Consider the following 65,426-nt stretch of genomic DNA (forward strand, 5'->3'; position numbering starts at 1 on the left):
GTGTCCTTTACATTAGCATTATGTTTTGTGCTTTTTTTTTTTTTTTATCCCGATTGATTTTTGGTCTATATTAAGATTTATTGTAAGCCATTGTTTTTACGACAATATTGCATTGAAGTCTATGTCTTTGGCTAATTGTTTTCAATCCTGGTCATGAGGACCGGTATCCTTGTTTCCACACACCTGATTGAAATGATCAACAGCAGTGTCTAGTAACTATCTTAGCTATTACCAGGGGCTCTAGTGGAGAAACAGTGTAGGACTTCCTGTTTTCAATTCTGGTTGTGAATTTTATTTTATTTTTTTCCACCTCCACTTAACCAGGAAGAAATCCGTTGAGATTTACATCTCTAAATTTGTACAGGTTACCATGGGTTTGGTTTCATGGAAAGTGTGTGTGTGTGTGTTCATGATTCAAAACCTGTGGTCCCCAAACTACAGGCTGCAGGCTGGATCCAGCCCGCTTGGTTTTGCAAGTGTAAACTCTCCATTGTAATCATCTTTTGTTATGTACAGATTAGACTACTTTAATTCGAAGTCCTGGCCGATACTAATGTGACCGCAGCTTTGTCAGACTTCAAAAGAAAGGGCTTCTTCCGTCAGCTGTCCGCAATCCAGATTGCTAAAGCAACTTCCATACGGACGATCATTTTATTACGAGCCGTAAAAACTGGCTTTGCGGAATTGCTAAAGGCAGCCATCGTCTAATGTTCGCCTCGTCCTCAATGGAGCCAACAGTGGATTTGTTCACTCCCAAATACGGGCCACGGCCGCATAACTTTCCGAGAGTATCACTTCAGCAATTTTCATCAGTTTTTGATGGCGTTAAGGCTCAGTACAAGCGTTTGCGGGAGCAGCAGGCTTGGAAGCTATTGCAAAAGTGTAAAAAAAAAAAAATCCTTGAAGTCGTGAATTTGCGTAACGGAAAAAAAATCTGCGGTGGTGAATCCGCGTAAAGGAAAAAGAAAATCCGCAATGTGGCGAATCCGCGATAGTGGAACCACGAAGTAGCGAGGTTTCATTGTATTGTCTTCCCCAGTGTTGCAGAGGACCAAAAAAAAAAAAGTCCAAAATAAAAAAGCACTAGTGTTCAACGTTTGCACAATCTTACACGCCCGCATGGGTTGGATTTGCATCTAACGTTTTGCATTGAAAGGAATTTTATGATTGATTTAATCTACGCAGGACAGAACATTGGGGCATTATATATTTTTTAAAATGTAATCATTTGTCAAAATTGTGTCCAAATGGCATTTTATAAATCTATTTTTTGATTGTCAGCAACCTTTTGGGGGGAAATAGACCCGGTTTGTGATAAGGTGTGCGATTTGCAGATTTTATTTTCTAAAGTTCAGTACAGCTGTAAAGTACCAAATATACTTGTCAAATTGAATCTCTTGAATAAGGCACTTGTTTGGCTTTCTGGCAAACATTTGCAATGGGAGTCCTTGGAAAAATTGCTTTCTAAAAGGGGTCCCTGACTCCCAAAAAACCCTGCTGGACAAGGCAAGACTCACATGGGGGTGTCCCAAGACGAACCACGGAGACGACCTTGCGTTCGTTAGGTTTCGATGCTTCTTGCTTTCGTTACGCATGGTCAGTTTGGGGGAGGGGGACAGACATGAAATACCCAACACATTGACAAACAAAAGCTTTTTTTTATTCAAGTATTAAAATGTAAAGCACATTATTCTGATTATCAACAAAGTACCAATTAACAGAAAAGCAAAAGTCAATAGCATGTGTAAGCTCCCTTCTTTCTTCTCATTCATGTACGATGCATAGAAATGTTTATACAGTAGATTTTGCAAAACTACAAACCTGCGTCCAAAAAGATCTTTTGGTCCCTTAAACAGAAATGACAACAAAAATGCTCTGATGAGAGGAGAAATGCATGTCATGACAAAAAATGATCACTTAAGCCAAGCAGGTGACAGCGCTTGAGTGGTGATTTACATACACATAGTATCTCACCAAGGTTTTTCATGGGGCGACACCGAATACATTTTGACACAATGAACAAATACATTTACTCTTCCTTAAATTTGAAATGCAGCTGGCGCCAAACGTGAGGACACCCATTAGTCAAATTTATGGTCACTGACTGTCCGATGACTGTGAATGTGTCCCGACTGTATTACAATGACATGACATTTTTTGTATTTGCTGCACTACACGCCCAGCTGGTTAACTCTTAACCATTGTGCACCTTCTAGCCATTCGGTTATTAGAATTGTATTCTGATTAATTTAACAGCAAGTGGATTGCAAAAACACACGGTCCTACAGTAAGTCCAACAATCTCTATAGAATTCAGGTTTCATGAAACTCCTACATTTCAAAAATTAAGACCCACCATCAAGACTCGATTAAATCATGCCTTTTTCATGGCAGGGTGTATCAAAAGTTGCCATGTTTCGAAAAGTGCTAAAATGGGAGGAGTTGATGTAAACACAACCACAACATACTTCGCTTCCACTCATGAGTTCATGCTGAATATTTTTTGTCAGTGATCATCAGGAAAGGCACAACACAATCCATGCTTAATTCCAATACTATTTGTTCATAAATTGCTTTCAATTGCATATCACAGATCCTCGATAAAGATAAAACATACAACAGTAGTCTTTAGACTAGCTTCAGTTCTTCAGACTCCCAGTTTGACAGGGAGAGGCATAGATTTTCATTTTCTTTAAAGAGCTCTTGTGCCTTTCGTTTGGTTTAGCGGCTTGTATGCCCTTCGTTTTTGACATCTTCATAAATCTGGTGAGCACTAATTAGAGTAGCACAGTACTAACTAAGGTTGTATGGGCTTGATGCCTTGGGATGACGCGGGAAGATGGTTAGACCAATCGCGAAAAGCTAAATAATTTATTTCTCGCGAAAAAGCTAAATTACTTCAAACGATCCCCATTTTAGTTCAATATGAGCATGAGGAAGAAATGAAACAAATGTGTCAACAAATGACAGTGAGTTCAGACAGCTTTTGCTGCAAAACATACAAAGAAGCAAGGAGAAAATGTGGACAAAAAATTGTCGGAAAGTGCTTTAAATGACAGAAGTTTAGCGGTGCTATTTTGCCATCTGAGAAAGAAGGAACTCAATTTGAGACTTTTGCAACAAACTATGATCACAAACATTTGCATAGGAAAAGGTATATCCCAGAGCTGGACACTTCGTCGGCATTGACGGACAGTCCGTCAGCCCGTCACCGAGAGATGCCCGTTTCGCCGATAGAATGACTGGATTTTTTTTTAAAATGGCCAATTAAAAATGTGGGGATTGCAATTTTCATCCGTCGTGATCATCGGGAGAGACATCACGTCATATGTCCGCCAGCCTGCCATACCACTTTTTGCTTCCCGAAATATAAATCAACTGTTTATCTGCTATATTGCTGCATCTTTATAGAACAAGCTGCAATTAGACGGCAGTCAATATGGCATTAGTCACTTTACAGCACCACCAAGCAGTGGAAAAATGTCTTCAGTTGAGTGAAGAAAGTGGGTTGCTTCAATTCACTACTTTTCATTCACAGCTATAAAGCACCTACTTTACCAGAGATTTTTATTTGTACGAAGTTGCTCCCTGTCTTGGTTTTAGGTTTCTTGCTGAGAAGAGCATTCTGGGATGCGTTTCGAGTAACCAAAGAATGCAGACCAATGAGCATTCTTTCGCTGGTTGGCTCTTGGCCAAGAAAATGCAAATTTCCGAATTAAATACGTTTTTAGTAAATTCAACTTCAGCAATACTTAGTCTCATTTGTAGTGTATGTGGCAGATGAAATGTACACACATTTAGACAAAAGTAAAAACACGTCCTCTGTAGTTGTAGGGCAGGCGGTTACAAATGGAACTGACATCCATCAATTGATAGTCATGCAACGCATGATAATGCCATCCAGCGGAAATGATGGTTAATTGCACTCTCGTCCCCTTTATTAATCATGGTGTATTGTAGTTTAGGGTTAATCCCATTAGCTGGCTTTGTTTTCATGTTACACTTACATTATATGAGTGTATTGTGTTTCAGTTGCAATGTAACTGGAGAGCCACAAATATGGCGTTAACTTGAAAAACAGAAAAAAGTAGTACGAGTGCTGACAGAAGCATCTGACAAATGACGGCGCAGAAAAAAAAAAGTCAAATGTCGTCCTCTAGTGGTGGCGGAAGGATGGGCAAAAATACACTAAAAGACTGACAGACTCACTATTACAATTTCGTCTGGCTTAAAAACGATGACGGAAAGCGGGCAGGGCTGTGACGAATACCGGACCAGAAAAAAAATGTAAGTTGCCCACCCCTGGTATCTCCAGAGCAGGAAAATAAAAAGGTAATGAGTGATCCTCAAGAATATATGACACGAGCTGCACTCGCTCATGCCCACCACACGTAGTAGCGCTAAGCTCAAATCAATTCAAGAGGGAGCACACTGGCATGATCTCTTCTCCAGAAGTGCCTATTTTGGCTACTTTAACATTCACAGATGAACTCGGAACCATCTTACCATTGTATACCCGCCCTCAAGCAACGCAAACTCCTGGGCATCTTTCATTTCAGTCCGCAGTGATGCCCTTCTCTCGCAGCTCTTCTGTCACACGTACCAGGTAAGTTGGGTCTGGGTAGCCAAAACTGGAAAAAAATACAACACTTTTACTTTCAGTTGACAAAAACATGACAAAGTGATAAATGAAGTCCATTCGTCCCATCATCTACCACTTTATCCGTAGTTGAGTCCATAACCCGGAGTTTCCAAGCTGCTTCCTCAGAGGAAGACGGGTCTGTGAAATTGAGGAGGTCTTCAATGTAGTGATCCCTCACTATTTCACACCTTTCCTATGTGTATCAGTGCATCGCAGATTTTTTTTTTTTTTTGGTTAATATTGCGGAGAAACACGCTTGTAAATTTTCCTTGCATGCCAGACAGGACAACTACACACCGGATTCGGTTGAAGTTGGGAAATTGTGTAAAATGTAAATGAAAACAAAATACAATCTGAATATCCTTCTCAACCCCTATTCAATTGAATACACTACAAAGTTAATGTTCAAACTGATACTTGTTTTTAGCCAAATAATTATTAACTTTGAATTTCATGGCTGCAACACATCCAGTAGAAGTTGGGAAAGGGCATGTTTACCACTTGTTTACATCACCTTTCCTTTTAATAACACTCAATAAAAATTTCGGAAGAGAGGAGACTAATTTTCTTAGCTTCTCATGTGGAATTCTTTCCCATTTCCCATCCGCTTCATTTGTTCAACAGTCCGGGATCTTCTGTTTTATTTTACGATTCATAATGCGCCACACATTTTCAGTGGGAGACAGACTGCAAGCAGGTCAGGGGAGAACCTGGAATTTTTTACTTAGAAGCCACGCAGTTGTAACACGTGCAGAATGTGGCTTGGTATTATCTTGCTGAAATAAGCAGCGGCGTCCACAAAAAATACGTCGTTTGGATGGCAGCATAAGCTGCTCTAAAATCTGTATGTAATTTTCAGCATTTATGTTGCATTGTTGGGAACAAATGCACCCCCATACCATCACAGATGCTGGCCTTTCAACTTTGCGTTGATAACAGTCCAGATTCATCAGCCCACAAAACACTTTTCCATTGCGCATCAGTCCATTTTACATGAGTTCGGGCCCAGAGAACCCGGCGGCGTTTCTGGATGTTGTTCATTATCGGCTTTTGCTTTGCATGGTAGAGTTTTAACCCACACTTTGATGAAGCGACGAACTGTATTTACTGACAGTGGTTTTCGGAAGTTTTCCTGAGTCCGTTTGGGGAAACCCCCTTACACACGTCGGTTTTGAAGGCAGTGGCGTCTGAGGAATCGAAGGTCACGGTCATTCAGTCTTGGGTTCCGGCCGCGGCGCTTACGTGCAGTGATTTCACCAGATTCTCGGAACTTTTTGATATTATGGACCGTAGATGTTGAAATCCCTAAATTTGCAATTTTGCTTTGAGAGATGTTGTTCTTAATTTTGTCACGCAGTTGTGGACAAAGTGGTGAACCTCGCCCCATCCTTTCTTGTGAATGACTGAGCATGTTTGGGGAGGCTACTTTTATACCCAATCATGGTACCCAGATGTTCCCAATTAGCCTGATCACATGTGGGATGTTCCAAATAGGTGTTTGATGAGCTTTTCTCACCTTTCTCAGTATTTTTCGTCACCTTTCCCAATTTCTACTGGACGTGTATGTGGGATGTTCCAAATAGGTGTTTGATGAGCTTTTCTCACCTTTCTCAGTATTTTTCGTCACCTTTCCCAACTTCTACTGGACGTGTTGCAGCCATCAAATTCTCATTATTTGGCAAAAAACAATTAGGTTTATCTGTTTGAACATTAAATATGTCGTCTTTGTAACGTAATCAATTGAATATGGGTTGAGGAGGATTTTCAAATCCTTGTATTTTGTTTTTATTTACATTTTACACAATTTCCCAACTTTAATCGAATCCGGTTTGTATATATGCACTTGCTACGAGGTAGACCGTCACTCCTCTCTCGGTATACCCAACAAGCGGGAGAACGTGACAACTCCTGCCCTCATCGGTTGATAGTTGGACCTGGAACCAATCACTTGTCTTGTAGGATTACCCATCTCCCTCATTAAACACACACGCGAGGGAGGAGAAAAGAGGCTTCACCGGCACGTACTCAATATCTTACCTCGAGTTCTTTTGTAATAAATTGGAATTTCAAGTGTAAAGTATGATTGTTATCGTGTTTGGTTAGCTACAGGCCTCACTTTTCCGGGCGCCACTAATTTAACCACGAGTCTCCGTGAGACTGCAGCCAAATGAATGGAAACGGGAAGGGACGATAGTACAAATAGGTTATATGGTTTAATTTAAGATTTAAGTATGTGTACTGCAGTAATATTTGTCTTAAATCTGGAAAGTAGTTGGCAGTGCCCTATCTCCGCTGTACTATCTCCGCTGTACTATCTCCGCCGTACACAGTGTTAATAGTGCACTGCTTCCCCCCTACTGAGACGCCGAACGGTAGACCACAATTGCCTCGAAGCAGAACCACCCTGGTTTTTGCCTCATGGACCGCCAAAGCTGCACTTCGTTTGGCCATTCGGTACCTGTTAGCTGCCTCCGGAGTACCTCGGGCCAAAAAGGCTCGATAGGACTCCTTCACCTTCACGGCTTCCCTCACCGCTCGTGTCCACCAACGGGTTCGGGGATTGACGCCACGACAGGCACTGACTACCTTACAGCCACAATTTCCATCAGCCACCTCAACAATGGAGATGTGAAACATCTCACTTGCTTGGCATAGGCTCCTAAGTATGGTCTCTTCTAAGACGCTGTAACCTTTTAAAAATTACACGCTGCAGATAAAAGTATTGCTCACATCATCCTCTCATACTGGCCATGGCCAGTCTGTGTTTCAAGAGTGGGGCTCTTTGAATGATCTTGGTTTAAAAAAAATAAAAAACCTTACCTTCGGCTTGGTTTAAAAAAAAGAAAGAAAAAAACTTACCATCGGGGCCCACCCCATTTTGAGGTCTTGTGGTGAATGTCATTCCAAGTGATGACATTTTGCAAGCCTGTCGTCATGGAGGTACCGATCGTGAAGGTAAGGCGCTGCTCAAAGGCTCGCCGCAACAGGCCTAGCACACGGTTCCCATCAGGGCTGTCAGGGAGGTAGGCCAAACGGTCTGTTCCTGGGTATCGCACACCCGGGTTGGGATGCTCTGGCTGTAGACATCAAGAGTTCACAACACACTAGGTCAATAAGGCTGTTTTTTCAAGTCAAAATAACTAGAAGAGTAGCTAAAGTTGCAAGCAAGTAAATAATGAACCCTTGTGCACTAGGCTTCGCTGGCCTGTAAAGGTGCTCATAACGCCATAAGATTTCTCGTCCTTGCATAACACGATCAATTTTTGTATTGTATATGACGTTTCACAATAAACCTTATTGTATCAAATAATGTATGCACAAGAATGCCTTGGTACGCTTTTCTTTCCTTATTTTTCTATTTTTTTCACAAAAGCATGTGACAAAAGTGGATTGAGAGTCACTCCTTCCGATATCAACAGCATATGAACAATCGGAAATTCAGGGCCCTAAACAACAACTTAATTACTCCGACACATAATTACATCGCCTGCTGTATTTAGTGCTGTATCTAGCATAAATTACCATCTTTCTTAATGTACAAGTCGACCTCCCATTTTAGTCACCCCCCCCTTTTTTTTTTTTACTTAAATTTGGGTTTTTACAAAAACGTGAGTATATGACTTAATGCAGTGTTTCCCAACCTTTTGTTGGGAAAGGGGGGGGCTGTCCGCGGCACAGTCAATGCCGTAGGTGACATTGTCAAGTGCGGCACACATGACAACGTCTCGCGGCACACTGGTGGTTGAAAAACACTGACTTAGTGGTTACACATATCATCGCTGTCCAATTGAAATGCATGGTGTGCGTTATGAAAATGATGAGATTACAATACTTTTAGATGCATTCCTTCATCGCCTATCACGTAACAGTGTTGCGGTTATGGGGGGGAAGGGGAGGGGCATCATCACTATTTTACACGCCAAATGGCTCCTCTTATTTAAATCCCGGACCTGCTTGTCATTTGCGCAAAGATCCTCATTACTCTTACACGGTTGGGACCCGTCCCAATTTGTTTGAAATAGAGGTCTTCCGAGATTATTTGCTCATCGTCGTACTTGGGCCGATCTTCACCCAAGTGAAGACTGTTGTGAGATCAGAGCATGGAAGGTTGCCCTTGACTGTTTCTCCCCCAACCTGCCGGCTTCTTATGAAGCCACTCCTTCGTTGCCTGAGCGGTGTGTTTTGGGAGCGTTGTCATGCTGAAAGACCCAGGCACGTTCCATCTTCAATGCCCTTGCTGATGGAAGGTTTTCATTCAAAATCTCACGATACATGGCCCCATTCATTCCCTTTACAAGGATCAGTCGTCTTGGTCCCTTTGCAGAAAAACAGTCCCAATGCATGTCTCCACCCCCATGCTTCACAGTAGGTATGGTGTTGTATGGATGCAACATAAGCATTCTTTCTCCTCCAAACACGAGTTTGAGTTTATACAAAAAGTTTTTTTTTTGGTTTCATCTGACCATATTACATTCTCCCAATCCTCCTCCGCATCATCCAAATGCACTTCAGACGAGCTTGGACATGTACTGCCTTTAGCAGGGGGACAATTCTGGCACTGCGGGATTTGAGTCCCTGGCGGCGTAGAGTGTTACTTCCGGTAGCCTTTGTTACTATTGTCCCAGTTTTCTGCAGGTCTTTCACTAGGTCCCCCCGTGTGGTTCAGGGATTTTTGATCACCGTTCTTGTTATCATTCTGACCCCATGGGGCGAGATCTTGCGTGGTGAACCAGATCGAGGGAGATTATTGGTGGTGTTGTACGTCTCCCATTTTCTTATAATTGCTCCCACAGTTGATTTCTTCACACTAAGCTGATTACATATTGCTGATTGTCTTTCCAGCCTGGTGCAGGTCTACAATTTTGCTTCTGATTTCCTTTGACAGCTCTTTGGTCTTGGCCATAGTGGCGTTTGAAGTGTGACTGAGGTTGTGGACAGGTTTCTTTTATACTGATAACGAGTTCAAACAGGTGCCATCAATACAGGTAAGGAGAGAAAGAGGAGCTTCTTAAAGTTATAGGTCTGTGAGAGCCAGAAATCTTGCTTGTTTGTAGGTGACCAAATATTTACCGAGGAATCTACCAATTAATTCATTAAAAAAACTCGAACAATGTGATTCTCTGTTTTTTTTTTCTTGTTTTGTCTCTCATCGTTGAAGTGTACCTATGATGAAAATTACAGGACTCTCTCATCTTTTTAAGTGGGAGAACTTGCACAATTGGTGGCTGACTAAATACTTTTTTGCCCCACTGTATTTCACATTCAAATTAATAATATACAAACAGAATGTGGAAAAAAAGGTTTGGTTTTTGAGTTATGAGGGTATAGGAGTTCAAAATGAGAGAAAACAACAACAAAAAACTTGACGTGTACACCATGAAGTACGGTAGCTGCTAGCTAGTGAGTTCCCTTGACATTAGATTACTTTTAAGGCAGTTTAATGTAGTGGTTCTCAAGTGGGGCTGAGGGGACCCCTGGGGGTACTTGAAGAAACTCCAGGGGTACTCGAGATTTGAAATAAACAAACATGCAAAAATCCTTTCAAAATAATTGCGTTAATGTTTCAGGAAATTATAAGTTCATAAAACAAATTTTATGTTCAGTAGGTTATTCAATTTCATTATTTTTTAAAGTCAGATTTCTCTCATCCTCAGATTGTTCGACCCAACTTGCCACATGCTAACTCTCATTACCTATTAAGTTAATTTATTTATTTATTTTTGTGAACAGATCTCTACTATAATCCCAAATGTTTAATATTCTTCTGTATTTATATTTATTTATTATTGAGGACAGGTCTGACCTATGTTATTGTCATCATCAAATATTAATTAATAATTAAGTTTATGATTTATATTTGTCAACAGACCTCGACTGCAATCCCAAAAAATGACGCTTTACGTTGAATATTTTTCCGTGGGATGATTATTTCTTATTTAGAACTGGTCTGACACTTAATGTATAATATTTCTGTGGACAAATATTAAGAAGTTAATGTATAATATTTCTGTGGACAAATATTAAGAAGTTAAAGATTTCTTTTTTTGGAACAGATCTCTACTGTAATCCCAAAACATTTTTAATTACTTTTATTTGAAAACAGGTCTGACACTTTATTTTGATTATTTTTTTCTGGACAAATATTTATTAATAATTACCATTTCTTTTCGATAATAGACCTCTTCTACGATCCAAGAGAGGACACTATGTTCATTATTTTGTTTCCAATACAAATGAAAATGCTTTGCTCTGTTTAAGGCAGGGGTGTCAAAACTCATTTTTGTCGCGGGCCATTTTGTAGCGAGAACTTTCTTCATTGGGCCGATGTGCTGAGGAAACCAAGTCGATTTTAAATTGTCTCATAGTAATATTACTTTACACAGCAAATTGATGGCTTAGTTGTTTTGAAATGAAAAGTAAAGCATTCTAGTTTGTTCATTTATTGTTTATATTACTCTAACAGAACAAACCAAAAAATCTCAACTTTATTTTTCATTATACACGACAAGCTAGAGTTTAGCAAGGGTCATGGAAACTTACATGATTTGCTTTTGTGGGCCACATAAAATGACGTGGCGGGCCGGGCCGGGCCTTGAGTTTGACACGTGGTTTAAGGCAGGGGTGTCAAAATCATTATTATTGAGGGCCACGTTGCAGTTAGTTTCTGTCAGAGGGCCGGGATGACTGTGATAAAATACATTTTGGGTGTATTTGTCACACTTCCAACTAGTTTTGAAATCACAGAGAGGGTGAGGGCAAAAAGCATTTGCTTTTTCCCCTAAACAATTTTTAATACTGAAAACGACTTACAAATGTGGTATTTTGACCGGTAACTTGAATTGGAATGGGCATTTCGCGGGCCGTGTGAAATGATGTGGCGGGCCGGATCTGACCCCCGGGCCTTGAGTTTGACACCTGTGGTTTAAGGGGTAGTTGGATGAAAATATATTTTGTTTCCCATAGAAATGAAAATGATTTGCTATGTTTAAGGGGTAGTTGGATGAAAATATATTTCACAGGGGGTACAAAACTGAAAAAAGGTTTAAAACCACTGGTTTAATGGAGGAGGCAAATGACTCTTTCACGGTGATGTTAACATCCTCACGCTGTTGCCGCACTTACTCTAACCAGGCTGACTTAAAAGTCTGTTCTGTGGGTCTGGTGTCGCTTTGTTCCATGACCAAAATGTAGAGTCTAAAATTTGTTTAAAAGGGGGGAAAAAAAAAAGGTAATAAAGACAAAAAAAAGGTAATTCATAATGAAGTGCAACTGTTATTTGGTCTTCTGAAAAAGCAAAATCCCCCTGTAAAAGCTCCATCCATTTTGTTAAATTATAATTTAACAAGAAGAGTGACTTGTTTATGTTTGCATTCACATGCTATATTGTTGATTTCCCCGTAGGCTGCTCAATTTTGCAAATGTCTAAATAAAAAAACTATTAAATACCTGTAAATTGATATTGAGCATTATTTTATAGAATACCTTTAGCAATTTAATTAAAATGACACCTTGTTTTCGTGGACTTGCATCTTGTGAGACATGTCTCATTGCATTTGTGTCTAGACCAAGTCGTAAAAGTAGGTAATTTTTTCATTATATGACTCGACAATATATAGAACTTTGGGTCAATTTTAAGATTTAAAATAATACACTACCAGTCATTATTATGGTTAAGCACTATTTGAATGTATTTTTTGTATTTTAAGTATTGTTTTAAATAATCGTTTGATAAAGCAGCTATGCAAATGTAATAGCAGATCACTGCCCCCAATTCAGCACATGATTTCATGCATTTCAAAAAAAATTATAAAAAAATTAAACACACAACTCATTAGGGAGCAAACCGAAAAAAAAAAAAAAGTTTCTGCAACATTTATATTGGGATACGCGGATACTTTTTGTTGAGTTGTCATGCCTCCCGCTGCTGTAATGAATCACAGGCATGATGATCTAATGACAGAATGAAACAGAACGGGGTCTGTTGCCATGTTCCTGGGAAAGAAGATATAGCAGTGATTGCATGGACTGAGAGTAGAAGGACTTCCACCAACGCCCCCCACTATTAGAAACGGTTACCTTGTTGCCATAATTTCTCTCCTTCACTTTACAGGGCAGCAAGTGGTTTTGCATCGTGGGCGAACAATAGAAATAGGAACCAGAACGGTAGAGAGATCTGCAACGGTGCACATCTTTGTCCGCACTTCTCTGGGGTAAAGGTTTGTTGTCTTCCTTCTGGTTTGTTGTTTATTAAATGTTCTGGGTTGTCTGAACCTGACATTAATCCTGTCCCAGTTTGATTTAGTTATCACTGAAGTGTCTTAAACATCTGCTTAACGCAGAAAACACATCTGCTTAACGCAGCAAAACCCACAACCTGCATGCTCAACCCACTTCCAACAAACTTCAAGACTTGTTCCCGATTATAAGATCATCTGTCTTGAATATCAGCAATCTGTCAATCAACACAGTGATCTGTGTAAACTATAGTCGTGCACACATATTGCACACAATATATTTCGTCAGTACGAGTTGGTTAATTGACGAGAAACTGTACAACGCAACGTAGCTTGTTGACAGTGGGCCCAGCACTGGCTTGTTGTGTATTGCAAAGTTGCTAAATGACACTAGAATCTCTAGAGGGGTGTGTAATGAAATGCTGGAATGCTATTTCTTCTTATTGCTCCCATTCCTATGGTCCGCAGGTGTCAAACTTGGGCCTGGGTGCGAGATCCGGCCAGCCACATCATTGTTGTGGCCCGCGAAATACTGATTTGAATTCAAGTTCCTGGCTAAAACACACAATTTGTAGGTTGTCTTTAACATTGGAAAATTTGAGGAAAAACCATTTTGATAGCAATACTCGTTTTGAACGGTTTTTAGCGGAGTTTGATCTCAAAAGCAGGTGAGTGTGTCACGGACACTTAAAATTTATTTGACCTCACAGTCATTCTGGCCCCGACAATGTGGCCCACCGATCAAAATGAGTTTGACAACGCATTGTCCCAATGGGAGTGAAGGGTTAAAGGGTTTAGACACATTTTTGTGGCGCTTGGAACTCGACAATTTACATGTAAAAAGCATCTTGTGAAAAATTCACGTTACGAAATGACTTCCGGAATCAATTAATTTTATGGGTAAAGGTACCACTCTCACAAAATTTTCCATGCAAACTAATCTGTTGATCTACTCACTGCCTGTAAGCCAGGAGGGAAGCTGTAGATGATGAAGATACACCCATAGCCTTCATGACCCGGGAGCTGCAGGGTGGGATCCCGCTCGACAATCATGGTGCCATTGGCAGGCTGGTTACCAATGAGCTGGCCATAAACAAGGCGACACACAGGACAGGCCCTCTTCACCTTGAAAGCTTGATCCAAGCAGCATCTGCAGAAGGAGTGGCCACACTTCTCCAGGGTGGTCTTGTCTACAATGTCCCCCATGCAGATGGAACATGAAGTCTTGTCGTCCACCTCGCCGTGCGAAGTCGTTCCACAGTCTTTCCGGTAGGCTACCTCGTGTTGCACGGAGAAGGCCTCGTCGTCTGCAGCCTTTCGGAATTTCTGCTGCTGCCTCTCGTTCCTCTCGTCGTTTGATTCGAGGACCCCCACGCAGGGCAGCAGGGCCCTCTTCCTTTTGGGGTGGCCCTCCAGTTTGCTCATCTCCTTGCGGGCACAGCGGCAAAGATCGATGAAGGCTTTGCGTGCCTCGCTGGAAACCTGAGCGTCCCCCGCCCCAGCGAGCCTGGAGCCTGGCACCGGCTGCAGTCTCACCGCGCAGCAGCCCCCCCTCTCGCCCCGCCGGACGATGCCTGCATTCATGCCTTGCTTGTGCTGGAAGTCGATAAGCCAGGGCCTACCGGCGGCGGCCAGGTAGTCCCACACAGCCTGTGACACCAGCACCTCATCGCTCCCCTGGCCCGCACGCACGCTCATCTCGTCAGAAGAAACTGCGGGATAAACACACGGCGGACTTAAACGCTTGTCAACATGTCACGCTTCCGATCAAGAACACAACCGACCCGTTGCGATCAGCTGATCGCGAACGGAGGCTGAGAAACATGCGTGCGCGCCGCGATCAGCTGATACAGGAAGCTGTGGAAACAAAAAAAAAGGAAAAAAAACAAACAAATGCACGACTCTATGGCGTCAAAACAAACGCTCGCGCACGCACGCACTTATTACCTTGTGAGCCCATAAATCCTCTCAATGGCAACAGACACTTCCAGCCGGCGAGAATTATAGCACAAGACACGATGACTGCAAGGAGGAGCGAATGCTATCGCAGCTGCTCGGCGTTTCGCCATTCTCCAACGGGAAAATTAGCTTTTTCGCAACATCGGTTCAGCCGCCGATTTGTTCCCAGTTGATAATCAACAACCCTTTTTTCAGTATAATCTCCACCTTGTCTTGTGCTAGCTGGTTGAGTTCCGCCGTCACTTGTTTTGAACCTAGCACTAGCGACCAGCCTTGCTAACAGCTTTGTCACCAATGGAGAAAACAGTGAGGAGGAGGATGCAGTAGCCTGGTGATGCGGCGGTGAATTCTGATTTATTCGGCGTCCAAAATCGTCCAATTTGTGCTGTCCGGCAGATACCTCAAAGATGGAAGAGACCGTCACAATATCCTTCCGACTGTCGTTTTCCGACCGACTCGACGATGTGATATTTCACTCTTAGTACATTCTGTACATTTTTTTCCTTGCAAATATAAAAATAAGAAAGGTATTTTATCATCTAGGATGGGACAAAGCCCGTGCACATGAGTATGTTTTAAAAGCCACCAAGCCCAAAAAACAAATAGAGACCCGGAAGTTCGTCACTGTTTGCGTGATTGGCTACTTGGCGAGAGGGTCTGCTGAATTTTCCGTGACGATATTGATCGTCAAATAATGGCACATTTATGACGAGTAAATATCTATTGTGACGTCGGTGCTGTACCGCTACCAGTACTGTGTATATCTGAAATGTTCGTACGAATGCTTTGCGTGAACTCACATGTTGCTTATCTGGCGACTTCCACGCAGCCGTATTTCTCAGGAGATTCAAATAATTCCACTGTTAATATGCGAAAAGAAAGACACACGTCTGTATTCAAAAGGGCGATTCTACAACCAGATATTTAGGGGTGCCGAGCTCCCGGTCAGGCAAGATTACTTTAACCATTTGGACATTTTATACACACTTCATTTCGCAATACCTGAAAGAGAAACTAAACAAAAACGTTAAGGTCATAGGTATTCAGTCTGTTAGAAGCTTCAAAACTCCACGTTGCCTGTCATTCCACGACCGGAAATGTCACATGCAGAAAAAGTGCTGACCCTGATTGGTTAGAAAGCAACTCTCAACTGTTGCAGTTTTAGTTATTGGCCCAATTTTTTTCAATAGAGAAACGTAACGAGTTGCCACGGGAATCCTTGTAGGTTGTAATATTAACAAATGCAAGGGACAAAAGTGCTAGAATCTCCCATTTCAAAGCAAACAGGACAGTGGGTTCTGTCTGTGGGGACTTTTTAAAAGGATTAATTGAACCAATTTTCCTTTGCATCCATATTGATTCATTGAAAAACACATTGTTCACTGTCTTTCAACATCTGTAGACTGTCTCACAATCAAGTAATTTCCTCGCCATTCATGCCCGTTCCCTTTAACAAACTAGCAGTCCCACAATTCACTCAGCCAAAAGTAAGGAGCTAAGCAATGTGTTCCTTACCCTTTTGTATTACTTGTGAAGCACACGGTCAACAGCATTGCTGTATGTTTCCTAGCGCTTGGAGCACATTAAAAGCCCCAACGGTCCAACCACCTCAGTGCTCCAGATCACAGCCTATGCCAGCAGCATCATGGGATGGCACCAGTGCAATCTGATTGGACTCTTTCTGTGGCATTGTCGTTTTATCTTTTGTATCATAGCAAACCTTTAATTGTCTATGTCCCATAGGAGTTGAGATGATGTTATATGCTGCTTTGTCGGACGATGATCGGACAATAACGTCATGTCTGTCTTTTTTACCTTAATGTGAGTTTCCAAAGCAAAAATCTTTAAATATTTTTTTGGGGAGCTGCAAAAGTATTAGAATACTTAATGCACCCTTTTTTTTATTTTTAACAGGTAACATCCATCCATCCATCCTTCCATCCATCCATCCATCCATCCATCCATCCATCCATCCACCGCTTATCTTCTTTAGGTTCGCTGGCGTCCTGGTATTTATCCCAACTGTCATCGAGCAGTGTACAGGGGCCACCCTGAACTGGCATACGTCAAAAAGACGCACGAGTGTTTCACCATTTGTTTGAGGACGACTCTGGCGAGACACGAATCTTTTCATGAATCTCTCCTTTGGATTCGTGGATCTGATCTATTGTGTTTGTGAATCTGAGCCTTTAGATTTTAGTTGAATATGCAAATTGAGATGACATGCCAAGCTACCACACATTCAGTCGATCTGCAAATCAAACGTGCTGCCATTAGTCAACACGCATACGTCTTTTTGACAGCGATCTTACTCCATTCATCAATGACTAATTGTTTGCAATGTGAATGCCCAATTTATTTATAAATTATTTAATGAAATTGATAGGCTTAAGACTTGTGACACCAAATCCATACATTGTTTGAAAATCAGTAAAAGAAATTATAAATTGTTCCGTTAAGATGATTTTGAAAAATTAACCGCCACATAAACACAACAGTAAATAAGTAAAAAATAAATGAAAAAGTCTTTATTTGTAATTAATTTATCTTTATTTCATAATGGGATTCCGCTTGAGCAGTGTGTGCAATTCAAAAGAAAGGGTTTTTCAAAACCAACTGCAGTTCCTGTTTCAGCCAGCAAAAGTCACTAGCTGTTACAGAAGCTTCCCAAAATGCCATTTTCCCAAAAATTGGCATGGAAGAAGCCATGGGTTTGCTTACAGCTTGTTTCCCCCTGTGGCCACGTTGGTTTCTTCCGGGTAATCTTGTTTCCTCCCACATTCCAAAAACATGCATGGTAGGTATGTTGGGAACTGTACTGTAAATAAATGGTAGTTCATCTTTGTGTGCTCTGCTGTTGTCTGGCAACCAGTTCAGCGTGTACCTTGCCTGCTGCCTGAGGACAGCTGGGATAGGCTTCAGCACGCCCGTGACCCTAGTGAGAATACAAATAAATAATGGATACAATGTAGATGATAAATGGATGCCTTATGATGCAAAGCCTTGAAAAAAAAAAACCTGAAGTGAATTTACATCCTTTACGAGGCTTCACATCATTAGGCCACTTGTCAAGAGTGCGGAAGCGCTCACTCTCAGTGGCTTAATTGATTAGGTGATGGATTGTCCAGCTCTTTCAAATACAGTGGCCAAGGAAAATATACGATTCAAACATCAATAATCCAAAATTGCATAAAACTTTAACTTAATTGCAATGTTAAAGTCAATTTTACAATACCTATTATATTTAAAGATATTAAGACCCCAAGATACTTTAAGTCCTCCACTTTGGGCAGGACCTCATCCCCAACCCGGACAGGGCACTCCACACTTTTGGTACCGGTCTGTCGTGAAGAGAGACCTGAGCTGAAATGTGAAGCTTTCTGTTTACCGGTCAATCCACGTTCCTGCCCTCACCTATGGTCACGAGCTGTGGGTTGTGACCGAAAGAAGGAGATCCCGGATACAAGTGGCCGAAAAGAGTTTCCTCCGCAGGGTTTCTGGGCTCTCTATGTCTCTCGGCTGGCCTGGGAGGGTCTGGGGGTCCTCTAAGAGGAGCTGGACGAATTAGCCGGGGAGAGGGAAGTCTGGGCTTCCCTGCTCAAGCTGCTGCCCCCTCGACCCGACCCCGGACAAAGCGGTAGCTATTGGATGGATGGCGGTTTTGTTTCACTGTTATGCTCTTTCTGTTTTGTGGCTCAACAAATTGTCTGAGTGGCTCAAGTACTTGGTTATTTATGGATACAAATTCATTTGAGGAAACCTTGAATCTTTGAAGCTGTCAACGCTTAGAAGGTTATATGCAGTGTATTGAAAATGTGGCAGTGATGGTAGATGATTCTTTTTTTTTTTTAATGTCATTCATTACTTTTGTCACGTGCTGGCATGGTGGGTGAGGTAGTGGAATGTTCTGGACTCAAATGCAGGGAGATTGGAGGCAAGGTGTCCTAAAAATAATAATATGAAGAAGACAATAAAAAAGGTTAAATACTATATATAAAGTAACAAACAAAAAATCTGAAATAATCTAATTACTAAAGACTAGACCCAAAATTCAGAAAAACACAGGAATATAACTTACGATGACAACAAGGAACTGACAGCAACGGCAACATTGACAACAACACTTTGACAATGACCCGTCAAGAACTGAAAGCAAACATGAAACTAAATACACTCAAAACTGATGGGACAACAAGAGGCACCTGAACCAGACACAAATGGAACAGGTAGCTGATTGGCCGACACAAGGGAAGCGGTTTAACAAGGGCATGTAGACGCAATCACACTAAGGGAGACACTAACACGAGAGGAACAAAAACATGAACGTAAACACACGAGCAGAAGCCCTACAACTCGAAAAGACAAACAACCAAGAGCCAAAAACCTCAATATCAACTTACAAATACCAACAAAACATAACTTTTAGAGTTTCATTACTGCATAATGCACATTGAACACTATCTTGCTCAGCAGGATTATTGTACAGATCTAAATAAAAAGCAATGTTTAGAATTAAGTGTAAACAGATTTTTTTGTGTTACTAGATTTTTTTTGTGTTACGATTCTTTTTCAACATGATTTATATAAATGAATTTGAATTACTTGCCAATAGTTGAGCAAAGCATTCTGGGTTGTTATTTTGCAAGCAAAGAGGTGATGTCATTCCAGTAACCAATGGGCAGATCCCAAAGTGACAGGCTCACTCTGATTGGATTTCAGCCAGGAAATGCAAGAAAGAAGTTTCTAAATTTGCTAATAAAAGGCATTATTTAGTCAATTCAAGCTCAGCATTACAAGATTCATGAGTTTTATTGTCAATTGCATAGTAATACTACAAAATAAATTTCTTATTCTGTTCACTTTCCTGAGCAGACTACATTCTACAATTGAGCAAATAATAAAGTAGGCAATTTAAAACAAAACAAAAAACAAACAGATCAATAAGGGCAGTAATAATGAACCACTAATAAATGAGTAGACTTACATTCTGAGCATATTATGGAGTAAATGAAATGGAAGAAATTGAATACATATGAGGATGACAGTGCAAAATATAAAATATAGTGCCATTAACTTGTCGTGTACTGTATGTGACAGATGAAATGCAGACAAATGTAACAGTTTATAAGGGAACCGTCTCCTATAGCCCCAACATAACTGCAGGATAGCCAAATAATGCCTAGACTGCGGGACAGTGAAGGCATCAGAAGGACGCTCAGCACTGGACCCTACCGACCACGCCAACTTCCTGAAATTGCGTGCAGTTCATCGGACTGTCATCCGCTTTCTGACATTCCTTCGAAGGAAACATGTCCTTGGCCTATCGGACAACTTCTCACCGGTTTTACACATCAACAATCAGGGTGGGATGAGGTCCGTAAGGTTGCTGCTAGTGGCCTGACACTAGCTGATAATGGTCTGCCTCCCATCTGGCCAGTCTGCGGGTGGCTTACCTTCTGGGTATCCTGAATGAGGTGGCAGACTCTTTGTTCCATGGAGTGCTGGCACCAGAGGAGTGGCGTCTGCACCCGGAGGTATAGTGTTCACAATATGGACTCGATTCGGCTGGGCGGAGGTTGATCTGTTTGCCTCAAGGGATTCGACTCACCGTCCTTGTGGCATTGCAGGATGCCTGTTGTGAAGGAGAAAGTGGCTTTCTTGCCTCTCTCCCGATGAGCTCGCTCAGCGTACTCTACCTTGTTCTAACATACAATATCGAATGGCGGATGAACTCATCACGAAGGCCTATAATGCTTGTACAGCCTTTGCCTATAGGCTGAACAGTACGGCAACTGGGTAAGGTTTAGTTGGATGCGTGCGTCGATCAAATAATTTCAATAGTCTCTTGCATTGCGTTGGATATGCCAATCCTTTTATTTTTGTCAACATTCTTATGATTCATTTGATTGGCAGCACATTTTGATTTCAATATACTGATAAAACAATAATTCGAGTAACAAACCAAACTGAAAATCTACCTTAATGACCACGCACGGTCGAAAACTGTTTGCCTCTTGCCCTGTCGCACCTGAGTGCAATCACCAACCGGCACGTATTTATGTAACCATGGCAACCATGGTTCCACCCACCATAATAGATTGGCATGTCTTCTGACAATTTGTTTAACTCTCTTAAGATAAACAAATAAAAATACACAAAAAGCTTTTTGGCTCCAACAATGCTTGTGCGTGCTTGGCTCGCATTGGCAACTCCGTCTCTCACCTTTTGTTTATTTTCATGGCTGTGGTGCAGAAATGTGATATGGAGTCTGTCTTGTCTTTTGGTAAGGCATGTCTGGGGCCATGAGTTCTTGGGAGGAGGGGCCCAGGATTAGAGTGAAAGCCCCCACCAACATAACTTTTATGCGTGGATGGAGATCTCCTTTTATCCTGGAGAGACTGCAGGAAATCCAAAACAGCAAGACTAAGACAAGCCACTGGTGTCATGTGTGAAACACTGTGAGACAAACAAATTCCAACTGTTTATGCCACCACCATTGTGGCCGTACTGTGGTTGATGGCAGCTTGTTGGGGTGCCACTCCATTGTTTCAAGGAGCCCGGAGCCTTGGACCCCACGGTGTGCCCCGTGTTCCCTACTAAAGAGCAAAAACGCACTCTACAGAGACACCCACTGGAGAGGTGCCTCATACAGGATTTCAAAGGGAGGCCAGCATAGGGAGTAAAGCAACGTGTGCATGTCCCATTGTCTCAGCCAGGCATGACAGGGAGTTGCACGCTCTTTCTGTCAGTCCTTTTTGTATCAGATGGTACCCTGCTGGAGATACGGTCACCCTGTGGCCACATGCTGCTTTCGTTGTCACAACAAGTTAATAATGGTGAGGGTCACAAAATGGCGACAAATCATCGAAAAAGCACCAGAAATGGTATAGCAGAAATAATACAGATGAACTCACCCAGTGAAGCAAAGCCAATCAGGGCTATATGGAGGATAAACCAACAAAAGCCACGGGGGGGGGGTCATGGTCAATGGGCTACCAATGATAAAACCCTACCCACATGAAGCATGGAACACAGTATGGCATCAAACCTTCACGCAAGAGAGTTCTGAAAGGCAGACTGGGTGACCCTTTTATCTGGTCAACCGGTGTCACAATTGAAGTTTAGTTGGTCTGCATTCTCATCCTGTGCTTGCGTGACAGCTTCTTCTATGCTTTAAGCACCATCTGGGGGGGTCTCTCATATCTTTTGACATCTGCAAAGTTAATGCTTCAAAGACAATCACGAAGAAGAAAAAGAAGAAAAATAAAAGAAGATGAACTATCAACACTGTTAAGTATAACACTACTAGGAAAGGAAGTGAAAGGGAACTACAGTGGCTACAGAAAGTCTCTATAGTGCTGTCCAACTGACAGTTGTTTTTGTGATCTACAAAACAAAACAAGTCACATTTGTTTATATTGCCCTTAATCACAAAAGAGTCAAGGCTTCACAAGTTGACACCATGATTAACTTTTTTTGTTGTTGGTTTTACTTTTATGTTTGACATTATATACGAAACAGTTTGGGTGTAGGTGACATTAATTTGTTTTAGTGAATTCATTACTAACTGTTGTATGGCTATTTTTTTGCTCATGCACAGCAGGTTGTTAAAGTTCTCTATTAATAATACCGTATATCCTCTTTTTAATTAATTAGCTACTCAACACGTCAAAAAAACAACACTTTGCTGTTTATTCATCAATGTTTTTCAAAAACAGGCAGAGCAGTGATGCAGCATCGTTGCTGAAGTCTTCTTGAGTGACTACTATAAGATGGCAAACACTCTGGCGTATCACATTTAACGATAGCGCTGTATCTATATACGTATGTCTATGGTGAAGGCTGCGAGGAAACCACGCATATTTCACGCGAGAACACCAAAAGCACGCGCCATTTGGACAGGCTACTTGTCATCCCGTTAGCAAATTTATGTCTTACAAATATCTCTACTAGGCTTCTCTACTCGCACGGAAGGGCTTAATTTTGATATTGCGTTCCGAGGGGAGTGTTATATTGAAATCAAAGTAAAGATGTAAGTCTGGTCTTAATTATGGAGGTGTCATTACTGACGGCAACTTGTCATTGCGTACATTGCAGTTCAAGTCAAGAAAGGGGCTAGCACACGATTTAGCCGCATCCGCGTACGAAACGCACGTGCCTGACAAAAAAGACAAAATCCACAACATATCCTTAAGTATAACTCAGCAAACTTTGTGGATTGAAGTAGAGTTGTGCATCAAAGCATTCCGTCCTCGCGAAACGGTTTCTGTTAAGATGCGTTTTTACTGTTGTGTTTTCAATTTCCACGTGTTTTGCCTTAGCTCTTAACCGTCAACCGATCAGACAGGCAAATAAATGAACACACTCGCGAGCGGACAGCATAATGTCAGGATTATGGCTTTCATATTAAACAACGATTCATTGTGTAGATTGGGTGTGCATTGGTCATTGTCGTTATACCTGATATTGATCGTTTACAACATGTGCACCTTACACTCGAATATGATTCGAAAGCCGCATTAAAATACTTTATAAGCCTTTACAGAATAAAACAAAAATCAAAGATCGCATGGTTCTATCAGTTATTCGTTGAACAATAAATGTGTATCATTGTTATGTTACATGAGATCTAATCCTGCTTGCTGGGCCAGGTACAATGAGTGTGAAGTTTTTAAATATATTTTTTTGTGCGGGGTGTGTACGTTCGCGCTTTTAGGCAGCCTGCAACAGCCAAGTGGTACGACAGACGGGACTCTGTCTTTATAGAGTTCTGCGTAGAAGACAGTAAAGACGTGCATGTGCATTTTGACAAGACTAAACTTGATTTCAGGTGGGTCTTTTTCACTGCTTGTCAAGAGCTGGCCATATCATTTTAATTCTATTATTACACTGTCATATCTGTCATTTTGACACAGCTGTGCCAGTGGAGCAAATAACATCAAACATCAGAATACAGTGGAGCTTTATGGGGAGATTGACCCAAAAGTGAGTGTTACATTTATGTAGTGAGTGGATTGCCGGCTATTTGTTGAATGTGTTGCCCTATTCTAAATCTGTGTCTTTATTGCCATCCAGGAATCTAAACACAGACGCACAGACAGGTCTGTGTTGTGTTGTTTACGAAAGGCCGAGACTGGGAGGGCATGGCCTCGACTGACCAAAGACAAGACAAGGGTAACCCTTAACAACTTTGATGTGTTTTTGTCTTGATTTTTGTAATGTTGAGCCCCCCCCCCCCTCCCCAAAAAACAAAACAAAATGAGTTCAGTTCCGAGGCATTTTATCTCTTGTTTAATTGCTAAAAATGTAACTCTCTCTCTTTGACTTTCGTTGATAATGCATCCCTGCCCTTTTAAAAAAATCGCAGTGTGTATAGGAATAGTAGCAATCAGATGAAATGGCATCCCGGTGGTTCATTACACACCTATCTACAGATTCTAGTAGCTACTGGCAACTTTTCTATGTTGTACACTTCTTGTGAATTCATGATCTAGTACTATGGAGATATATTGGAAATATATTGATTGTATGTGCTATATATATGTTACTCTAGATTACGCTGATTACTAGGTATTGTAAGCATTTGGTGATAATTTTCACTTCTCTCGCACGTTTATATTATTATTAATATTTTTAATATCAATATTCTTATGATGATTCAATACTGATGGGACAAAATCATTTCCAGGGCCTGTAACCTATATGAAAGTGGGAATTTTTAAACAAATTTTCCAAGTATCCTAGACTTATTAAAAAAAAAAAAAAGTTTGTGAAAGGGTTAAGTAGCTAGTAAAAATTCAGGTTCTCAAAGGTTAGCTGGAGCTGCTTGCTGCTCTTTAGCACTGCCTTATTGGCTCCCTGCAGCTGTTTTGAAAATGGAATAAGATGAGGAGAGAATATTTTTTTGTTTGTTTGTTTGTTTTAATATGGTTTACAAACATGCCACAAACATTTTTAATGTTTCCAATGCTGTAAAACGGAGTGGATTGAATATTGAATGAGCATTTCTGTCAAAAATTTGCATTCTAGCCTGCGACGCACATTTCTTTCAGTGTATGGTAAGCGGATAATATACAACGCTAATCTGCGTTTGTTTTGCGTTGCTTTGTACGGTGTTTGGAATGCCACTTTTTATGAATAGCAGCATAGTTCCGACTAATGTTAATTTTAAAAAACGCTGGATGACATTTGGAGCCTGTCGCCGACAAGCGTTCCAAACGCCATTCTGCGGCTCGCACATTCCCAGCCTCCCTCAACCCACCCAACCCCGGAAATTCCCCACCTGTGAGGTAAAATGGATTACCTTTGACATACTGTATTTTTGTTCCATTCACGTACATATGTAGGGGAGAGTGGGGTAAGATGAGCCGAATTTTACTTATCTGGATTCAAAGAAAAACTACATAGAAACAAAATTTGAACATATTCCATTATTTCAGGATGTCTACTATAAAATGAAATGATCAGAATGCATTTCTGACAAAGCTTCACAAAATAATGACCTTTCCAAAAAAACTGCAATTGTGCCTCAATTTGCCCCAGGTCTGGGGTAAGATGCCCCCCATCAAGGGGTAGGTTGAGCCATAACATGTAAACTAAACAAAAAGGTTGTTTTTTTTTTTTTTTTAAAGTGAACCTGTTAATTATTTTGTAACAATTAGTTTTGAACTAAGAACAACACACCACCAACAAAAACCTGTTGTTTCAGTACTATCTAGCGACTCAAAAGAACAACTCAATATTCCGACTGTCCAGGTTGCAGTGAAATATGAATTGTTGGTCCCTTCTTGCAGTTCCTTCGGCTTTTTGAGGTCCGAACAGCTTCTTCAGGACATCACTCCGTGGGAATGATGCCTCATCATTCTCCTTGAAAGCATAAGTGGGTTTCTTATTGCCAGTGACCCCTGGAATTCTGGAAATCGGGCACAAACTTCATTCTTCTCAAGGCTGTTGACTAAGCCAATGTAATGATGGTTCCTGCTTTTTTTTTTAATTTAATTTAATTTAATTTTTTAAATTTTTTTTATTTTACAATTACAAAGTCATCAACATGCAGATCTGAGTCATCTGGTTCACTTTCGTAGCTGGAACTCTCAGTAGTGTCTTCTAATGGAACTGCAATATCACTCTCCTCAGAACTGCTTTCTTCTATTTTCAGCTGAGCTTTTTTCCTCTTCAGCACTCTTTGGTCTTTGATGGATCTGTCCATTTTGTTTTTTAGTTTGCTTTTCCACTCTTCATGGGCACATTGGATTGCCAGCTTTTCAGGTGTATCAGTCAGGTTCTTTTCTTCACCCGCTTTCGGTTTGTTTGTTTCCGGGGCTGCTGTTTTTTGGGTAAAGGTAAAATCTCAGTTGGAGACACATAGGATCCAGGATCCTTGGGGTGTGAACTCGGAGGAAAAAACCCATGTTGCAGAGCTTGATGCAGGTAGCTCAGCAGTACTATTGGAGGATGAAACCATGGATGCTTAACCTATCTCTGTCCAGTTGTTAGGGGTGGGAATGTTATTTCTTGTAGCCAATTCTAAAGCCATTTCACAACATTTCTTTGGCGTAATGCCATGAAATTGCTCTGCAAGCTTCTTGACGTGGTCTGCAAGCTCTTTCTTGATCTCCTCTGAGAAGACTCTTTTTGCTTCTGCCGTCCCACCGTAATCAACTGTTTTTACTTCCTTTACAGCTCTTTTTCATGTACCTTATCAATTTTGACCTGTGAATATTTCTTTTATTTGCCACTGATCTGATGGACTTTCCATTCTCGACTTCATTGACTGCTCTCTCCAGCTCTTCCAAGGGTGTCGAGCCCCTGCTTGTTTTCCTCTTATACGTTCTCAGCATGCTACCTCTTTTTTTTCTTCTCTATAATGATTAAAATATGGTAAAAACAGCAAATCAGTTGAGCGTACTTCAGACAAATAGTGTTTAATTACATCAAGGATTCATCTGAATTTCAGTGCCTTATGGGGTAAGTTGAACCACTGGCTGAATTTACCCCAAAGCCTTGGGCTCAATTTGCCCCATAGCCACCAATTTGTGAAAAGCAGGCTATCTTAAAAAACGTGGCTAGTTTTGAGGTAAGTGATTCACATGTTTTTACACCTTACAAATACACCAATATGTGTAACATATCATTTTAGTCTCAGATAATCTTGTTTGACATAACTCTCATTTTACCTAAAATGCAGAAATGTTACTTTGACAGTCAAAAAACAACTTTTCTCGTATAATTAGGCTTATCTCTTTTCTAATGTGCTTACTTTCACCACTGCAAGATGGCAATGGTGAGGGCTTCCTGCCATTGTGATCACATGACCACACATGGTACGGTTGCCTAGATACAAGGGGTGGGTCAACTTACCCAGTGGCTCATCTTACCCCACATGCATTTTAGTAGGCGTAAGTTACACTCAGATTTTCGCTTTTTTCAGCCTAGCTTCAGGAATAATGTTGTGACATTGCTTTTTATTTTGTTTTCATTGGCATATTTGATATTGGAGTAGTCCAAAATAATATTAATTCCTTTAATCCATTACTTTAATGACAAATCTGAAAAAAAAATAAAACGAAATACAACACTTATTGTTTATCAGGGACCAAAGATGAATGTTTGGTAATGGCCCAGATGGCAACTCCCGTTCATTGGGAATCTCTTCAGGGCGATTCTACCTGCGCTCAGTAGCACGACAAAGCTAACGCGAATGTTCTTCGTGTCAGCGAAGCGATGAGCAAGCTGTTTGGCGTAAGCATGGACTCTGCTCTCTTCAGCTTGTAAGTTGCAGTGCTGATCATCGCATTGCTTGTAAAAGTAAGATTTTTTTTGTGTGTTGTAACGTTCTTTATTCGGCACGAGAAAGCCTGCAGAGCAGGACTGAGTAAGTTGTTTTCGAGCACACAGGTGTGAGTTGAGATTAACAGCATCTTGGGACAATTTCCTATTTTCTAAGTTGCAGTGCTGATCTTTGCATTGCTTGTAAAAGTAGGAATATTTTGCGTATTGTAACGTTCGTTATGAGGCGCAGATCTGGCCCGCGAGCCCAATGTTTGACACCCATGCGCTAGCCGGTTCCTTTCAGTTAAAACCTGTTTCCGTCCTGACTTGATTTCATGGCTTGCACGCATTCATGGAAGACTTGATCAATCTTGAGAACATTCTGTGTTGAGAGGTTTAAATTGAAGGGATTGGGACACCTTCGATTATTGAAAACATTTCACTTGATTATTAGGTGGGTAATCAATTAGTTGTTGATTAATCGTTGTACTTAGTGTCTTCATTGTGTATGAACTCATGAGGTGACAACTTTAAACAATTGTCAACAATTGAAAACTCCACTTAAATTGTCTACAATTGTTTGTGTTAGTGCAACTGCCTTAGTGTGGACTTCAATAACTGGAAAGACTGGGAAGAAGACTCAGATGAAGATTTAAACAGTTTTGACAAGTTCTCAGAGGTAAGAGGTTGTAGATAACACAAGCATACACATGCACACACACACATGAATGAAATTGTGTTGTTTGTAGATGATGAACAATATGGGAGGCGATGATTTACCTGACCTAGACTGTGCTGATGAAGAGGTGGGTTTCTTTACTCGTATTTAGTTGTCTGCATGACAGTAGTCATGCATTTATCTTGAATCACTTTGATTTTGTCTTGCACAAAAATGATTACGGGCCTACTTGCAGAGCATACGCTGTCTCTAATTGTTGCTAAGCTATGCTTAGCGTAGCTGTTCAGCTTAATTTTATTCAGACTTATTTATAGACATGCTTGCACAGCAAGTGCTGCCTCGAACTGCTACTAAGCCTGTCTAACTTGATCCAGACCCCTCCCAAACTCATGGGGCGAGGGGTTTGTTTGTTTAAAAAAGTTGAGTCTATACTATGCGGTTTCAAATTCCCTTACAAGAAATGTCAAGTCGCTAGGTGCTAGTAATGTCACAAATCCTGTCCAATCAGAAAGAACTTATGCCCCTGACGTGTCCAATTAGAAAGAGTAGCGCGATGACACAAATCTCCGTTGAAGCTGATCACACACAACCACAAAACTGGAGGCCTGGGCAAATCTCCACTATGGCCGGAGGTTTTGAAACATTCAATTTTATAGCGAATAGGGCAAAACGGAGACATTTACTGCCCGTTTGCCCAGAACCCCAGCTACATGTAGACAAGGCCTTATACCCGCATAACTTAAAACCCGACCAATTTTCTCCACATATGTGTTTTGAATAACATTATTTTGAACGCGAAATAAGTACTATCATCTCATTTACAAGGCCTAAAATGATTACTGTGGGCCCCCGGTTTATGAGATTAATCCGTTCCGCGGTTTGGATTTTAATGCGAATTTGGCGTCGGCCATTGGCAGGCAATCCAATGTTAAATAGCAAATGCGTGTAAAACCCCAGGTAAAAACATAAAAAATGTATATACATATTAAAAATTGGTATCAAAATAGTATAGTGGGTGTTACTTATATATAATATACATGTCTACAATTAAATAACATCATAAATAAAAAATATAGAAAGGATTTATTTACCTTGGAGTTTAGAGAGAGCTTGTTATGGCCATTTTCCATAGTGAGGGTAGGCTAGCCTAGCCTTCTTCGTATTTCTTGATTATCTCCAACTTCGTTTCCAAAAAAATCATCATCTTACTTCTCTCTTTATTATCACTGGCAATCTTGGGACCCATGGCTAACCAATTCAAGTTTGAATTAAGCACTAACATGCACGATAAATTCGTTTTTGTAAGCACTCAAAGGCGAACAAAGCTTTAACGTTCTACCTATTTTGGAAACCGTGTCGCCGACCAATATTGGACCAGCATCTTAGTGCTTCTGTGACGCCGACCAATAGCAGACCAGTATCTCAGTGAGTCGCAACGCCGATCTATAGCAGACCAGCATCCTAGTGATGTAAGTGACGACGCGTGTATAGGCATATGATTACGGACCGAGTCGCAGAGTCACGCACCCACACTGACCGCCATATTTGAGGAGGAGGTTTTTTTTTTTATCGCAACACAAAAAAAAAGGCGTAAATAGGGGGAAAAAAAGGCCGCGGTAGACATTGTAAAGTGAAAAAAACGCAAGCCAGGGACATCGGGGGTTCACTGTATATTTACCTCTAATTCGATACAGTATGCATCCGTTTTACCACGTTTGCATTTTTAAATGCACTTTAGTCAAGCTCTGCCTTATTGCCTCTGTTGTCACCAATGAGGCTGCGTGGATAATTTTTCTGGAGGACTTTGACCCATCATGAAAAGGAAAAGACGGCTTGACTTGTCTGTTCAAGACAAAATGTGACCAGTGGGGGCAGAAACACAGTGAAGAGCAACCGTTCCACGCTATGATCTCGCCACAGTCTTCACTTGAGTAAAGAAGGCTTCAGCAAAGCATTTCTGTCGACCTCCATTTCAAACAAATTAGACGGGTGCGAAGATGACGACCCGTGGAAGAGTAACGAGCATGTTTGAAGAGATAACAAGGAGGAAAAAGAGCACGTCCGAGATAGCCATGCATTGAAATGGGAGGAGCTATTTGGCATGTCAGATAATGATGATGACTTTGGGGGCGTTTCGACAAATTCATATTCACCTATGTAAAAAAAGAAAAAAGCATTGAAGCTTCAAATTGTTTTATTCTTTTATCATTGGTTTCAGCATTTGTGTCCACGCGCGCATACATTGCCTTGCACTTGTCTCTTTTCCACCCCACTCCTTCCCACCCGTAACTGCAAGAGTATGTTATTTGATATACTATGAAGAAATGCGCCTAAAAGTACAGTCGGCCCCCGGTTTACGAGCACCCTCTTTTACGAACATTTCGACTTACGAGAGTGGACCACGAAGTTTTTTGGCCCCTACTTACGCACAAACCTTCCGTCTTACGAACAATCTGACATGCCTTCCATTGTGTTCGTGCATTTATTTTCGATTTGCTACGTCAACTAATTTAGAATTTGATGCTCGTCACGGCAACGCCGAACACTATTGCTCTTACAATGTCACAGTCACGGTGTCAGTCACGGAGTCAGTCACGGAGATACTATTGCCCGGCGTCACGTCAATCACAGAAATGCCGATATGCTATTGGCCGAACGCCTTTATCTAGCTTGATGGCACAGCTGGTCGGGACGGAAGGAAGGAGAGAAAATGAGTGAAAAACGGAAGGAAGGAATGTTGTGAAGACTTTGCAAACTTTATCTGTTAGACATGGCTTCTAAAATTGCAAGTGGCGGTAAAGGAAGAAGTAAGGATGATGACAATAGAAACGAAGCAGGAGATAATAAAAAAAAAAAAATACGAAGGAAGCGCACGCATGGTTAACCTTGCTCGTGAGTATGGACGTAACCGCTCGGCAATCTTCTAAGGGCAAGACTTTCCTTGCCGGTGGACGAACCTCGCTCGACAACAAAATGGAAAGGCTTCTTCTATTATGGATCAAAGAGAAGGAAATTGCCGGTGATATGTTTTAGTTTGAGAAAAGTTTTTGTTTAAGAAAATAAATCAATAAATTCTGCGGGTTGGTCTCTGCTCACCTCCGTCTCCACTCGGCTCAAGTCACGTCGCCCCAGAGGAAAATGTCATTTATCCTTTGTATATCCATGTTAATTTAATTAACAGCAAAGTAGATTATGGTATTAATTTTAAATGTGTGTATATTCGTGATGGTTATAACTATGATTTCACCACGCTTTGCCAGTCAATGTGTACGTACAATTGATCTCGCTTTGCTACATCTACGAAATCATCTGCTCATGCACGACACGGTAACGCTGATATGCTATTGCTCTTACAATGTCACAGTCACTGTTTAGTCACGGTGTCAGTCACAGAAATGCCGATATGCTATTGGTCGAACGCCTTCATCTAGCTTGATGGCACAGCTGGTCGGGACGAAAGGAAGGAGAGAAATCAGTCAAAAACGGAAGGAAGGAATGTTGTTAAGACTTTGCAAACTTTATCTGTTAGACATGGTTTCTAAAATTGCTAGTGGCGGTAAAGGAAGAAGTAAGAGGATGATGACAATAGAAACCAAGCAGGAGATAATAAAAAAAAAAAAAATACGAAGGAGGCGCACGCATTTAACCTTGCTCGTGAGTATGGCCGTAACCGCTCGGCAATCTTCTAAGGGCAAGACTTTCCTTGCCGGGGGATGGACCAAACCAAAATTGAGAGGCTTCTTCTATTATGGATTAAAGAGAAGGAAATCGCAGGTGATAAGTTCTAGTTTGAGAAAAGTTCCCGTTTAAGAAAATAAATCAATAAATTCTGCGGGTTGGTCTCTGCTCCCCTCCGCCTCCACCCAGCTCAAGTCACGTCGCCCCAAAGGTAAATGTCATTTTTCCTTTGTATACGTTATTGAATTTAACTGTACAGTAGATTATGTTACTCATTTTTAATATGTGTATCAAGTCGTGATGTTTTTACCTAAGGTTTTTACACACGTTGCACGCATTCACTAATTAACATAGGTTTGGATTGCCCGTCATACGAGCAGTTCAAGTTACGAGCGTAGCCGCTGAACGGATTAAGTTCGTAACACGGGGGCCCACTGTACCGTAATTTGGTCATTTTAATAACACACACCATGTGTTGTAACTGGACAGCCATAATATGTGCAATCAACTAAAGTCAGAGCTTTTTTTACGTTTTTGTATAATTCACCCAAATTGAAGTAAAAAAAAAGTGGGGTCGATTTCAACGCGAGGTTGACTTTATACCTTGGACCAAATAAATAAACTACTACGATTACAACAACAAGAACATAAGACACAACCTTAATTTTCTATGTTACTATATATAAGACGCATCAACACTGGCAACAATGTAAAAACTATAGCAAAACCCTAATCTTCCTAAACTCTTCATATTTTCTTGTTTTCATATCTGTAAGTTATATATTTGCTATGCGTAAAGTGTATTTCACATTTTTCACATGGTGAGCGGTCAGTGAACGCAGTGCCACTGTAACGTGCTCCAAGCAGTTGTTTTTGGTTTTCTTCGCGATGCAGCTCAAGTTCATTTTACCATAAAGAAGTACCGGTACATAAAGTTTGGCAGCATCTGTATTTCACAAAGTTTATGATTGTGTTTGTATATTTATGTCAAAAGACCGCAATTAATGAACGAGTCACATGCAATAGCCATGTTCTCTAACCGTAGCATTTGGCTGCTTACCTTGCCACTCCTTCATTGAATCAGCAGGAGACATAACTTTTACATGATCTTTTCGATTTTCGTAACATTCCTGTGCGTGATCAAGGATGGACTTGGACGGGGTTTTAAGCCTGCTCGCGCGCTGCTTTTATTGAAAATAATGCCGTAACAACCTCAGCTAACACAGGCTGCTGTTAGCGGCACTTGCCGCTAACAGCCACGTTAGCATGGTTCGTGGTAGAGTGGTCGTCTCCCAGCCAGTAGGCTGTGGGTTTGATCCCCCTACCATCAAGACCATGTCAAAGTGTTCTTGAGCAAGACACTGAACCCCCAATTGCTCCTAATGCTTCGTCATCAGTAGGTAAATGACTAGTTAGTGTCAAGCGCTTTGAGTACCCGAGGTAGAAAAGCGCTATATAAGTCAAAGTCCATTGACCATTTACCACGTGACGTTCGCCCTGTAGCTCGCCCCTCTACGGTAATTATTGTAAGCAACAATACAGCTGATATTAAATGCACATTTGTGTGTCAAAACTCAGCTTTTCTTGGCTGACAGATCAATCTCCTTTGAATGTTGTTGAAAAAAAAGTTACCGTTTATAAGACGCACTAACACTTTTGGCCATTTTTGGGCAAATAGTGTACTTTATATTTGGGTAATTACAGTAATTGTTAACTTGAACTATGCGCTTGTCCTCACTGATGGGAAAGGAAAACGTAAATCCAACTGATTCTAAAATCGAACACGCAGAGCTTTTCGTTTTTGTTACCACATACATTAGCTGACCGGTCTTCATGTGTTGGGGAAGGGGGAGCAATAGGTCGTTGTAAAGAGTCCCAACAAAAATGGCATATGTTTTTCAAGTTACCGTAATTCACAAGCATGTGCTTTAGCTATGTATTTCCAATGGATTCAGAAAGCAGAAAAGCAGTGCTTTTCATCGATACCACAAACATGTTGGTAGTGTAAAGTGTGCAAAGTTGATCTACTTATGCTCCATCTAAACAATATGGCTGGGCCTGGACACATTTAAAACCCATGGACAATGCTAGGTTTAAGCAAACACATTGATTTCAGCAACTGTAGAAAAGTATGAATTCCATTTGTGCTTTATTTACATTTTTGTTCTTGTACATTTACACCAGTTATTCACAAAATCTGTTGAGAATTCAAATGTGTTTATTTTTTGCTATTGCACTATTTTAAATAGTTATAACCTGTAAGATTGACACCTAGCAGATTTTGAAAACTGCTGTTAATTTTTTTTTTACCCCTGGGGGAAATTTTGACCCAGCTCAGGCTTTTTTATGTTTTTGATGTGTGATATCAAAGGTAAAGGATACAAAAAAACACTAGGACGCTAAAATATTGCATAGATTATCAAAACATGACAACTTTCAATGTGCCACTTCTAAATGCTTGCAAACAGGAAGTCGAGAGATACACCATATATGTGTCAAATTTAGCCCATGTCGGGCTCATTTACTGCCATTCAAAATTGGAAATATTGTAAATTTTGCATTCATCCTTTCAGCGGCAACCTGCCAACGGGGCGCAGTAGATATTTTTGTGTTGACACTCCAAAACCACCGGGTAGCGGTAACGGCCAACTTATGACATTTGGAAGCCTTTCAATGACTTCAATGATTGGCTTAGCCTGGACTCACATGATGCAGAAATCTTCGTCGTAACCCTCTGTGACATAATAAATATTACTATTTCAATTTCATAAATATTATATATTATATTTGTGGCCCACCAGCCTGGCCTTATTATCACCCAACTTGGTCTGACTTCAAAAGGATTAATAATATCGTCAATTTCAAATATATACTTACTTACCTCAAAATGTTCTGTGGCATCAGCCCTGCCCACAACAAATATATATATATATATATATATATATATATATATATATATATATATATATATATATATACACACACACACACACACACACACACACACACACACATACACATACAATCGAATGTCAATCAATTGTTCGAGGTGTGTGTATATACTGTGTATGGCTATATATATATATATATATATATATATATATATATATATATATATATATATATATATATATATATATATATATATATATATATTTGGGGGGGGATATGCCCCCTTTATGTATAAAAATTGTACAAATTCCAACACTGTCAACACAACAGTTTGTATTGCGCCTCGTTAACGAGTTGCTATTGAAAGGACGAATGCAAACATCGAGGGAAATGCATGATAAAACATCAGGTTTTCAGTATTTCCAATGATGAATGGCAGTAAATGATCCCAACATGGGCTAAATTTGACACTTTTAGTTAGTACCTTTCAACCTCCCGTTTGCAAGCATTTAGAAGCGGAGGCAGCATGGCATATTGAAAGTTGTCATGTTTTGACAATCTATGCAATATCTTAGCCTCCTTGTGTTTTTATGTATGCTTTAACATCACACATCAAAAAGTCTGAGTTGGGTCAACATTTTCCCCAGGGGTTAATGTAGGTTTCAGAGTTTAAATGCTTTTAATTTTCGGCTGGTGGTGTGCAAGATTTTTCCAGAGGAAAAAAAGCATACTTTGGTTCACAAAAACACTGGTGTAGAGTATGATGAAATTTGGATAATTAGACCCCAAGTTCATTTTGATTGTCTCTTGCAGCATGACACAGCAGACAGCGACGATGAAAGTACGTATTGTTTTTAAATTGACTTTTTGCCATGAACTATGCTGTACTTGAGATAAATAGTGCTCCCTGTTGAAACATTGAACATTTTGTCTCCTCAAGAAATGCCTGACCTTGAATAGAAGACTGCACCTTATGAGTTAGACATGTAAATGTTGGATGAAGGCAGCGGTGGAGAGAGAAGACCAAAGAAGGTCCTGAAGCAGACTGGTACCACCACAGCACAGGAGGTGCTCCTCTGCTCTCCTTCTGCCCGGACTTTTATTGTTGTGTTGCATTCTTCTCCATTCAGTTACATGAGCGGTCCTTTTTACTTTTCAGTCAAAATGCTCCTTTTCCTGAAGATGTTTTTTAAATGACACCTTTCATTTTTAATATTTTGGGATGGAGTTGCACTTATTTTGTATGATAATAATGGTCTCCCACGTTTCTATGTCAAGGTCTACAAATATTAATAATAATAATAGCGCCTAAGTTCATTTTAGCCACTGAAATAAACAAGTTCTTGTGCAAATTGTATCCTGTGTTGTTAGTGTGGTTCTGTACCATACTTTTCGGACTAAGAGCCACAGCAGCAAAAATTAAGATAAATAAATAAATAAATAAATAAAAGATAAAACAATAAAAAAAAAAAATGTCTTTTGTCAAGCCACACCATACTATAAGCTGCAGGTCCTAACGTGACCAGGAAGAAGGTATATGGAAGGTTTTTTTTTGGTTTGTTTTTTGAAATGTTTGTATTAATTCCCTCTTGACAGTAATGTCCGATCTCCAACAGAATGAACATGCCTGCATGTTTAGCGCAATCATATCTATAGAGGATGGATGTATGTATGTATGTTTTCACCATAACGCTGATAGAACACTGCAGAGTTAAATAGCAGTTCAAATTCAAAATCAATACAGTGGGCCCCCGGTTTACGAACCCCCTGTCTTACGTATTTTTCATCTTACGACGTGGACCGTGGCGTTTTTTGTCCCCCCCTTACACAAAAAACGCTAAAACCTTTCGTCTTACGAACCATCCAACATGCCGGTCAGTGTGTCCATACTATTTTTTTCACTTTGCTGCATCGACAAAAAGCAACTTTTCTCGCATGTCGCGGTATATGCCGATACGCTATTGGTCGATTAAGGCAGTCACGGAGATGCCGAAATGCTTTGGCCGGCGTCACGTCAATCATAGAAATGCCGATATGCTATTGGCCGACCTCCCTCATCTTGCTTGATGGCACGAGCTGGTCGGTGTGTTGTGAAGACTTTGCAAACTTTGCAAAAGGCTTCTAAGATTGCAAGTGGCGGTAAAGGAAGAAGTAAGAGGATGATGACAATAGAAACGAAGCAGGAGATAATGAAAAAATACGAAGGAGGCGCGTGCATTGTAAACCTTGCTAGTGAGTATGGCCCTAACCGCTCGACAATCGGTACAATTCTCATGAACAAGGAAGCAAGCAAGCCTTCCAAGGGCATGACTTTCCTTGCCAGGGAACAGACCTCGGTCAACAACAAACTGTAGAGGCTTCTTCTATTATGGATTAAAGAGAAGGAACACACCAGTAGTATGTTCTCGTGTAAAAAAAGTTCTGGTTTAAAAGTAAATTCTCGTTTAAACAAAAAAAGTCATTGTTCAAAAAAAGTTCTCGTTTAAGAAAAAGAAAAAAAAAATGCGGGTTGGTCTCTGCTCCCCTCCGCCTCCACCCAGCTCAAGTCACGTCGCCCCAAAGGTAAATGTCATTTTTCCTTTGTATATTTGTTATTTAATTTAACTGTACAGTAGATTATTTTCCTAATTTTTAATATGTGTGTATAGTCGTGATGTTTTACCTACGGTTTTTGCACTCGTTGCACGTATTCACTAATTAATATAGGTTTGGATTGCCCGTCATACGGCCAATTCGAGTTACGAGCCTAGCCGCTGAACGGCTTAAGGTCGTAACACGGGGGCCCACTGTGTATGTGTATGTATATATATATATATATATATATATATATATATATATATATATATATATATATATATATATATATATATATATATATATATACAAACACACTGATCCCTTGCTACTTCGGTGTATTGCGGTGACATGCTGTGACGATTCCTTGCATGCCAGAAAGACGAGGTAACTATAAATGCACTTGCCAAGGGCCCTCCTCAGACGTGGAACTACTGCAGTACACATATTTATTTAAGTCTTAAATGATTAAACCGTATACACTGAACCGTAAATTAGCAGTAACCATTTTCCTTTCTTCTTCGGAGCTGTGGTCATTAACAAATCAAACATGGTAACAATGGAGGGTTTGCACTTGAAATACATTTTATTTTAAAAGAAATCAAGGTAAGAGATTTCCAACAGTCTGGTGAATGTCGTCTTTGCTCCTCTTCCTGTCGACAACAACGTGTGCCAGAGTGCTTTTAAGGTTTAATAAGGTTTAATCATTTGAGATTGAATTAAATATGTGGAGTGCAGTAATTTGTCTTAAATAATATGTTTAGCTTTTCTCAAAAAGACTTTTATAAAAAAAATACATTTGAAAAGTGTGGGCGCTACTTTGCAGGTTTTACTTTTCACGGTGGATTCTGGTCCCCTTTAACAGCGAAAAATAAGGGATCACTGTATGTAATATATATATATATATATATATATATATATATATATATATATATACATATATTTTTTTTTTTATTAAAGTTCAAGTGGAATTAAAGCTACTGTTTATAGACATTCTTTTTCAAAGGAAAACATGAAAATGAAAGTTTCAATGTTTTCAGTTTTTTTTTTTAAATCATAGTTCAAATGGAAGTAAAATTATCGTTGACAGTCATTTTTTTTTATGTCATTTGCTTGACATCTACCGAACATCGCATATTTTGAAAGGTAAGGTAAAATTATATATAATGTGGCGTTTTTTTCGAGCTTGGAACAAATTAGGCAATTTACATGTAAAATGTGATTCACTATAAGAATGATTCAGAATACAAACTGCACTCCGGAATGGATTAAATTCGTATCTAGAGGTTTCACTGTATATGTACAGTGTATCAAATTTACACATCACAAACTTTATTACAAGATCTTATTCGATTTATAAATAATTTGTCACCTTGAACACTTTTGCTTTACTCGTGGATTGTTTCCTGGTGGCTAGCAAAAAACAAAACCTGCAATAAGTCGCACCGGACTTTAAGCTACAGGGCTCAAATCATGAGAAAAAAGTTGCGGCTTATAGTCCGAAAAATACAGTATTTGTCCCAGGCAGTCTCCTTTTAGAAATCACGGTTCGGTGCATACACTCCAAAGACGTGGATTGAGCCTTCTGAGCCGAATGTGGCTGGCCAAGATGGCGAGAGGGGAGGCTGAGTTTAATGCCCCTGTCCAGGATGGCCGCCACTTGTCTTACAAGGAATTTGCCGTCAGAGGTGAATGGCTTTTCTTTTCCCCACTTCAGAGTCCTCTTAATCAATGACAACATTGTCTTGTCTAAATCCCGAGTGACTATCCCTGATGTGCTGCTGCCGAAAGTAAAAGAGCCATCTTTGTCAAAATGGGCGACAGCAAAATATTTTCTTGAAACGCACCACAGGTCACTCAATCTTGCTTCCCAGCATAAAGTGCATTGACTATACAATGTTACCTCCTCTTCCTAAATGAATTCATTTCATAACGTGATTTTTTTGTAAGTAGAGATGCTTTTTACATGTAAATAACCTAATCTGTTCCAAGCCCCCTCAAAATGCTCTTAAACACTTTAAATGTCACTGCTGCAAGATGGAGGACCCAAGAGCACACACAGACAGGTGAGTTCAGTGACTGAATGTTTATTGACCGAAGGATACTTGCTGGCGTGGGGGCTGACGGGGTTGAGTCGCTGGGGAGAGGTGTTCTTGGCTTCCGCGGGGGAGAAGCGTGGCAGACAATCAGGTAACGGGGAGCAGACGGGACGGGGGCTTGGATGGGCTGGCAAGGTGGGTTGTCGGACACGGGCAAGGTCGAGGCACAAAAGCTTAAGGGCAATCTGCAGGCTATAGGTTAGTCAGGCGGCGGACAGACATGATGCAATGCTGGTGCCATGTAGCGCATTGTCAGAGAAATCTCTAAAAGAATACTAGGACAAGCCTAGCTGCTGAGCAGCAAAAAAAGTAACTCAGACCAGCCAAGATTGACTTGAGAAGAGCTTGGCGAACGAACTCATGCGTTGCCAATAGCAGTTATTCGTCGCTCAAGTGTCCCTGCCTGCTTTTTATTCATTCAGCAAAGCATTGGACATTACAAGACATAACAAAAAGAGCCAGTCGGGCGCCACCAACAGCTGGGCCAAGGTCCCAGCTCACACTTTTCTGCGTCAACAGCTTTATCTGAGGACTGGGGCGAGATGAACTAGGACTGCATCCATGGATAGCAATGCACACTGCTCAATTAGTTTTTCTTCTTTACAAGAAATAAGGACTTAAGGATAACAACCTAATACTGTAAATCGTAGGTGTCGAACTCCAGTCCTCGAGAGCCGGCATCCTGCATGTTTTCCGGTTTTCTTTCCCCAACACACCTGATTCAAATGATTAGCTCATTAGCAAGCTCTGCAGGAGCTTCAAAATGATCCCAATCATTTGAATCAGGTGTTTTTTGAGGGAAAAGGTTTGAAAACATGTAGGATATCGGCCCTCGAGGACTGGAGTTCGACACCTGTGCTGTAAATGATTCCCTTCACACGCATGGAGACAGTCTTGCAATGTCTGGGAGGGAGAGGCTAGTTGGCTGAGCATGGCTGAGCAGGTGATTGGTAGCATCTGTTGTTGTTAAGTGATGATTGGCAGGAAGTAGAGCAGTAGACTGTGACATTAAATCAGTGATGCCAGGGGGAACGCAGATGACCCCAGGGAAAGTGATCTCTTTTAGCCATGTGAAGTATAATTGTGATAAAATAGGGGCATCTTTTATTTCAGGCACTTTGACGCACTTGAATTTTTTTCTGCGTAGACAAACTCGTTTTAGTTTTAGCTGGCTAAAATCATGGTGTATATATATATATAACTTTAAAACAACAACTTCAAATGTATTCACATTTTTTTATTACTGTCCGAAATAGTAATAGCACATCACTATTAATCATGGAATATTAGCATTACTAATACAGCCATCCCTCGTGTTTCGCGGTTAATGGGGACTGGAATCCCCTCGCGATTAGGAAAACCTGCCAAGTAGCGCCCCCACTTTTCAAAAAAAAAAAAAAAAAAAAAAAAAATATATATATATATATATATATATTACTGTTGTACACCTATTTACTTAAATCTTAAACGATTAAACCTTATACACTGTGCAGTAAGTGAACAGTTCCTCCTTTCCTTTGAAGTCTCGCGCAGTGTTTACACTTTAATACCATTTTATTATAAAAGAAATCCAGGTAAGCAATTTCCAATGGTCTGGTGAACATCTGCTCCATTGTTTCTCTGGCTTGACAATGTGTATGCGTGCATGTGCCAACTGCCTCAACAACAACTGCGTTTGCCGTTTGTGCGTTTCATGACTGACACGGCACGTCCCTGTGGGTGTAAAAGCAGGAGTTGGGGCGGGTGTAGATTACAACTCTACAGGGACGTGCTGTGTAACTAATTACATGTACCCTGGCACACGTTGTTGTCAACAGGCAGGACGCAGAGGCAGAGGAGCAAAACTGACACCAGACCATTGATTCATTACTCTTTCCTTGCTTAAAATTAAGAATACTGGAAAATGATTTCAAAAAAATTAATCAAAAATAGTAACAAACATATTATCATCACAGTAGTGCATAATAATCATGGAATTCAAAGTACTTTAAGTAAAGACACAAAAAAAAAAAAATGCTCCTAAAACCTTTAAATTGATCATATTATCTGTAGCAATTGACAAGATTGCACTTTGGCATTTGTTTGCCTTGAGATAATGCCGGTGTGATGATGTGTCCAGAGAGACCTTTTCAAGTCGTTGTAGTTTCCAGTGATTGAGGCGTGGTCTACAAGTCAACGTGAGTAATAATATTTATTTTTTTAGTAGTTTCAGCATGTAAGTTTACCTAAGTTTAGTTTGAGGTGATACAACGTACTTCCTGTCTGTTATGTTAACATGCTCAGATGCGACAGCCCAAAGGAGTATGTTATGTGTTTTTATTCTAATATGTGCAATGTTCGCCATATCAATTTTATGTTTGTTAATTCTATGGTCTGACCAGTTGGTGGAAAGTGTGGATGAAGCGAGTAAAGATGAAAACTGCAAGAGCACAGTAAACATTGGTGCAAAGAACTAGTGTCTCTCATTTGTGGACAAGCCAGCATTTTAATAAATTTTAAAACTGCATCAAAAATTGGAACAAATAAACGTCACGGGTTGTGCTGAGGTTTTACACGAGTCTTGTTCGACTGTTCAATTCGTATGCCGAATTCTCTTTCGTAAAAGAGACAATATTTTTCCGGAGGCTTTTCGTAACCTATATTTTTCGTAACAAGAGTTGTTCGTAATTAGAGGTACCACTGTATATGCAATCTCGCCGCCAGGAAAACCCAACACACTTTCAACAATCTTCAAGTAGCAACGCCATCGTGCCAGTGTCCTCAAGCTTTGTAAACTCAGAACAAAAAGTGATACGGAAAATGAAACGACATTAGTGTTCTTGTCATATTTGTTACATACATAAAAACAAGACACGGAAACAGGATCGTTTCCCCTTTTCCTACATCAAAGAAAAACAAAGGCCCAAAAGATACCGTGACACCTTCGTTCTTTTATTGACGCATGTGCAGATGAAGGCTCAATTACTTTATCTTCTTTATTTGCTGGTAACCTGAGGTGACGTCATCCCAAACATTTGCAACTTTTGGTGCCTAGGAACAGGGAGGTACCAATGTATGTTGTTTGGCGTCAGCAGTTTTTAGCTTGAGCAGCGAGAAAAATCCAATGCAAGCACCTTTTAACCCCCCTTGTCCAACTAAACTGGGGGTTTAAGGCCACAATAGGTGGCTTAGTACTGCTGCTGTTGGGCAGGAGACTGTTTGTATCAAGATTTCTGTTTAAACACCCTCCCCTTGTGATGTTCATGTGACAATCATGAAATTATTAAGTATAAAATATATCCATCCATTCATTTTCTATGGCCGCTTATCCTCACAGGGGTTGCTGGTGCCGCCTATCCCAATCATCTTGGGGCAGTAGGTGGGGGACACCCTTGGACTGGTGCGCCAATTGCTGGGCACACATAGACGAAGAATCACTCACACTCACAATCATACCTAAGCACAATTTGGAGTGTCAATTATACCCAATGTGCATATTTTCGTGGGAGCAGACCGCAGTGCCCAGAGAAGGCCTACGCGAGCAAGGGGAGAACATACAAATCCCACACAGGAAGGCCGGGGCGAGCTGTAATTGAACCCGTTCAACCAGTTCAGAGCCTTCTGAACTGTGAGGCAGATGTGTAGCCCATTTTCAAATATATATACCATATTTCTCCGTGTACAAGTCGACCTCGCATATAAGTCGACCGGGTGACTTTTTTTGTACTTCAATTTGGGTTCATTTTACAAAAATGTGAGTACAATTCTAACCCTGAGTTTAGTGGTTACCCATATCATGGCTGTACAATCGAAAGACATGGTGTGTGTTATTAAAATGACAAAATTACAGTACTTTAAACACATTTCTTCATTGTACGGTGGGCCCCTGTGTTACAAGATTCATCTGTTCCACGGTTGGGCTTGACGGGCGAATCTTAGAACCCCAGATAAATAGTAAGTGCCACGTATAGATGTATACAGATGTATACAGATGTATAGATGTATACATGTATACAATCAGAAAACATCATCAATAAAAAATATAGAAAGGATTTATTTACCTTTGAGTGGTGCTTGTTATACCTAGCCTAGGCTAGGCTAGCTTCGTATGTCTTGATTATCTCCAGCTTCGTTTCGATATAACTCATCTACTTACTTCTCTCTTTAACATCACTGGCAATCTTGGGACCCATGGCAAACCCCTTCAACTTTGAATTAAGCAGTAAAATGCACTATAAATATGGTATTGTAACCACTCACGATAGAACAAAGCTTTACCGTTCCGCCATTTTGAAACGAGTGAGTGCGACCAAGAGCAGACCAGCATCCCCGTGAGGAGACGCCGACAAAAGGCATACCAGCATTGTAGTGACGCTTTGTATGGAGGCATTGACGACAAAAGATAATAAGTGCAATTACCTAAAAATGCCTGCAGATGGAGACCAAACAACACAAATACTGCCAAGCTCCTAGGGTCATGGCAGTTGTTTTTGTCGCAAAACTGGGAAAATACCATAAAGAGGGGACGAAAAAACTCAGTTCAAAAGAAGTCTCGGCATGACCTCTTTTCACAAGTCAAGCCATATTTCCCTTTTCATAATGAGTCCAAGTTCGCCAGAAAAATGATCCATGCAGCCTCGTTGTTGACAAGAGGCAATCAGGCAGCGTTTGATGAAAGTGCAAACACGCTAAAACAGATGCATACTATATTGAATTAGAAGTATACATAAGCATTTTAAGCCTTGTAAATGGCATGATATGACTTATTTTGCATTCCAATTAATGTTATTCAAACACAGCTATGTAGAGAAAATTGTCACGATTATGAGTTATGCGGGTATAAGTCAACCCCCTCAATACAGGGTTTGAAAATGAGGAAAAAACCTCAACTTGTACATGGAGAAATACGGTATATATTTTCAATTATATGCCGGTATAGCGAAACCCGAAACCAACAGACACCAGATGTAATAGACAGAAACTTCTTTCAAGTCCAATCAAAATGCCCTTTTGTACTAGTAATTATCCACAAATTCTTCGTCGTGTCAGAAAAGTGCACTGTAGCGCAGTCAGAAGACATCGGTTGGATGTCTCATTGTGGACGCTGTTGTCACAGATGACTAGAGCATGCTCATGTGTCTATAGGGCAGCCATTTTGGTAGGGACGATTTTTCCCTTAAAGGTAATGTGCCTTTCGTGAAAATCAAATGTCCTACCTCTGTAAGTTCCACCATTTCTTCACCTTTGTTGGATGACGTCACCAAGTAACAAATTAAGCCTTCGGGACGAAACAGACAGTACGAAATCAACAAGATACGACGGTGCTAAGCAATTCAACATTTTATATACAAGTAATGTTGAAATCACATCTCGATGCAAGTTCTTCAGCTCTCCCTTCAGCTTCCATTTTAATTGGGCCTGGCAGACTATCCCGCTCCACCTTCTCCCCTCCTTCTGTCTCAGTTATTATCCACCACCGGTGTTAGCTCGTGAAGGGTTCCAGATTTCGATCTGGTGTTTGTGGTCTTGACTGTGGCATGGACGCCGGCTTCCGCACATCCTTTCATATGCTCACTCCCTCTTTCTGAAATGAGCTTTTAGTGTACACTATCAATCATCTTGACTATCATTTTTTAGATTTCTTATTATTATCACAAAAAAGTCTATGGTTGTCCGGTGTTGTATGTTGTAGTTCGATTGGCACTAAGCTTGCTAAAAACAACAAGAGTAAAATTAACATGGAGAATGTTGTCGAAGGTTTAAGCTGGCAGCAAGCAGTTTTGTGAGCAAGACAAAAGTGTCAGTGAGCTCAGCACAATTCTTTCAATCCCGCCGTCTGCATCCAAGCTCGTCAGCAGCCTGCTCAATGCCCGCTCTCGCTGTCATCGCTTGTGGATTTTCCAGCGCTTAATGCGCCAGCAGCTAGCGAGGCTGTCCAGCACCCACAATGCAAACAACGGACTTTTAAATGGGCGTGGAGCAAACATCTGTCTACTTACTTCTGCTGACCAAATCCAACCCAAACTTCTATAGTGAAGTTTGTTATCTGGCCAACTATTGTGAAGGGATTTTTCCTAATGAGGGAATGTAATTGTCTGTCGTACACCACAATTGTTATTTCTGGTCTTGCAGGTCCTCTAGTGCAGTGGTTCTCAAATAGGAGTACTCATACCCTTGGGGGTACTCGAAGGAACCTCGAGGGGTACTCACATTTTAAATGAAACACACAAACAAACATGCAAAAATCCTTTAAAATAATTATTGAATTAATTCTTTGTTTCAGGAAAATATAAGTTCATAAAACAAATGTTATTTACAGTAGGTTATTCAATTTCATTACTGGAAAAACTCTTTCTGGAAAAATTCTCCCGCATACCAGAATAGCTCGACCCGACTTGTCATGTGCCACTTCTTGTTACCTGTGAAGTTAATGATTTATTTTTGTGAAACAACTCTACTATGATCCCAAAAGAGGACACTCTAAGTTGAATTACTTTTATATTGATTATTTTTTGGGTGGGAAATAAATTAATGTAACAAGGTTTTCTTTTTCTTTTCCGTTTCCTTTTTTTTTTTTTTAATATAACATATTTCTTATAATATCCAAACGAGGACACTTTAGGTTGATTATTTCTTTGTGGACCAATACAAAATGAAGTTTTAAAGGGTCTGAAGTTTAATACATCAGACACTGATGGCATGTTTCAAGCCTTTTTTATTTTATTTATTTTTTTACTCAAAAATGCTTTGCACTGGTTAAGGCAGGCAAGGGCAAACTACGGCCCGGTGGCTACATACAGGCTTTTTAATCCGGCCTGCCCACCAAATTTGAGGAAACTATCAGTCAAGAGGAGAATGATAATGGTAATAATCTGAAGGATAGTAGAACTATCACTGCTTTTATTAATTTTCTATTGAAGTATGCCTATTTGTTTCTATTATTTTTGTATGAATTCATTTCCATCTATTATTTCTATTATTGTTTTTAATATTTTTCCATCATTTTTTCTGTTCTTATTTTCTATTCTTTTTATTACTATTATGCTTAGCTAACAAGTTCAGCTGTTCATTAAATATTTGATTTCATTTACGAAATCAAACAGGTTAAAGAAATAATAGTGACGTGTCGAATGTACTAAGATTAGAGTGGCCCTTTTGTCAAATTCTAGAAAAGTTTGCCCACTCTCGTTTAAGGGGTACTCGGCCGAAAATATATTTCAAGGGGGTAAATCACTGAAAAATGGTTGTGAACCACTGCTCTTGTGAAACACACCCGGTCACAAAACAGTTGAGAAGCCGATTGTTCCCTTACTTTGGCTCTGTGCTCGTCATGTATTGTTCATAACAAACACCATGACCATTTACCTACCCCATTTGCAGTACCTACTGATGACGCAGCATCAGGAGCAATTGGGGGTTCCGTGTCTTGCTCAAGGACACTTCGATATGGTCTTGATGGTCGGGGGATCAAACCCACAGCCTCTCAGCTGGGAGACGACCACTCTATCACCGAGCCATGCCGCCCTGTTTTTAGTTACATTACAATATTACTGCATTTGAAATGTAATGCATTACACTGCTATTGCATTACTTTTACATTACACTCACCAACATAACTGAAAATATGGATTTGTTAATACGCTCATTGCACATCCAGCGAAATGTTGGCTTAAGCCTAAAAACATTACAAATCATTTCATCTGTATTGTATTGTAAACCTAGACAACCAAGACAAGATACAAAATCTTTTTTTTTTGTATTTTAATGCCTTTGTAACTTAGCTTCACAGTATAGTGATACAGTACATTGCTTATGCTGTCGACAGTGCCGACAGTGCATTAACAGTGCATTTCGCAGTTTCAATGTTAATATTCAAATTCAAGATCCGTCGGTTAGGTAAGAGACATATGTTTCAAAAATAGATGGCTTTAGTGGGGCTAACGTTAGCAGCTAGCCTACATCATTGTTAAGGTGTTTAACGTACTTTCTAACATGAGTTTTGTATGCTTCATCTGGATACACATTGACCACAACTACTCATAGACTATTATTAATAGCGATTGTACTGTGAACATTAGTGTTAGGTTATCTCAGTGTTTCTCAAACAGTGTGACGGGCCACCCTGGGGGGGGGGGGGGGGGGGGGGGGCGTATGATCCCAGGGCATTTTTATTTTTTGTGATTAAATAAGAAATGGCATTTTTTTTAGGCACTTTGACCAGAGGTGTCAAACTGGTTTTAGCTTGTGGGCCCCATGGAAGAAAATCTACTTCCAAGTGGGCCTGACCAATAAAATCATGATATATATTTATGTAACTTTATAAGTACAACTTCAAATTTATGAGTAAATTTATTAGTAAAATAGTAAAAGTACAACATCTCTATTAATCATGAAATATTAACATTACTAATATTCATAAAACATTTGACATTTTTCTTATTATTAAATAAATCAGCTCAGTTTTTTCCTTTACAAAATTATCTCGCCAGAATCGGCCCGCGGGCCGCGTATGTTTAACACCCCGGCTTAGACAAACCTTTAACGTGTATGTAAATACCATAAAAAAAGTAGTTAACAGTTGTTGAAAGCTTTTTTTATATTGCTTTTTCCTTGTATCGATGTTAAAAAGGATACAGTTTTAGGTATGCTTATTCAAAATCTCTAGATAATAATCCTACGAAATGGTACGAGGTACGAAATGTTTTCTCTTTCCCAGGGGGAGGGCTTTGCAAAACATAATTTAGAAGCACTGGCTTATGTTGTCATTATTGCTAGATCTCACTGACAAGGTTTTGAAATTCTGGCAAATCCACTGTGGAAAGCGGCAGCATTTCTTCTACGTACAACATATTCTGCCACGGGTCTCCTAACCTCTTGAGGTGGAAGTAGCATACCTGAGTGAGAGAGCGATTATTTTGCCGGCTTTGTTTTATTTCCAGTCTCAATCCTCCTTGTGTTTTCTTTTTGGTAACGTCACGTTACTATGCCTCCGCACTAAATGGTTTGTCAAATTACTGGTGCTATTTAGCGAAGCGGACAGCTTTTTAGACGTCGCACACAAAGTGCACCCAACGATTATATTCTTCTTGTCATTCTCTCTGATGAATTGAAAGTAATGGCCATATGTCCATCTTGTGTATGTGTTGTCCATATTTAACCTGTCATCTGCAGCTGCTGCACTCATTCAGGAAGTAAACATTCCTGGTGTTTTTGGCAAATTTAGAGAGAAAAACACCTCTTTCAGGCTTAAAGTGCATTGTATTGCATTATATTACTTTCAAATGTACTGAGTAAAATGTTACTAATTTTTTTTGTGTGTGTAATGCATTACATTACTGCCCTCTGACCCTAATGAGGATAAGCGGCTACAGAAAATGGATGGATGGATGGATGGATGGAGGAATTGATTGCTTTATTGAAGAGTCATGAATACATTCACAGTTGAATAGAGAACAAAATGAAATGAAACCAAATATATATTTTTGATTAATAACCCAATTATTTCACAGACTGCATGTAGTCAGGCCACGGACCCCCAGGGGGGACACCACTTTGGGAACCACTGCTTTAGATTAATAGTAATGTGGGGCTGAAGCTTCAAATTTGTTGACTTTGTTTATTGCTTTATTGAAGAGTCATGAATACATTCACAGTTGAATATAGAACAAATTGAAATGAAACCAAATATATATTTTTTATTAATAACCCAGATATTTCACAGACCGCATGCAGTCAGGCCACGGACCCCAGGGGTCCACAGACCCCACTTTGAGAACCACTGCTTTAGATTTATAGTAATGTGGGGCTGAAGCTTCAAATTTGTTGACTTTGTCGAGTGTTGTCAACTTTGTGCTGCCAACACAGTGACAGAGCATTGAATGATCACAATGCTTTTTCAATTCGGGCTATATTTTGTCCAATCCTTTGAGTTTCACATTAAAGTAGGGAGCTGAAATTTTTCCCAAAATTGAACATGGCATATCCACTTAGTTATAACACTGTATTCAGAACGAATGTTAGCTCTTTGAGTGCCATTGATGAGAGTTTCTGTCATGTAAAATACGTAGGTTGTTTGCCAGTGGTCATCATGTTCACTTCTTTGGCATGTTTATATTCTTCTTATTCTTGTTATTATATATGATTATTATTTTTTTATTATGTTATAAAATACAGATGAGACAAAAAAAATCCCAGATTCTATATCCATTGAAGTGAACAAACTCACGGGGACAGCAACCGGGAAACCGGGAAGTACAAGACGCGAGGAAAAATGTTCAGCGAGGCATCGTGCAGAACGGCAAGAACACGCAATGGCCCGATAACAAGTAGACACGGACAGGCACTTTAAATAGATGCGAAAAATAATTAAGACAATGTGAAACACCTGGAAGGAAGACAAGAGGCGGGGGGACGTGGGTTAACTAATGGAACACGGAGAGGAAAGGCATAAAAATGAACATAAAAACATAAAAATGAACTAATAACATGAACCAAAACTACCCGACCAGAGGAAAGCAACAAACACAACCAAAACATGACAACAATATATGATTGTAACTAGAAAATGTGCAATTCCTGAAGAAATTGCGTATGAAGGCGAAAATGCTGAAGGGAGAGGCGTTGATTGCTGGAATGTTTGAATGGCTTGAATCTGTGAATATTACGAAGTTGGAATGGTTTGAATAGGCCAAATCATGTAGAAGATACAAGGGAAAACTGACAAAAGTGATATTGTGGGAAAATTTGGAATTGTGGGAAGAGGAAAATGGATACACACATGGAATGGCGAGAATCGGGGGAATCGATTAAAGTTGAAACGGTGTAAATCGCATGAGTAATGGTGATGAAGGAATGTTCCAAGGTTTTGGTGAGAACAGTGGGAATGAATGAGGAATTACGGGTAACAATATTAAAATAGTTATGAATTATTGGAATGTGTAAATATTAGTAATGATGAAAATGAAAGGAATTGAATGATGTACATGTAAAATGGGGACGTTTCTGTCATGATCTGTCTGTGTTTTGTTGTGGGTTTTGGGTTGTTTAGTTTAAGTTATAGGTTCTCTGTGTTTTCCCCCGCGTGTCATTACTGTAAATTAACCTCACCTGTCGCCCGTGTGTGTCCTCCAGTCAGTTTCCCCGCCCCTTGTTGTTCCCAGGTGTCTCGCGTCTTCATTAGTTCTGTTAGTATTTAAGCCCCAGTGTTTTGCCTCATCCCTTGTCGGGTCTTTGTACGTCTTCCCCTCGCTGTCTTGCCTCGCGTTGCCCTCCTTCCCGTGCTGCCTCCCGTTCCTTGTCGCCCCCAGTCAGCTTCAGTTTTGCGTTTTTGTTTGTACTTTGTATTTTTCGGTTCTTTCAACCCAGCCTTTGTTGTCATTAAATCACCCTCACTTGAGCCTTACCCCAGTCAGTCCTGCATTTTATTGGTTTTGCCTTTTCCGCATCCCGCATCTCCTCAAACCGACATGCCCCATCGTGACAGTTTCAAATGTGAAACGTTATAAATGCCATCCGGAATGAATTATGAACTATTATAGGTGAAAAATATGGAACTATGGGGAAATATTAATATTCATGAATTATTGGAACAGTGGAAATGGTCCCTAAGGCGAAATGAATGTTAAATGTTGTGAATGTGTGAAAGCTCAAAATGTGAATAAATCTCCCATTGGATATAAAGATTGAAGAAGGGTGAAAAATATGGAATTATGGGAAAGTATTGGAATGTATAAATTACTGGAATGATCCCTAAGGCGAGATGAATGAGCTAAATATTAGAATCTCAAACGTGGAATTGTGGGAAAACTGTAAATATTTGGAATGAGGAAAATGGAAGCACAACTTCAAACAACTATAATGAAAGTCAATTGAATCTTGAATTCATTCTGACGAAATATATATATATATATATATATATATATATATATATATATATATATATATATATATATATATATATATATATATATATTGTATATATATATTTTTTTTTTTATTTATAAAATTACTCTCCATATTCTGTTCTGTTCGTGTCATATCGATTTGGTTACGATCCTTCTAGTGTTGTAGTTTTAAGTTGGAGTTTTTAGCCAATTAGAATTCAGCTAACTTGTGTCGCCAGGCTGTATGTAATCTGCCTGCTTCTGGAAGCGCTAGGGCACTCGCTTCAACAGTCGCAAGCGCAGAGGGATATGGGAACGGCCTGTATTCTTACTAGACAGCTGTAATAACCAATCGAGTCATAAGATTGCCATCTAGATGCCTCACGTTGAACGTGACTCGAGTGGATTCTCATTGCAGGAAGGCGGTGCAATGCTCAACAAGCAAGCTACACGGTGTTGGCTTTGGCTGATTGCTTTAGAGGCATAGCATAGCATAGCAATTAGCTAACCTGTCCCGAATTGGCCATATTCCTGACTGGGCTAGCAGGGACGTGAGCTAACCCTGGCAAATAGTTCTGCTGGGAAGGCCTTTTGTTTACAAAGGATCGATTTGGTGTTTGGAGCTACACTGGGTTTGCAAGCTTCAATTGTTTAAACAGGACTGCAATGAGACACCAAAGCATGGCTGGACACACGCAGTAAAAACTTCTTGGGACACCCGAGTATTGTACAGCTCAGTTCGAAGTTAAAGAGAGCTAGCTCCTAAATGCGCTACGGTGCCTAATGATCAATTATTATTAATTTTTTATGTTTTGACAGCATCACGTATAATGACAAGCTTTAATGGCTGATGCGGGTTTATTGACGTTTAAAAGCCCTGGAAAATAGCAAAATAGCCTGTGTAGCCCAGTAATGTGTACGTGTGCGCATGGGGGCTATTTATCCGAGAGTCTGACATCACAGAAGGTGTACGTGTGCAAGTCGTGGACCGACAGTGATTATATATATATATATATATATATATATATATATATATATATATATATATATATATTATATATATATATATATATATATATATATATATATATATATATATATATGTTTGTTTTTTCTTTTTTTTTCAGGCACTTTGATGGATTTGGTTGTTTTTTTTTTTGTTTTAGAATCTTTTTCTGTTTTAGGTGAGCTGTAACCTGTATAAATGTTGTAAAAATAATTACCATTTTTTGAAAATGTATGTTTTTTTTTCTTTTGTTAATTTTAAATGCATACAAGTTGAGGTATACTCATAAAACCTTTATGGATAATAATCTTATTTATAGTCAGTGTGTTGAGTGGTGGGGGGAGGGGATGTTATCTTTCTTAGGGGGACTTGGCAAAATATAATTGAGAAACACTGATTTAATACCATTTGGATAGAAGGTGTAAAATGACAAAATGAGGAAGAAATGAAGGAATCATGCACTGTATATTGTCCAGAATATATAATACTAGTGTCCTTTTTTGACAAGAACACATTATAAAATAAGACCAATAATGACAAACATCCCCCCCTCACAATGTGTCCTTTTTTTAAAGGAAAAAAACAAAACAAAAAAGGACAAATTCTATATGTAAAAAGTCAAATGACTCATGCTTGAATCTTGAGCATTAAGGTGGTCCTTTATTGAGTGGAGGCTCACATTTCACAGCAGAAAAAAATTCCTGTCACACCACTAAGCAAAACAATTCACAAATTTCGGATACACAGGTTAATTATGTCCCTTCTGTCAAATGACAGAAAGGACTAGTGCAGGGTTTGAAAATAAAAATTAACATTAACATTAGCTAGCATCTTATCTACAGTCACGTCAAGTTGGACCAACAGACGGCTAATTTTGGGCATATTAGCATAAATGACAACATTCCAACGACGAAAAGACAGCTCACAGGTACCCGTGGGCCAGATCTCACAAAAACAAGAAACAACACATGCGCAGTGACAGCACCTGTTCCATACCGTCCTTCCTCACGACAAAGTGCGGTATCAACAGGGGCCAGAGGCGACGCCAAAAAACCAAGACTAAGCCAGGGCACAAATATGTAACTGGCAAAAGATAAACTAAATCACTTTTAAAACACCCAAATAATTTCACAGAACCCCTGCAGTCAGTCCGTGGACCCCACTTGGAAAACCGCTGATCTAGTGGAAGAGGACTTGATTGTTCTGCATGTGACCAAAAGTGGTTGGCATGACTCTACTGTATTAAATTATATTTTATTAGAAAATGATTTATTAGGGCGGCTTGGTGGCGCAGTGGTTAACACGTCCGCTTCACACTTCAGGAACCCAAGTTCAAATCCACCTCACTCTGTGTGGAGTTTGCATCCATCTCACTGAGCCCACATGGGTTTTCTCCGGGTACTCCGGTTTACTCCCACATTCCAAAAACCTGCAGGGCAGGTGAATAGGTCACTCTAAATTATCATTATGTGTGATTGAGTGCGTGTCCTTGGAACATTTGCTTTCCAAAAAGGGGTCCCTCACTCCAACAAGTTTGAGAACTCCTGCTCTAACCGGTGCACTCGTAATTGAATCTCCTGGAGACGTCATTGTGTTTTTGTCTCGGTTTTAGTAATATTCCTGTGAGTAAACAAGGATGGACTCGGACATTGGTTCAGTCTGTTCACTTCTTTCATTGAAAATAACAACCTCAACCTAACATGAGCTGCTGTTAGCTGCAACAGGCACTGTATTCAATACAGAGGTAACATGTTTCTCTTATTGCACACCACTTACTTTTCTATTTCTGCAATTTTTGTTCTTCAGCCGTAACCAAAACAGATTTGTTAGTGAAAAAAAAATATGATAAAAGCCAACGAGAAATCTATTGTTAGAATTAATCAAATATTGTGAAACCTCGAGATGCAGTCACTTCTGTAGAGGTTTTTTTTCTTCACGTTACGGAAATGACTTGGCATATTAAATAAATAAAACGAAATAAAACAAAGCAAAACTTGAGATTTCAAAGTTCCCATTTCAATTAAATGCAACATAAGATTTAACTACAGGTTAATAAGGCTGCTCAGAAATTATTGCGATATTAACACATGCAGGAGGGGTGGCCAAGTTCGGTTCTCAAGAGCCACAATCCAGCCTGATTTCAATCTATCTCTTCAACCAACACACCTGACTCAAATCAGCGTCGTTATCAGGATTCTGCAAAGAATGCATCATTTGAATCAGGTGAGATAGTTGAAGGGACACATTGAAAACAGGCTGGATTGTGGCTCTTGATGACCGAACTTGGCCACCCCTGACATACAGTCATGCAGCAGTTTACGACTAATGACTTGAACACTGTGCTGAACCCCAAGATATGACTGCAACGGCAGAAACCAAGAAAATGCAATCTTCGTATCATTAAGTTTTCTTTTTCTTCTCTTTTGCAATGGAACATTGTCTCACTCGAAAGGTAATGTAACTTTTAAGTGGTCTTTCTCAATTGCTTGGAATGATTTACAACTAATACACGATTAATAATATTACAAAAATCATGATACAATAGAAACTCCAGAGCGTATTCGTCTAAAAACCGAAAAGAAGGCGTTTCAATACAGATATGCGATATATTGGAACTTGAACAGCGGATTGCAATGCGTGTATCGCTTGTATCGCATTTTATCGATATTATCGCCTAGCACTAATTTTAAATAAGAATTCGACCGATTTAAAAATTCACATCTGTGTATCAAAACTCACTTTATGAGACTGACATATCAATTTTCCTCAAATCCTAATTTTTAAGTTACAGCTTATAGGACATACCCATACTTTTGGCCTTCATTTTTTTTTTGGGGGGGGGGGGGGGGGGGGGTCTTGTCATTGTAGAATTCCGATATTCCAATGGAAGAGGCTCTGTTTGAGCTCAATTCTAGATGAACCCTTTGCATTCATCTGTGCGCTGTTGCAGGTGTAGCAAGGGTTAAGGATGCTGTTTCCACCGACACTATTGTGTACTGACCACTCCCCTGGGCTTAGCCAGGCTCTTATAAAAAGGCCTCTGAGTTCCCCCCTGACCTGGTAAAGGGGCCAAATGTGTGCAGCGCGTACTATTGTGTTTTGCTAACGACACTGGCGTTGGCCTGTTGATGCAAGCAGAGTGCAAAGGCGCCGGCTCCACTGAGGAGCTCTCCATGACCAGCATTCCTAAAATATTCCAAGTTTGGCTTGAGTCAGACTTTGCTGTTGAAAGGCAGATTTAAACAAGGTCTTTTGTTTCTCTTTGGTTGACCGGTAGTTTGTGTCCGATCCACTTTTTGTGTCACTATGTGGGAATTCCGGTCTGTGTCCTTCTGGCGGGCGGTGATAGCGGAGTTCTACGGCACCATGTTCTTTGTCTTCTTCGGCTTGGGGGCTGCCCTTCGCTGGACCACGGGGCCTCACAACATCCTGCACGTGGCCTTCTGCTTTGGGCTGGCTGCTGCCACGTTCATCCAATCCGTCGGCCACATCAGCGGCGGACATATCAACCCGGCAGTGACCTTTGCCTTCCTGATCGGCTCCCAGATGTCTCTGTTCCGTGCCATCTTCTACATAGCCGCGCAATGTCTGGGTGCTCTAGCAGGGGCTGCCGTGCTCTATGGGGTTACGCCCATCAACATGAGGGGCAACTTGGTCCTGAACACAGTAAGACCACCTGTGACCTAAAAAGTATTTGGCACAGTCTATTAAAGATAACGGTTTCTCATTGTTTTTCCATTTGATAGATTCAAGCAACGCAGAACATTTAATAAACAAAAAACAGGAAGGAAGACAACTAGGTTCTTTTTTCTCACGAGGAGGGTGGACAGGAACCTGACCTTCTCAGATTTTCTTTGTCTCATTACAGATTCTTTCCGCTCCTCATTTATTAATTTGGGTTGGCACTAATTACAAAAGCCATTGCTGCCCTGAAGGGTTGGTGGGGACGTCTGGAAACAACGTAAACAAACAGTTTGTGATAGAGGGAATGCAGTTTACAAGTCAACGCTGCTATCTTCTTTTCCAGGAATATCAAGGGCGACCCCGTTTTACTTTTGCCCTTTGGTTGGGTCACAGCGCCGCAACCCCATTCAATAATTACATGTACATATGTGAAGCTTGTACCTTGAGGGTTAATAACAGAAGCAATTTTTAAAAAAATATTTCCTTTTGTTGCAGCTGCAGCCAGGTATCAGTCTGGGCATGGGCACCACCATGGAAATCTTCCTCACCCTGCAACTTGTGGTCTGCATCTTCGCCGTGACAGATGAGCGTCGCAACGGACGGTTGGGATCCGCCGCCCTGGCGATCGGCATCTCTGTGCTGATGGGACATCTGCTTGGGGTGAGAATGTGACGCCCCTTTGCGTTTATTACTGTGTCCACATTGAAGAATGGAATATTCCATGTCTTCCTCTTAGATTTACTACACCGGTGCAGGGATGAACCCAGCAAGGTCCTTTGCTCCAGCTGTGCTGGTCAGGAATTTTGTCAATCACTGGGTAAGAAGATCACATGACACACTTTACAGCAGTGGTTCTCAAAGTGGGGTCCGCGGACCCCCCAAGTCCTTGGCCTGACGGCAGGGGGTCCGTGAAAAAAATTTGGGTTATAAAAAAAAACAAAACATATTTGTGTTGATCATTTTATTTTGTATTAAATTGTGAATTTATTAATGACATCAAAAAAGCAATCAAGATCACCAATTGAGTCAACCAGTTTAACTCAACTTCAATGCCAGGGACTTTTTTTTTTTAACGTATTTTTTTTAACAGTCACAAGATATTTAACTATTAAATCAATATTTAAGTATCTGGGATTGACTGTCCGGACTCTTAAAAATATGTGAAAACACACCACCGGCATTGCATGAGTTAATATATTTTTAACAATGTAATAATTTTGAAATCGGTCAAATAGACCTACGAAATCTGCGTCATCATCAAAGACCTTTACTTTCATACCTGTAGGACCTCTTGCTTTTTTGTGTTTTTAGGTGTTTTATGTTTTTATTTTGCACTGTTATTTCATTGTGCAGAACTGTGGTCGACAATGATCAATTTGGACTTGACTCGCTATCTACATAGCAGTGAAAGCGTTTGTAACACCATCTCCACTGCGTATAGTGAGGAAAAAACAAAAGCTGTCCAAACAAATAAAATACAAAGAGGACTAGGTACATCAAATTTCAATTTATTGATACAAAGCACGGCGGGATTTCCCCTTGGGCAAATTTGCTTTCCTAAACGGGGTCCCTGACTACTAAAAATTTGAGAACCCCCTGCTTTACAGCATTAAATCATATTGGCAACATTACAGTGATCATACTGATTGGCCTGGATTTTCCGGTTGTCATTGATAGGAAACGAACGGATCATCTGCAACAGGGGTGACAAACTCTTTTTAGTTATAGTTTCTGTCAGAGGGCTGGAATACATGTTAAGTGTGTTTGTCACACACGTAAATAGTTTTGAAATCGTAGACCGGTTGAAACTGTTCAAAAGGCGGATTGAAAACAAGTTTTATGTTATTTTTTTTGACAGTTCGGTATTTTAGGTAGAAACTTGAAGTCAAATCAGCCTTTTGTAGGCCACATAAAATGGTTTGGTTGGCTGTATCTGGCCCCCGGGCTTTGAGTTTGACACCTGTGATCAATATTATGATTGGGCCGTCTGCAAGCCACCAAGAAATAGTTCGTACGGGAACTCCTGACATGCGGTCCTTGTAGGAAAGTAGCCAACACATTAGTGAAAATTTTCAGGCGCAAGGAAGCCAAGAGCAGAAAAACATAAAATTTGGTTCTTGATTGCCAGTTTTATTGCACGCAAAACAAAATTTCTTTTATCTTTTCATTAGTCCTCCATGAAAGTAACAAAATATGTCAATTTTTCAGGAAAACCAGGCATTATTCGTGGAGATCAGATTTGCGAAAAGTGGTGACCTTTTGACACATCACACGTTTTGACCTTTTGAATGGACTTGAATATACACCTAACCCAGTCCTTGCCACGATCTAAATAAAGCCTATGTAGCCATTTCACTCCCTCATGGAAGTGGTTATGGTAACAATAAGATGAAACGGCATCCCAGTGGTTCATTACAACAAGGTTCTCAAACCTTTTGGTGACAGGAACCTTGTTTTGGAAATCAAATTTTCCAAGGAACGCCATTGCAAATGTTTTTTTTTTTTATTTACCAACATATACAATTTGACAACAAGGAAGTACATTTGCTACTTTTCAGCCATTCTGCAAATTGCATGCCTTCTCATAAGAAACTGGGTCAGTTTCGCCCAAACAGGTTGCTGCCAAATATTTGGTGACTAAATAATGAAGCTCTTTAATGATGACAAATTTTATGAAATTGATTGCTTTATTGAAGAATCCTGATTACATTCACAATTTAATATGAAATAAAAGAAAATTAACACAAAAATATATTTTTAATTAATGACACACATTTTTTTCATGGACCCCTTGCAGGGTCCGTGGACCCCACTTTGAGAACCACTGGTCTATGGGATATATAGTCCCAGTGGTATTTCTTGATGGGAGAATGAATCCCAGTGATACACATAGGTACATATCTATACGTACAATTGTTCGTTTGGCAACAAAGTACAGTAATCCATCGTTTTTTGCGACTAATGGGGACCGTAACCCCCCGCGATAAGTGGAAAAACGCAAAGTAGCCGCCGCGAAGGAATTTTCAGTGTGCTATGTGGGTACCTGAATTTTTTAAATGTGAAAAGTATTTATACTGTACATATTTAGGACAAATATTACTGCAGTACACATATTTACTTACATCTTAAATGATGAAACCTTACACAGTCACTGTACTGTTATCCTTTCCCTTCCCATCTGTTTGGCTGTAGTCTCACGGCGAGCCATGGTTACATTAGCGGCGCCGGGAAGTCTAGTTAAAGAGAAGCTTGTAGTTGACCAAACATGAAAACAATCAGAGTTGAGTTGAAATTGACACTAGAAATTCCAATTTATTGCAAACGAAATCGAGGTAAGAGATTTACAATGCTCCGGTGAACCCTCTTTCCTCCTCTACCTTGCGTCTATCTAACAGCACTGTCAGTTTCATGAGGGAGATGGGCACTACCAATGAGGGCAGAGGTCGCTACAACTCGGGAGTAGATTACAACTCACGCCTTTATTAGTCAATGGTCACGTCGGTAGGCAATCACGTGTCTTGTAGGAGTGCCCATCTCCCTCATGAAACTCACATACGCTGTTAGATAGAAGAAATTATGAATTGATGAAAATGTCACGCTTCAAAGTCCAACACACATTGTTTTCTTATATTCACGACAGGTATATTGGGTGGGGCCCATGATTGGCGCCACAATTGGTGCCCTGCTCTATGATTTTGTGCTCTTCCCGCGAATGCGCAGCCTCTCGGAGAGGCTCGCCGCACTGAAGGGCGATCGGCCCGCGGTGGCCAAAGGACCGCAGGAGACCAGAGGTGAGCCCGTGGAGCTCAAAACGCAGGCCCTTTAAGGCCGCAGAAGGATGACAAGCAGCTCGTCAAAACACATCTTTCCACTTCAATCCTGGTTCTGACAGAGAGAACCAGTTCTCCTTCCCACCTTTTGAACTGCAAGGACATTCGAACAAGTCTTTTTTTTTTTTTTTCTTGTTTTTTCTTCTTTTTTCCCTAGGAGTGAAGCTATATTAGAGACTTTAGCTTGCTTTTTCTTTACAGCTGCCCTGATTTTGCCCTTTGTCCTGCTTAATTTCATGTACGGTCTGTTTTTCAGTTGAACCAATCCCATTTTTTTGTGTGTTAAAGAATGCTTTTTGTCTGTGTGTATGTATGCTTGTGTGCTTGCTTTTAACTCTTTCAGCGCCAACCGTTATCCGGAAAGGCAAGTCGTTGATCACATCTTTTGTAGCGATTGAGAGCAACACTTCCATCAAATGGTTTCAGATTTTCCCTAAACTGGCCATATTATCATCCAATTTGGGCTGACTTTGATAACGTCACATATAAATACATATTTACTTTCTACCCTTCAAAATGCTCAGTGGCATCAGCACTATCCAGACATATCTGTCTTTACGAATAATTTTCATCTTGTGAGAAAAAAAAACACAAACAGATATTGAATGCTGCAGATTTCACAGACGAGAACATGCAGGTTTAATGTTATGAGTTGCATGAAATAAAACACTTCCCTGCAGCAAAATAAAAGCTTTCCTGCAACATTTAGTTCTTGGATCAAAGCCTCATGTCCCACAAGTCCCACAATGCATAGCAAGAACTTTGCATTGTTGGAGTCAGGCTAAGCCACTCAATGAAGCATTGAAAGGCTTGCAAATGTCATAAGATGTCTCCTGGCACCCACCAGTGGTATTGGGGTCTCCACACAAACATTTATATTCTATCCTGTTTGCAAGTCGCTATTAAAAGGATGAATGCAAAAATCGAGGGAAATGCATGATTAAACATCAGGTTCTCAATATAAAATTGTCAATACTTCGAATTTTGAATAGTGATACATGAGCCTGACATGGGCTGACATCTGCAGGGTATACCTCTCCACCTCCCATTTGCAAGCATTTAGAAGGGACGGCAGGATGGCATATTGAAAGTTGTCATGTTTTGACAATCTATGCAATATCTTAGCCGTGTAAGCAGACACGGTTTGACAAGCTATGCAATATTTTAGCCTCCTAGTGTTTTTATTTTTTTGTTGTGCTTTTCCTTTGATATCACACAACAAAAACATATAAACGCCCGAGTTGGGTGAACATTTCCTCCAGGGGTTAATTACTACGGTGCTCATCGCTCAATAAGCTTAAAAATAAGAGGAGCGCTGGTCATGAACGTAATTACTTATTCATAAAAGAAAAAAAATAACGTAGTCACTGGCAGACAAGTATTTTACATGACAAGAAAATGTTGTCACTGGCTAGGAAAGACTTGTTTTCTTTCATATTTTAATTTTACGTCATTGGATGTGTATCTTAATTTTAAATAATTCAAACCTATTTTCAATAAGCGTGCTGATAAAAAAGGAACATTTACCATTTGTCACTGCTTAATGCTGATGTATTTTCTTTATAGTGTTTTTTGAATTAAAAAATAACCATATGTGGAAGTTCCTGTCTAAGATAGTTTTTTTTTTTCCAACATCTGAGGCCACTTACAAGAACGCCTGCACACACAAATTCATATCGTAGCTGTCCAATGACAAGGGTGGATTTCTAATTGCTTCTTCTTTAAGGCTAATTTGAAATATTATTTTAGGGTTCTTACATTAAAAAAATAATAAAAAATAAATCAATAAACGTATAAAATGCCATGTCCACCTATTTTTTATTTATTTATTTTAGTCGCTTCTCCTCACTAGGGTTGCTGGTGCATATCCCATCCATCTTGGAGCAGTAGGTGGGGGGGCACACTGAACTGGTTTCCAGCCAATCGCAGGGCACACAGAGAGAAACAACTATTCACACAATCTTCCCTGAAGCCAATTTGGAGTGTCCATTATACCTTCCATGCATGTTTCTTTTAAAATGTAGGAGGTGACCGGAGTGCCCACAAAAGCACAGGGAGAACATGCAAATTCCACACAGGAAAGCCGTATAAAGATGGAAGCTAACACACATGGCTGCTACTGTTGTGGAAAGAATTGACACGATCAACAAAGGCCATATCTGAATTATCTAGACCGCATTTTTAAATACAGAACTCATCCTTAAACCCTGGGAGAAATTTTGACCCAGCTCGGGGCTTTTTGATGTGTGACATCAAAGGAGAAGCATACAAAAAACCCACTAGGAAGCTAAAATATTGCATCGATTGTCAAAATATGATGACTTTCAATCTCTTCTTAACACTTACACACGGAAACGGGAGGTCCAGAGGTACACCCTGTAGGTGTCAAATACATTTATTTATTGGGCTCATTTACTGCCATTCGAAATTGAACATATTGTCAAATTTGGACATATTGAAAACCCAATGTTTTATCATGCATTGCCCCAGATTTTGGCATTAATCCTTTCAACGGCAACTCGAGAATGGGGCACAATAGAAAGTTTGGTGTTGACACCCCAAAACCACGAACTGGTGCTAGCGGCCAACTTAAGACATTTGCAAGCCTTTAAGTTACTTCGATGATTGGCCTAGCCTGGACTCCCATAAGGCAAAAGTCTTCAAAAGTCATAATACTCTAATATTCATTCCCATTTCAATTTAATAAATATATACTAAATACATAGTCTAGTTACTTTTGCTATTATTGCATTTTTCCCTTTTCTGTACATAAAAATCAATATGTATCTGTAATAATATGTATGGTTAGGGCTGATGCAACAGAACATTTTGAGGGGTCAAAAGTAAATATATATTTATATTTGACGATGTTATGAGCCTTTGAAAGTCAGGCCAAGTTGGGTGATAATATGGCCAGGCTAGTGGAAAATCCCCGGACAACCAGGGGTTAAATAGGCCTTTTCGTTTCCTATCAGTACAAAATCACGACATACTGATACAATGACAGGACATGTCTTGGCCTCAACTAAGCGGCTCTCTCAACCTTCTGACCATATTTGGACAAACATCTGGATGCTTGTCTAACACTGGACTTGTGCTCAGTCGCAAACTTACCAGTTGACTAAGAGTTCAAACACATGAAATATACGAGTTCTCTCATGTTACATTTCAGATGTACTTCATCTATTACAATCATTCAAAGGCAAAAAGCAATAGACTTTACAAATCACAACCAGTAGCGCATTGATGGCCTTGTCACCTTTATAAAACCTAAGCGTGACATTAGCCACAACATTGGCATTGTTGTAAACCATTGAACAACAGAATACCATTACTTTAGAGATACAAGTAGCGGTACATTGTTTACGCTAGAAAAAAAGCTGGGTGATTGTTAGTATTTGTGGAGTTCGCATGACTATACAGAGGACTACATGCTAAAAATACTGTGTTAGCAGGTCATTAAAAACAACCTTAACCCTTTAAAGTCAGCACTTCATTCAGCAACTGTTTACTAAAAAGAGCTTTTGTTGTGCGCTTTTTTTTTTTAAAACTATTTTTTCAAATATTGGGGGCATTGATGGCACATTAAAAATGTTTTTTTTTGTTTCCTAAAATATTGTAAGTTTGAATGACATGGTCTAAATTTGTATCATATTAAAGTCGGTGTGGTACATTAGACATGCTGGTTATTGTACCAAACATGACTTCATTCTGACATATGGAAAATTTAAATCTAAACATTCGAATAACTTTGTTTCCTGTTCCTTTTCAAACAAGCGATAAAAAAAAAATTCCGACACACTGGTTTTTATTTACTTCTCACCTCTACTTACTGCCCCTATTATTTGATGTGTGCTAACCTCTTCCCTGTCCAGTGCAGTTATTTTTTCAACGTGATAGCTCAGAATTTAAGACCTAGTTCCAACCGCATAGTTACACGATGCTGAGATGACACTGTCCAGAAGTGTGGGCTTTGAACGGCTCTTTTAAAAGACTCGATTTCCATCGTTCACATGAAGAGCTGTTCAAAAGACGAATCGTTTGTGAACGCCACATCAATACCTCACTAATCTACATTCCAAGCTGTGGCTGAGCAGAAGCTAACACTAATATTTGGGATTGGGTTTTACTCAAAAAATTGCATATTTGAAGTAAATACATTCAAAAAAGCATTTGCTGATTATTCATACAGTGGTATTTTAACTTACGAAACTAATTCGTTCCGGAAGTAACTTCATAAAGTGAATCATTCATAAGTAGAGACACTTTTTCCATGTAGATAGCCTAATCCGTTCCAAGCCCCCCAAAATGCTCCTAAACACTTTACAGTGATCCCTCGCTACTTCGTGCCTCGCGTATCGCGCCTTCAGTGCATCACGGATTTTTTAGGGGGAGAAAAAAAAAAGTTATATTGCAGAGAGACGTGCCAGATAGGCGAGTTAACTATAAATGCACTTGTCACTGGCACTCCTTGAAAGTCCAACTACTATTGCAGTACACATATTTACTTTCATCTTAAATGATTAAACCTTATACCGTAAATGCCCTCTCTTTTTACACTTTAAATTCCAATTTATTACAAAAGGCAAGAGGATCCAAAAGCTTGCTTTCATCTCTCCTGTAACCGCCTGTGTGGGCTCAGCTGAGCACACACGCACACGTTACCAACGTGCTAGTAAGCACACTGATTGTTGTAAAGTGTCAAAGAACAGGTGGGTGCCTTGGGGAACAGACTCTGTCAATTGAAGAACAGCTTGTTCCCCGATGCCCTTTCCTCCTGTTGCTGTGAAAGTTATCTTGCCTTGGTAGACCACAAAATCCAAAACTAGACCAGTTGGTGCAGCAAAGTCAAATACCTTCAGTCCAGTTGGGTTTGGTACATACTGGCGCACTGGGCAACGACCAGTAAAAGGAACCATTTGCTTATCAATGCACAATGTTCCTGTTATTGGCAGACTCAGACATCCTTGCCTTACTTTGCGCAAGAGGGACCTGATTCTCCATAGAAGATCACTTGTTTTTTTTTTTTTTTCATCGGAAACATCAAGGTCGTTGACGAGCTTGATGGGGTTTCTCAATTTTTAAAACCGAAATAACGAAATAACTTCAATCGTCCACTACAGAGGACATTTTTTAAACACTTGAATACTAGGCTCAAATACATTTAAAATAACTCAAACAACACTTTAACGCATTCATAAGAGTCTTATAAATAAAATACCAACAGCATTTCAAGACAAAATTCCTCATCCCATAAAAAGTGCTTGCACTGAGGGAACCCATTTTCTTCTACGGTGAAGTCGAGGTAACAAAGCCCCATCCCTACAAATTTGGTATCATTGGAAAGCTCTGAATGTCCTCGATAAATCACCAAAGGGGTTAATGTGATTGGATGCACTGGGTGGGAGATACTTTGGTGTACAAAGGTCCTCTACAGTGGACAAATTTGAACTACTGGTAGTCAGGAGGATAGGGCAAGATCTACGTGTTTGAATTTGAAACGCAATGTGAGACGGCC

At 40.1% G+C, this 65,426-nt stretch overlaps 3 protein-coding genes and 1 pseudogene across 4 annotated transcripts; 2 read left to right on the plus strand and 2 right to left on the minus strand.

Moving 5' to 3' along the window:
- Positions 1-1,638: 1,638 nt before the first annotated feature.
- On the minus strand, positions 1,639-16,499 carry dtx3 (deltex E3 ubiquitin ligase 3). 2 transcript variants are annotated; one of them, XM_088407921.1, is made up of 4 exons: positions 16,350-16,499; positions 13,833-14,587; positions 7,501-7,718; positions 1,639-4,630 (listed from the first exon to the last, which is right to left on the minus strand). In XM_088407921.1, exons 2-4 carry the CDS (start codon positions 14,571-14,573, stop codon positions 4,555-4,557), a joined length of 1,035 nt encoding a protein of 344 aa, XP_088264047.1. In that variant the 5' UTR covers positions 14,574-14,587; positions 16,350-16,499; the 3' UTR covers positions 1,639-4,554. The 2 variants fall into 2 exon arrangements, with proteins under 2 accessions (XP_088264047.1, XP_088264046.1); XM_088407920.1 differs by lacking the exon at positions 16,350-16,499 and adding an exon at positions 14,823-15,437.
- LOC148426893 (uncharacterized) lies at positions 9,002-11,819 on the minus strand (annotated as a pseudogene).
- Positions 16,500-22,697: 6,198 nt separating the features above from the next.
- Positions 22,698-36,211, plus strand: ptges3a (prostaglandin E synthase 3a (cytosolic)). Its single transcript, XM_088407364.1, has 8 exons — positions 22,698-22,866; positions 23,551-23,664; positions 23,750-23,819; positions 23,910-24,008; positions 28,195-28,284; positions 28,355-28,411; positions 35,668-35,695; positions 35,795-36,211. Coding segments are annotated over exons 1-8 (480 nt in total). The 5' UTR covers positions 22,698-22,864; the 3' UTR covers positions 35,815-36,211.
- Positions 36,212-55,440: 19,229 nt separating this feature from the next.
- On the plus strand, positions 55,441-61,508 carry LOC148426895 (lens fiber major intrinsic protein-like). The gene is made up of 4 exons (XM_088438946.1): positions 55,441-56,060; positions 56,574-56,738; positions 56,815-56,895; positions 59,719-61,508. The coding sequence occupies exons 1-4, from the start codon at positions 55,701-55,703 to the stop codon at positions 59,902-59,904; spliced, it is 792 nt and encodes a 263-aa protein (XP_088295072.1). The 5' UTR covers positions 55,441-55,700; the 3' UTR covers positions 59,905-61,508.
- Positions 61,509-65,426: the final 3,918 nt, after the last annotated feature.

Source organism: Hippichthys cyanospilos, chromosome 2 (assembly GCF_059441005.1).
Source record: "Hippichthys cyanospilos isolate Australia breed blue-spotted pipefish chromosome 2, RoL_Hcya_1.0, whole genome shotgun sequence".
NCBI lineage: Eukaryota > Metazoa > Chordata > Actinopteri > Syngnathiformes > Syngnathidae > Hippichthys > Hippichthys cyanospilos.

Coding starts and splice junctions, on each gene's coding strand:
- ptges3a (XM_088407364.1), top strand. Junction 24,009..28,194: donor TGACCAAAGACAAGACAAGG/GTAACCCTTAAC, acceptor TGTTTGTGTTAG/TGCAACTGCCTTAGTGTGGA. Junction 28,285..28,354: donor GTTTTGACAAGTTCTCAGAG/GTAAGAGGTTGT, acceptor TGTTGTTTGTAG/ATGATGAACAATATGGGAGG.
- dtx3 (XM_088407920.1), bottom strand. Junction 7,719..13,832: donor TCCCTCCTGGCTTACAGGCA/GTGAGTAGATCA, acceptor TGATGTCTACAG/CCAGAGCATCCCAACCCGGG. Junction 4,631..7,500: donor AAATGGGGTGGGCCCCGATG/GTAAGTTTTTTT, acceptor ATTTTTTTCCAG/TTTTGGCTACCCAGACCCAA.
- LOC148426895 (XM_088438946.1), top strand. CDS start 55,701: ATGTGGGAATTCCGGTCTGTGTCCTTCTGGCGGGCGGTGATAGCGGAG. Junction 56,739..56,814: donor TGATGGGACATCTGCTTGGG/GTGAGAATGTGA, acceptor TCTTCCTCTTAG/ATTTACTACACCGGTGCAGG. Junction 56,896..59,718: donor GGAATTTTGTCAATCACTGG/GTAAGAAGATCA, acceptor TATTCACGACAG/GTATATTGGGTGGGGCCCAT.